General features: G+C 50.2%; 8 protein-coding genes across 21 annotated transcripts; 4 read left to right on the top strand and 4 right to left on the bottom strand.

Annotated features, from left to right (window-relative positions):
* The first annotated feature begins 8,432 nt into the window (after positions 1-8,432).
* Positions 8,433-11,833, top strand: LOC130910894 (dentin sialophosphoprotein-like). Its single transcript, XM_057828528.1, has 15 exons — positions 8,433-8,579; positions 8,690-8,866; positions 9,315-9,376; positions 9,591-9,623; positions 9,705-9,740; positions 9,859-9,894; positions 9,955-9,984; positions 10,062-10,103; positions 10,188-10,211; positions 10,389-10,436; positions 10,524-10,868; positions 10,950-11,297; positions 11,371-11,414; positions 11,493-11,532; positions 11,610-11,833. Exons 1-14 carry the CDS (start codon positions 8,497-8,499, stop codon positions 11,496-11,498), a joined length of 1,314 nt encoding a protein of 437 aa, XP_057684511.1. The 5' UTR covers positions 8,433-8,496; the 3' UTR covers positions 11,499-11,532; positions 11,610-11,833.
* A 1,289-nt stretch (positions 11,834-13,122) lies between these two features.
* LOC130910896 (polycystic kidney disease protein 1-like 3) lies at positions 13,123-22,068 on the top strand. Of its 5 annotated transcripts, XM_057828531.1 has the most exons (20): positions 13,123-13,202; positions 13,275-13,339; positions 13,407-13,466; positions 13,755-13,781; positions 13,972-14,010; positions 14,923-14,973; positions 15,048-15,068; positions 15,145-15,273; positions 15,350-15,394; positions 15,640-15,750; positions 15,831-15,863; positions 16,121-16,144; positions 16,219-16,257; positions 16,332-16,478; positions 19,940-20,002; positions 20,064-20,111; positions 20,193-20,228; positions 21,604-21,639; positions 21,700-21,780; positions 21,845-22,068. In XM_057828531.1, the coding sequence occupies exons 1-20, from the start codon at positions 13,192-13,194 to the stop codon at positions 21,877-21,879; spliced, it is 1,101 nt and encodes a 366-aa protein (XP_057684514.1). In that variant the 5' UTR covers positions 13,123-13,191; the 3' UTR covers positions 21,880-22,068. The 5 variants fall into 5 exon arrangements, with proteins under 5 accessions (XP_057684514.1, XP_057684513.1, XP_057684515.1 ...); XM_057828530.1 differs by having other exon boundaries at positions 21,700-22,068; XM_057828532.1 differs by lacking the exon at positions 13,755-13,781 and having other exon boundaries at positions 21,700-22,068.
* Positions 21,959-35,109, bottom strand: hsf1 (heat shock transcription factor 1). 4 transcript variants are annotated; one of them, XM_057828526.1, is made up of 13 exons: positions 32,392-35,089; positions 32,011-32,119; positions 31,787-31,923; positions 31,605-31,729; positions 31,465-31,540; positions 31,330-31,391; positions 31,087-31,263; positions 30,757-30,884; positions 30,621-30,684; positions 30,448-30,553; positions 22,801-22,854; positions 22,669-22,717; positions 21,966-22,582 (listed from the first exon to the last, which is right to left on the bottom strand). In XM_057828526.1, the coding sequence occupies exons 1-13, from the start codon at positions 32,515-32,517 to the stop codon at positions 22,449-22,451; spliced, it is 1,347 nt and encodes a 448-aa protein (XP_057684509.1). In that variant the 5' UTR covers positions 32,518-35,089; the 3' UTR covers positions 21,966-22,448. The 4 variants fall into 4 exon arrangements, with proteins under 4 accessions (XP_057684506.1, XP_057684509.1, XP_057684508.1 ...); XM_057828527.1 differs by having other exon boundaries at positions 21,975-22,582; positions 31,087-31,260; positions 32,392-33,104; XM_057828523.1 differs by having other exon boundaries at positions 21,959-22,582; positions 30,621-30,884; positions 32,392-35,109.
* On the top strand, positions 33,162-35,595 carry glmp (glycosylated lysosomal membrane protein). Its single transcript, XM_057828529.1, has 7 exons — positions 33,162-33,370; positions 33,485-33,649; positions 34,195-34,293; positions 34,371-34,526; positions 34,599-34,817; positions 35,019-35,293; positions 35,352-35,595. The coding sequence occupies exons 1-7, from the start codon at positions 33,290-33,292 to the stop codon at positions 35,521-35,523; spliced, it is 1,167 nt and encodes a 388-aa protein (XP_057684512.1). The 5' UTR covers positions 33,162-33,289; the 3' UTR covers positions 35,524-35,595.
* Positions 35,596-35,684: 89 nt separating this feature from the next.
* Positions 35,685-38,817, bottom strand: jtb (jumping translocation breakpoint). 4 transcript variants are annotated; one of them, XM_057828540.1, is made up of 6 exons: positions 38,668-38,817; positions 36,697-36,858; positions 36,581-36,621; positions 36,365-36,450; positions 36,215-36,294; positions 35,685-36,140 (listed from the first exon to the last, which is right to left on the bottom strand). In XM_057828540.1, exons 2-6 carry the CDS (start codon positions 36,786-36,788, stop codon positions 35,984-35,986), a joined length of 456 nt encoding a protein of 151 aa, XP_057684523.1. In that variant the 5' UTR covers positions 36,789-36,858; positions 38,668-38,817; the 3' UTR covers positions 35,685-35,983. The 4 variants fall into 4 exon arrangements, with proteins under 4 accessions (XP_057684523.1, XP_057684522.1, XP_057684524.1 ...); XM_057828539.1 differs by lacking the exon at positions 38,668-38,817 and adding an exon at positions 38,272-38,588; XM_057828541.1 differs by lacking the exon at positions 38,668-38,817 and adding an exon at positions 38,276-38,585 and having other exon boundaries at positions 36,215-36,291.
* A 952-nt stretch (positions 38,818-39,769) lies between these two features.
* Positions 39,770-48,464, top strand: LOC130910887 (regulating synaptic membrane exocytosis protein 2-like). 3 transcript variants are annotated; one of them, XM_057828513.1, is made up of 29 exons: positions 39,788-41,817; positions 41,886-41,999; positions 42,075-42,174; positions 42,385-42,508; positions 42,581-42,615; positions 42,681-42,736; positions 42,804-42,839; positions 42,919-43,049; positions 43,107-43,278; positions 43,362-43,518; positions 43,617-43,685; positions 43,752-43,878; positions 43,960-44,067; positions 44,159-44,209; positions 44,277-44,345; positions 44,405-44,464; positions 44,545-44,639; positions 44,789-45,181; positions 45,266-45,307; positions 45,391-45,429; positions 45,762-45,784; positions 45,856-45,962; positions 46,027-46,161; positions 46,363-46,532; positions 46,608-46,743; positions 46,812-46,924; positions 46,994-47,095; positions 47,807-47,946; positions 48,008-48,464. In XM_057828513.1, the coding sequence occupies exons 1-29, from the start codon at positions 41,767-41,769 to the stop codon at positions 48,203-48,205; spliced, it is 3,153 nt and encodes a 1,050-aa protein (XP_057684496.1). In that variant the 5' UTR covers positions 39,788-41,766; the 3' UTR covers positions 48,206-48,464. The 3 variants fall into 3 exon arrangements, 2 of the variants coding, with proteins under 2 accessions (XP_057684496.1, XP_057684495.1); XM_057828512.1 differs by having other exon boundaries at positions 39,790-41,817; positions 44,545-44,654; XR_009061929.1 differs by lacking the exon at positions 48,008-48,464 and having other exon boundaries at positions 39,770-41,817; positions 44,545-44,654; positions 45,856-45,957.
* On the bottom strand, positions 48,451-53,754 carry lrp12 (low density lipoprotein receptor-related protein 12). The gene is made up of 11 exons (XM_057828518.1): positions 53,564-53,754; positions 51,889-51,945; positions 51,690-51,825; positions 51,429-51,631; positions 51,046-51,293; positions 50,836-50,985; positions 50,546-50,767; positions 50,218-50,484; positions 49,945-50,147; positions 49,750-49,882; positions 48,451-49,668 (listed from the first exon to the last, which is right to left on the bottom strand). The coding sequence occupies exons 1-11, from the start codon at positions 53,598-53,600 to the stop codon at positions 48,820-48,822; spliced, it is 2,505 nt and encodes an 834-aa protein (XP_057684501.1). The 5' UTR covers positions 53,601-53,754; the 3' UTR covers positions 48,451-48,819.
* ntaq1 (N-terminal glutamine amidase 1) lies at positions 51,736-59,646 on the bottom strand. Of its 2 annotated transcripts, XM_057828537.1 has the most exons (8): positions 59,379-59,646; positions 55,915-56,014; positions 55,798-55,848; positions 55,580-55,728; positions 55,388-55,512; positions 54,351-55,317; positions 51,889-51,945; positions 51,736-51,825 (listed from the first exon to the last, which is right to left on the bottom strand). In XM_057828537.1, the coding sequence occupies exons 1-6, from the start codon at positions 59,474-59,476 to the stop codon at positions 55,193-55,195; spliced, it is 648 nt and encodes a 215-aa protein (XP_057684520.1). In that variant the 5' UTR covers positions 59,477-59,646; the 3' UTR covers positions 51,736-51,825; positions 51,889-51,945; positions 54,351-55,192. The 2 variants fall into 2 exon arrangements, with proteins under 2 accessions (XP_057684520.1, XP_057684519.1); XM_057828536.1 differs by having other exon boundaries at positions 55,798-56,014.
* Between the last annotated feature and the right edge of the window lie 3,902 nt (positions 59,647-63,548).

The following is a 63,548-nucleotide window of genomic DNA, read 5'->3' on the forward strand; positions in this document are numbered from 1 at the left end:
GAATAAATATTACAAAGTTTCAAAACGGTTCGTTACGCATGTTTGGTTGTCAATTGGACATCAATATTAAAAATTTTGACAAAATGAATTTGGAATTTTTGGTTTTCTTGGGCCCAAAATGATGATTTATAATTGGTCGGTGAAGGAAACAACAGTTTGGACATGAAGTTCAAGGTGTCACAAAAAAAGGGACCAAAGCAGGCCATCGTAAACAATTCTTTCTTTGAAATATAAAGGCAACTTGAAAGGCATGCAAAATCAGAAAAAATAGGCCCAGACCTTAAAGGGTTAAAGATGCCACGATTTTAACGACACATTATCGCGAATTTACCTTGTTTCGATCCAAAAACTCCATGTAGCATGTATAACTGAGTGTCAAGACACAGCTGTGAATGGCCACAGCCAGATTTTTGGGGGATTTTATGGGTGAAACCTGGTGATATAACAAGGATAGCGATGCAGAAATCGCAGACAACAAGGAGTGGTTGAGATTTTCTTTTTCAAATAGTTACCCTTTTAAATGTTATTTTTCAAATTTTCTTTGTTTGGATCGATAATTTATCATCTAATATATCGGGGAAAATGCGACAGTAACAAAAAAAAATACAATTAAGCGAGAGTTATGAGGTAGATATCTGTGACTTTTTTACAGACGCCAAATTTTTCATTGTGACGTAATTTGTTTCAAAGTTTGAAATATGCGAGTGAATAATTTTTTTAAAGTCGTTTTCTTTTTTTAAACTAAATATTAGACATCAATTAATGATTCTAAGCTAAAAATGACAGACATTTTGAATAATAAATATAATTACTTACCTTCTTTTTATGGCTAGGTTGAAACAAAAACGGTTGCGCGACGTCTGTAAACGGGCGTTTCCAGGGTAAAACGGGCAAATTAAAAATAGTTCGGGGGCTTAATGAGCCATGAATCTGCTATGGCAGCATATAGACATATTGTTCTATCAAACACAACAGTTGTTTTGGCTTAAAATACAATAGTTTCTCTGCAAGAGGAGTGCAAGAGCAGAAACTGCTTTTTCAGTCTTGTCTGTGTTTTCCGCCATATGCTGATATAAAGATTAAATGAACTGAGATTAAATTATATTGGTGAGCACAAGCCATTATTCAATAAACCCTTGATAATTATCTCAACTGTTTTTAATGTTTTTAGATTTTATCGGTTTTATTGTTTTATTTGCTGGACTTCTATCGCGATGAGCTGTTTTTGTTTCATTTCTTTCTTTTCTTAAAGTCATTGTGTAATATTTTCCTGCCTTTGAGTCATGTTTTGTTGAAAAGCACTTTGAGGACCTTTCAGTTTTTTGTAAAGGGTGTTGGAGGCAGTCTTTCAGATCCTCCGCATGTTCGTTTTCAAGTCAGGTGAGAGGGCTAGACTGGATTGCAAAGTAAAAGACTGACTGGAGGCAAGAGATCATTACTGCGCAGTTTTTAATTTCAGAAATTTCTGGGTGCATTCAATGACATAACAAAGCTGTATAAAGAAAATGCACGCCGAACAGAGGGCTCGACGTTGCTTATATACTGTACTTAAAAGGAGGCGTGTCTGTTTGGTGATTAATTGATCATGCAAAATAGGTCATGAGCCTTGCTGGTTGGCAGTTAAAAGTCCATGATTATCTGAGGCAAAACTATCAGCAGTTTCAGTGAAAAACAACTGGTCATGCTTGCATGCATATCAGAAGATTGCATTAGGCGAGATGTATACTGACTTCAATGGCTATATAAATAAATTTGATTGATTGATTGATTGATAAATAACTAATAAATGTCTAATAATTGACATTAAATGTGGACACCAAATGACATGATAGCCTTAAAAACTACAATTTTACTCCCAAACAATATCAAGTTTTACCTTGAAAAACCGGAAAACGTTTACAAACATGGACAACGTTACATTACTTTACCTCAACATAGTCCTGATATGTGCTAATGTTGCCAGCAGAGGGCACTGCGTCACTGCATTTATGTTCAACATTAACTGTGGGACACAGACAGAAAAAGAGGAGCAACACTGGACTGTTGCTTAGTGGTCAAAAGTACTTTTTTCAGATGAAAGCAAATTTTGCATATCATTCGGAGGAAGACCGGGGAGAAGGAAATGCCCAAATGCCTGAAGTCCAGTGTCAAGTACCCACAGTCAGTGGTGGTCTGGGGTGCCATGACAGCTGCTGGTCTTGGTTTACTGTGTTTTATCAAGGGCAGGGTAAATGCAGCTAGCTATCAGGAGATTCTGGAGCACTTCATGCTTCCATTTGCTGAAAAGCTTTACGGAGATGATGAAGATTTCATTTTTCAGCACGACCTGGCAGCTGCTCACAGTGCCAAAACCACTGGTAAATGGTTGACTGACCATGGCATTACTGTGCTCAATTGGCTTGCCAACTCTCCTGACCTGAACCCCATAGAGAATCTGTGGAATATTGTGAAGAGGATGTTGAGAGACACCAGACCCAACATTGTGGATGAGCTTAAGGCCGCTATCGAAACATCCTGGGCCTCCGTAACACCTCAGCAGGGCCACAGGCTAATTGCCTCCATGCCACGCCGCATTGAAGCAGTCATTTCTGCAAAAGGATTCCCGACCAAGTATTGAGTGCATAGCTGATATAATTCGTTGAAGGTTGAATTTTTTTGTGTTGGTCCGATGAAATACGCTCATTTTTTGAGATAAGGATTTTAGGGTTTTCTGGACTTTTTGCTAAAATCATCAATATTAAAACGATAAAAGGCTTGAACTACATCAGCTGTGTGTAATGAATCTAAAATATATGTAAGTCTAATGTTTAATCAGTACATTACAGAAAATAACGAACTTGATCACAATATACTCATTGTTTGAGAAGGACTAGTACAGGAAAAACTGCCTCCGCTCTTCCTACCTCGACCAAACCTTCTCAGGTAATCACAGGTGATATTAATTAGGTGACAGAGTGAGAGTGACAGACACACAGGGCACATCCCCGCCCATGAACCTTTTACAACACCAAGACAAGATTCCTGCCTCTAACATTGACAAAGGTAACAAAGGTGAAGTCATATGGAACAAAACGCATACAAGATGCAAAGAGCCCTTTTTGATCATCGAAAAATGTATACAAATAAATGTTTTACTTATTTATTTTGGAGTAGGAATGGGCGTTAATATGTTGTAATCATTGGGGGGGGGAAACAACGGTTAGAACAGATTTGTAGCGAATCTAACTGTGGTCAAAACATTTCTGCCTCATCTAACTAACTCCGTTTTATTATTGCATGACCTATGTTTGGCATTTCTGGTATCCTTACATATACACACACAATCATTTATCAATTGATGTAAATGCACAGAGAACAATTTCAATTCATTACCAAAGTTTTTTTGTTTTTTTAATCAATGCTGACCAGTGTTGTTAATAACGGCGTTACAATATAACGGCGTTACTAACGGCGTTATTTTTTTCAGTAGTGGGTAATCTAATTAATTACTTTTCTCATCTTGGTAACGCCGTTACCGTTACTGAGGACGGAAAGGCATGCGTTACTATATTGGTCGAAAAGTCTGAGGGAGACGGACTCACCGAGACGACAGAGCAGAGCAGGAGCGGGGAGGAAGCAAGAAAGTTGTGACGCCGAGCAAACGCGATGCTAGGTAGCTCCAATAATACATGTTGTAGCCGATAGCCGACAAACTACGCCCGCTTGTTATGGTAGAAATGGTAGACATGGTAGATATCACATGTACTGTATATAGATATAACTAGATGCAAAATGACAGACATGGCACTAAATGCGTTAGTAGACAGCCGCCATCTTAAAGCAGTAGGCTTTTTAGGACGGCTCTGTTGTAGAGAACCTTCCTAGTGAACCTAAGTAACTTTTTATCTAAAATACTTCTAAATTGGCAAAATCTTGACTTGAATCTATCTTTAAATGATAAACAGTTTTAAAACGTTCATATGTCGAAAGTAGAGAGAAGGGAACTAATGCAATTATGGGAGCAATTTTAACAACTTTTAACAGTTGATTCAGGGTAAAGGGTAAATTAGGGTAAAGAATTGGGCTCGGGCCAATTGTACCAAAAACCTCCACAAAAAACTTGTGTGGCCAATGTTTTTTTTTTTTTTTTTTTTTTTTTTGAGGGAAAAAAAAAAAGTAATTATCACCAATTACTTTGCCAAGTAACTAATTACTCTTACATTCAGGGAATTGAGTTACTAACGCAATTACTTTTTGGGAAAGTAATTTGTAACTATAATTAATTACTTTTTTTCAGTAAGATTAACAACACTGATGCTGACACAGATGGGCAGAGGTCAGTCTGTAGATGAATGACAACGGTTGAACTTACGCCGTTTCATAGTTGAACAATTGGCCGAACGTACCTCGCCTTCAGACTCACTTTACACAGACATTTTCAGACAGAAGAGCCTTTGACACTGAAATACCAGACGCCCCCCCTACAATTTCCCACCTGCCTGCCTCTCAGCCTATTCAAACTCAAAATACCCAATGGAAAAAAAACAATCAGTAAAGAGCAAATTGCGGAAACGGCTAGAATGCTTTACGATAAGGATGGCGTCAGATCACATATGCAAAGTGCAAACGGTGAGTCCCAGACAGCAGGAAAGGAAGACCCCCTCCACTCGCGTCCGTCCGGGACGGCTCGGGTTCCGGTCGGTTCCGCTCTAATTCTTCTTCCGGACAAGCGCGGATCGTAATTCAAGCCGCGACCCGCCCGCCGACTGACCTTTAACGAGGGGGGATTTCGGAGAAACAAATCTGACAAACTCTGCACTTGTTGCTCACAGACTGCCTTGGCAGTTTAGGTTTGGTAGGACATATTCAAACCACCACAGTATGGAGAGGGAGGGAGCAAAAGGGCCGACCGGCTGGCCGGCATCGCTTTCACAAACGAGATGCACTCGAGACCTCTAAAAAGTGCCAGACCGTGATGTCATTTCACGCAAGATGGTCGCCGGAAAGGTGAACGCTCTCATCCCACATCATCTGTTCCATTTGATCCAAAATAGACATTGTGGTGAAATATTTCGTCTTTGTTTTGAAAAGTGAAAAAGATGGAGATGGTGGGTGGGCTTCTTCAACCCTTTAGGAAAACCTGTGCAGGAGACAGTCGCTGAGGATTGCCCCCACTCCACATTCCACCAAGACGGCGTCCAAATAAAAAGTGCATTTAATGCTAATGTTTTGAAGCGGGTCCTTGCCGAACACTGGCACCGTGTTAAGTGCCATGCTATTATTTTTTAGTTTCGCTTTCAATGAAGCCAACACGCTGAGATGTTTTATGAATGAACTATGTCAACCAACATAAAATCCTTTATGGGAAGGAAAAACCTTAGACAAAGGACAGGCGTGTCAATGTTCTTGACAAAGGAACCTGACACTCACTCACGTGCTCCTTCACACGTGTGCACACAGAGTGACATTTGGGGAGATATATAAACGGCAGAGCCAGAATCGGGAAGTCAGTGTATTTCCCATCCGGCAGAGCCTCTGACCCTCCTTACTCAACTCAGAATGCTCACCAGGTAGGTTCTCACTCCCACAATGCAACACTCCACACAGGCAAGCCTGCCTAGGTCACCAAAATCCGACGACCACACAGGCGCACGCGTGCGCTCACACACACAGCACTGCACAGCACAGCAGCCATTCGGGTAGCGGGGTCAAGTGGAAAAAAGACACGAGGCTTTGTTCAAAGGTTTTTGCTGTTCTTTGTCCAACGATGGGCTTTACTAGCAAAGTGTGACTTTCAGAAAGTTGCTTCTGCTCTCATTGACGGCCACAGTCGCGCTGGTGCACGGAGACGTCAACGCCGACGGTTAGTCACGCTCAGTCAAATGACCCTAAATGCTCTTCGACATCGGTGACGATGACCATCTTCTTTCTACCCAGATTCTACATCTGATGAAGTTTCTACAGGTTGGAGTAATATATATTTTGACTAATGACTTGTTCTGGCATAGGCTATCTGAACTCCAGGTTTGCTGCCGCAGACATACGGCATCTGACCTAGGGAGGCTTCGGACAAATGTGCATTGTGATACTTTCCTATGTGCAAATGATCCATTCAAAGTGTACACTGGAAACAGACAAGTTTGTGGTCCAAGGAAAAAATTAAGGGGAGCTCTCACCCAGCGCCTGTGGTGATTGGTCTAGACCAGGGGTGGGCAAACTATTCCACAATGGGCCGCAGGGGGTGCGGGTTTTTCTTCATACCCATCACGAGGCCAGCCTTTCATCAATCTGGTTTCTTACAAGTGCAATCAGTTGATTACTCAGGTGCTTCTTGTTTCCACGAAACCCTCATTGGTCAAACTATCTGTGCTGAATCAGTTGGAACAAAGACCAGGACCCACTGCGGCCCCCGAGGGCTGGTTTGCCCACCCCTGGTCTTGACCGACGTAACCTCTTTTCTATTCTGTTGAGATTGACTTTGAAATGTCCAATCTTGTAATATCAAATGAGAAAATGACTAGTACGCGCACACACACACCAGAAAAAATGGCGACGCGCATCATGAATTTGCCCCTATTTGTCTTACCCGCAGCTCAAGCAGCGAATCGTGGCACTGTCGTCGGTACGTTCGGTCGGTAGTTTGCGGTGAAATCCCACCGTTTGTTTGCCGTTTCCTTCCTCCAAACGTGGCATTCGCTGACATCCCCGTTCTCCGTTGACGTTCCAGGTGCTGCGGCGACGAACCGCCGAGTGGAAGAAGGTCAGACGCCATTTTTGATGTCAGTCTCTTCTGCAAATGTCCATTTTCAAATGAGTAGCAGAGTATGCAAGCGTTAGGCCACAGACGTCCTCAGTTAGAATCACAGGTCAGGGAGCCAATCGCACTTCCTGATCTTTGTGTCACTTTGTTTACGAGGAGCGTCAAATGAGAATCTTCTAATCAAAGTAGACGACAGTGCACAGTGTCAAGGTGTCAATTCACATTTAAATGGCTCACTTCCGCAAAGTCATATTCAGGCACCAGTCGTTGGTGCTCTTAGTACAGACCCAAACCAATTTTGGGGGGTGAGGGGCGTGAAAAAAAACATATGTTTTTTTGTTTTGTTTTGTGTTTTTTTCAGATGAAGAGAATCCAACCCACGGAAGGAAGAAAAAGCTCAGCTCTCAGCCGACCGGAATCCCAGACACAGTCAGTCTCCGCGCCGTCTCCGATGTGGTCGGCGTTCGTCACGCTAAGGGTCAGAACAGTCAGGACGGCGCGTATGTCGGCGCTCTCCGGCCTCGGGCCAAACTCGTGTCGAGGAGTCGGACGTCCAAAAGAAAGGCCAAAGTGGCTCGTGTTCATGCGTAAATGTGGCGTGAGCGAAGAGCATCCCTCACAAATTGTCACATTTCATAAATAAAATATTGTAATAATTGCCGTCTTTGTCTCTGTATACGTTTTGATACTTCCGCTCGTGGCAGGACAACAGAGTTAGCGTGCGGTAAACTTGGAATTGTGAGCACCAAATATCACTCCTTTAGAACAGTGGTCTCAAACCGGTCCTCAAAGGGCCGCAGGGGGTACTGGATTTCATTCCAACCAAACGAGACAAATACCTTTTCACCAATCTGGTTTCTTACAAGTGTAATCAGTTGATTGCAATCTGGTGCTGCTTATGTTAGTAGAAACCTCATTGGTTGAACTGTTTGTGCTGGATCTGTTGGAACAAAAACCAGGACCCACTGCGGCCCTTTGTGGAGTCGGTTTGAGACCGCTGCTTTAGAAGAAACAGTCACGGGTTTGTGTAGTTACCTGCTCCCGATGGTTTCTGCGTAAAATGGGACTTGTCCGGCCACCGGGAGCAACCGCAGGGATGAAAAACACGAGTCAACTGGCGCGTCCCGCTCAGTAGCACAATCTGACATCCATATGGACTGTAAAACGAGACAGTATTACTGTAAGACCTTCTGCCAGCCAGCTGTCAATCGCGTACCTTGGAAGATGAGATGGCATTTATTAGGACAAGAAATCTATTTGTCCCTTGTCCGGAGTGAAAAGTCAGGATGGGATGAAACAGATGTCGATTGGCAGCAAAAGATAAGAATCCCCCAAAATGGAGGACGGGGGGGGGGGGGGGGGGCATATTTTTACCTGACTAGGTAGGCTAGGCGTCATCCTACAATGGCCTCTCGCCATTGGGGATTTAGTTCATCTGACTTTTTCCCCATCGCTCCTTCACTTTTTCACTACCAAGGAAAAGACAATTTGTCAAGCGCGAGCCAAACATCCAGTTTTGACATTTGACAACGAAGCTTTATTGAATTTTCGCCGCCGTCAATGGTGACAAACGGCATAACGAGTCATGAGGCTCACTGCCGAGATTTGCATTCCATTGCGGAATGTAAACGCGCTTGTTTTCCGGTACTCATGTTCCGACGAGGAAGGGGGGGGGGCATCTGATTTTGGAGCAACGACGCAATAATGAGTCACGTCAAGATCCACCAGTTGCACATCTGGTTGGTCGAGCTGGCGGAATGCAGTCGACCGGCTCATTGTTTAACTTTGGCAACACTAACAGAGTTCCACGTCACAGTCAGACCTGCGCTTGGATTGGCAGGTTAGCTCACCGGATTGACGTGCGTGCGTCTTGAACTTTAAGCTTCTCGTTTAAGTTTCCCCTGCTTCTTCCTTCTCGTTTTCACTTCCTCCTACTCCGGTCCGGTCTAGCCTTCCCTCCCGTCCGGTGACACCGTCGCTGGCTGGCGTGCAGGTGGAGCGGGAGGCGGGGCTCAGGAGCTCCATAAAAGCTTTCCACATCCTTCGTTCGACTCCAAAAGTTGAGCTGGGGCGACCGGAGAAGCTGATGCTCAGAGGCGCTCAGACACAGACAAAAATGTTGACGCGGTAAGTCTAACGCATCGCGTCGGCCTTCCCTTCGTGCGAGAGTCATCGTCACCTAGCTTTTGTTTAGTTGCCCGCAAAAAAGAAGCTTAGCTCAGTTGTAAAGCATCTTTTGACCTCGTGGACACGGTGGCAACATTCTTGCTTGCACTTGGACAGCAAATACTGACTGTACATGATGTGTGTCTTCATTGTGTAACTGTTAGTGTTTGTTCACTGTCGGTGTGGGTTAGGGGTTGTTTGTTTTTGTGCGGATTACCATGATCAAAATGTTTTGTTTTCATTTTGTGCATTACAACACCGTTCATTAGGCATCTGTTAGTGTATGTTACAATATTGTCCATATCGCGTGTGTGGGTGCAACACTTATGTTGTTCAGTTTCTTCCTTTGCGCGTCCACCCTTATATGTGTGTTTTAATGTCATTGATTTATATGTTATATGTGTTGCAGGAGTTTCACCCTTTTAGCGCTCTTTGCTCTCGTCACCCTCGGTGTGGGTGCTCCACTTTCTGGTGAGAGAAAGATGACATCGTTAGTCGTCAACGGCATAGTCGATGTTAAAACTCATTTCTAACGCAACTCGTAACGGCTTTGCCCAAATGTCAACGTCATCGATTGAAGCGCTTTCTTTGCTGTTGATGATTTTGAGAGAATTCCAAATGTGAAAGATTGATTTTGACAATGTCAACAACCCAATCCGGAGAACTTGCTGTCTTTTTGTTGTAGGAAGAAGTGCGCCGCTGCTCGCTCATTTGGATGGTAATTTTCTTTTAGCCATAACACACAAAGATAATGGATGAGCGCAACACAGTCCATCTTCAATCTGCTCTTTTCTTCTAGGAAAAGTAGCAACGCGAGCGGTGACATCGCCGGCAGGTAGGCAGGCAGGCGCCGAGGCCGTCCGCGACAGAGCCGCCGTAGCCGGCGACCTAAAAAGCGACGTTCGCCCCGTAACGGATAAGCGCTCCTTCTGATGGCGGCCTTTGTCTTTCAGCTCCCGTCCAGTCCCGCGGCACGTCCCGTTCCCCAGGTGAGTCGACGTGGCTATATTTGTCTCGCCCGGCGCTCATTGGACCGTTTGCGTACGCAGGTGCCGACGACTCCCGAGAACGAGCCCGAGGTAGCGTGCCCGTCGATCGGTCGCCGTCCTCCGGCCCGCGATCTTCACGTTAGTCGGCCATTATTTTGTGTCGTCAGCACAAGTAAACAATGAGGACGTGGACAAAGTGGAGGGAGAAGGTCGGATTCTACAAAGCCGTCGCCAGTGTGCCGACCCTTTTGTTGTGGCGCCACTTGTTCAAAGTGTCTCGTTGGTATTCGCAGGTGCTTCCGACTCGCTGGATTCAGGTACCGGTCACGTGTGAAAAATAAATGCTTCGATATACACCTGTTGTTCCACCTTTCGTATCACAAGAAGGACAATTGGGCAGCTTTCAGTCTGAAAGTGTCCCGGCCAGATCTTTTTGCACGTGAGTATATATGTAGTAGGGACAAGGACAATGTCAACACGTCATATTTCCGCAGACGGCACAGCGGCAGAAATTCCTGACCTGTCCCTCAGAGAAAGTCAAGGTAACGTTGATCTGCCTCGTCAAGGACTTCTTAGCCCCGAGACATAAATGGACGAGCGCACGTTTCTATTTTCCCCCACATGTGCAGAGTCCCCAGATTTGGCAGGTTCTATCAAATCGACAGAATCGACGGAGTCTGCGGAAACACCGGAGTCCGTCAAATCCGCAGAATCGCCGGAGTCGGCGGAATCCTCAGATGCTATAGCGTCTGAAAAATCACGAGAGTCTGCGGAATCGGCAGATTCCGTAAAATCGCCCGAATCGGCGGAAACGAACGAGTCTGCGGAGTCGCCAAAATCTGCGGAATCGCCCGAGCCCGCCGATTCCTCGGAATCGCCCGAGCCCACCGATTCCTCGGAATCGCCCGAGCCCGCCGATTCCTCGGAATCGGCCGCGTCTCCGGAATTGCCCCTATCTCCGGAACAGACTGAGGGTCGGCTGTCCTTCGCTCCCGGACCGATAGCCCGAAAGCCACCGAGACGAGCTTGACGATTCCACTGTATTCTGTCGCCAGAGTCCAGTTCGGAGGCGGAGGACGGTAGCGAGAAGGCCGGCGGCGCCGCCGACCCCCCGATGGGCGATTTTGACTTAATGGCAGGAGGCCAGCTGGGGCCTGAGGTCTTAGATGAAGAGGACGCACGGGAAGGAAGCCAGATCCCCGAGACGGATTCCTTCGACCGACCCGATTTGATGGAAGGGGGTGAGATCGGAGAGGAAGGAGAAAAGTCCCCCGAAGTTGACGGAGGGTCAGACGCCAGCGTCGGCGTAGAGAACGCCGAGCTTGGCGGAGACGCTTTGGCGGGGGACGAGCAAAATGTTCCGGAAGCTGAAGAGAGCTCCCAAATCTTTGACTCCACTGAAGGTAACTCGCGGGTCACACGACAGAGGCTTTCAGCTCAATTTCATTTTCTGAACTTGCGTGCCTCTTTTCACAGCACCTCTTGTCCAGAAATCAGCCTCCACCCCCTCGAGCCCTAGGGTAATGTTCACATTTGACCCGTACGTCCGGCATCGTGCGAAGGAAAGGATACTAAATCCTCTGTTCTTCTTTACGCAGGAGTGACTTACTGTAGAACATTCAAATGCCGACTAAGAGGGTGACGGACGCCGTCGTTACCGAGTAGCGACCCCGCATCAGAGCGCACGTCGTGACAAGTGTCTTTTGTGTTTTCAGAAGCCAGCGGAAGCGCGAGACCGCTTGAATGCATTCGCCAAGAGCGCTTCCCGTTTGGGTCGCTCGTGTCCCCGAATCTTTGTCGAGCGCTCGTCGCTTCGTTCCTCTGTCTGTTGAATCCACGTGTACATACGTCCAGTGTGTAGCGCTCCTAGTCAATGGCATCCAACTATATTGGCTGTATATTAATAAAGTCTCAACAGTCACGTGTCAGTCCTTTCCTTCTTATTTGCCAGCGTGCGGCCGTGGCGTTCGGCCACGTCCGCGTTGTTCACCAAAAAGATAACATTGCAATGAAGCCATTACCAGTCTGCCCATTTCGAGGAAAGGCTCAACAATCACGTACATTAAGTCTATCGGCCTATTAAGTAAGGCCTATGTGGACGGTGTCCCAATGGGGCTCACGTTGATGTTGGACATAAGAAGCATGTTTTTCATATAAAGGCTTCTGTGGACAGCAAGCACACAAAGTGCCCTTTTATAGCATTTGAAGCGGGAACATTCTTTGCTCGGAATAAGCCTCCCTCCGTGCCGCGTCAATTTTTAAATAGGCCTTTAAACACAAATGCGCACAATTTACACAAAGCAAATGGCACAGGAAAACCGCAAACCCTCTCCGGGGTCAAAAAGACAAAATGTTGCCGGGCTTCGAGGACGCCGTGAGAGCGGGCAACGGAGCTGTTATAATCAGAGCTGAAATCCCATCCGACAAGAGAGAGCGCCGTAGGGCGGGGGGACTGCCGGGGGGAGGGTCGAAGAAGGACGCGGCGGCGGTCGGCGCCGTTGGCGGCCAGGCCACAGGGAAGAGGTCCGTCCAGTCCCACCTTTTTGTCCTTTTACTCATCCTTGCATTTTAATGGTGGTCCTTGCTTTATCTTCTCTCTTTTAGTCTCTTTCATGTCTTTCTACCAATTTCTTTCTTTTTCCGGCCCATTCTCTCGCTCTCACCCTCTAACTCCTTTCATGAAATGGAGCCGGACGGAACAACAGTTTCTATTGTCAAATGTTCGGAGACCCGAGTTTCTGAAGTAAATTGCAACTGCCGACCGGGCGGACTCAGGTTTCGAGGTGGAAGGCGCAAGCGGGGGTCCGTGGAAATGAACCGGATCGGGTTTCTCCTGAAAGCATTCACGAGGAAAGCCGGTGGTCTTCGTGCGATTGAAAGACACACACACCGCCATTGTTTGAAGCGTCAGCGGCGGGTGGGAATCTGGGCTCGGGCGGTCGGCCGTCCGAGTGACCTCGGGCCGATCGCAAAGATGGCTCCCGTTCACCCGGGCGAGGTCTTTCAGCGGTGGCGGATGTTCGCTAAACGCGTGCAACAATGGGTGAACTTGGGCTATTCCACAAACGATTCAATCCTTATCCTTCTGTATCGAGCAGACGCGGTCTCTTTGGACCAATCTTATTCATGTCCAGAGGCACTTTAAAACAACACATATGTTGGCCACCAAACGATCCCCAACTTTAAACAGGTCTGAGGCGCGCGCACGCGCACACCTACACCTGCACACACACCCTGGCGTATCCCCGCCTCCTGCGTATAAAACAGCAAAACGGACCTTTTGCGCAGACAAGCATCATGTCGCCTCGGTGAGTAAACCTCTGCCTCAATGTGTGGCGGCCGCAAGCAAAGGTCTGAAATGATTGAGTGGCGTTCCCCAGAAACTTGATCTTGACGTCCTTATTGGTTGTCCTGGCATCGGCGGCGTGGACGGCTCCAGTGGAGGGTAAGGTTAAGAAAAAGGCCATTCGGTGTGGGCGGCCGTGCCGACGTGAGACCCGCTCCTTTTTCAGACGCGGAGGAGGCAGATCTCACCGAAGAGGCGGAGAACGACCTGTCGGAGGAGAACGAAGGTAGGCAACGGCTGCGCCCGCCCGCTTCAAATTCCCTGTTGGCAAAAGCGCGTTAACGGCCTTCCTGGCGAGCGACTCGCTTCTCGATTGATGACGACGGAAACAAACTCCACTTCTCATTTGATCTAAAATGGCGTGACGGAAAAGGGATCACGGTGAATTTTTTTACATCTGGGCGCCTGCCTCTGCTCTGCCCTGTAATTGCTTGATGGCCCAGTGAGCCGCTCGAGACAAATGGACAGAAACGACGAGTAACCCAAAAAAAACAGTATGTTGTTTTCCTTTCAGGTGACGACGACTCCGCAAAGAAAGAGGGTGAGACGGGCCACCTTGTAACCTTCCCGCATTACATAAAGTCGAATTCCAAACTCACTCTTATTTCGGACAAGAAATTCACCTTTCCGAGTAGACGAAAGACTGGAATGAAAGTCGAGCATTGTCCAGTTTTTAATTAAGTGCAGGAAACATGAGCACGGTTGACCCACCCTCCGCTCTTCTCCGGCAGGACATCCGGGCGCCGACCAGAGCGCGGCGGGCTCATCGGGTAAGTCCCCCTTGCTCCGGGTGGGGTCGTTTCGTTCCGCTACGGGCGAAAGGGCCGTCCCGACCGACGCCGGCGCAGTCGTTTGAGGTTGGCGCGCGCGGCGCAATTTTCGCAATTTACAACAACCGCCGGGCATCCCGGTAAAGGTTTTTAGAAACGACGGAGCCGAAAAAGATCTAGGTCGCCGTCGTCGTTCAATGACATAGTCTACTTTTCGGTCCAAACATCGTCTACCCCGACCGTCGTCGGCTCATTTCATCCGTCCGTCTTCCATTGACGCCATCGGTTTGCCACATTGCACTTTCATATCATCGATATTTCCTCTTTGCTTTAACCGGCAAACGGCGGAGCCGACACCGCGTCCGCTCATGACGTCAGCGCTGCGTTGCCGTCCAGAAGGGGGGGAAAAAAAGGACCAAACCGTTAGCCGCGAGACTCATCTTCCGCTCGGAAAGGGTTCCGAAAACCAAAAAAATGTTCTGTCTAAATACCTTCATTTGCGTACGCGGGCCAGATCTAATCACCGTCAATCTTGCGTTCGGCCATCCGAGCAGAAGTCGCTTTTCCCGCCGCAAATGTCGAGCGGGACTTTGACGGAGCGCGCGTGCGGCCCGTCAATCTGGATTTTTTTACGCGGCCTTCTGCGCTGTTCTTTATGTATTCCAATAGCTCTCCGCGTGCAACGCGAGTAAAGCGGAAAAACAATCGTGACGTCGCCGTCGCTTCAGACTCCTTCTCTACAGTTTTCACAGGAGCGCGTCGCGCTTCCGTTTCCATTCGACATAAACGCCGGACGGCGATCGACGACGCCGCGTGCGAGAAAAGTTAACCAAACGGAAGCGTTCGGCTCGGGCGCGTGTCGGATGTTTTATTTGACCGATGGGAAACCGCGGACTGTTTGCGACTCCTCAGGTGACCGGGCCGCCGCCGGAACGTCGGGTGGAACGACGGACACTTCGGCAGGTAAACAGAGTTATTTGTAGTCCCGCTGACTGACGATCGCTTATTTTGTTTCCTTTTTTTTCCCGTGTGCACAGATTATGACTCTCGTTCAAACGGTGAACTTCTTTCGATTAATCGGTGGCGAGCGACCCCTCTGATTTCTTCTTAATGAACGCGAGCCTTGCGCTTCAGCCGACGAACAGCGGCAGACGAACGGAAGGGGCGAAGCCTACGGAACGGCTACCGGGGTGAGTCACGCCGTGTTTTTGTCAGGCGGGCAGATGTCATTCCAGGGCGGAGCGTCTCAGGCGGAATACAAAGGTGAGTGTGCGCGTGCGCGCGCAGGCGAAGGGCGGTAGGCGGGCTCTCGGGTGACAGACGGATCTCTGTTTGTAAGGAACCGAGGAGACGCCGGAGCACCGCTTCCCGTTCCGACCGCCGGGTAAGACCGATTCGTCGATCGTCACCCGGGTCGCTCGTATTTAGCGTCTGCCGCGCCGTCATCGGGAAGCCTTTTACGCGCGGGCGGCCGAGTCGGAAATAAAGCTCGATCGTTCGGAACGACGGCGAGTCGATGAGCCCCGTTCGCGTATGATAGTCCCGATCGGGAAACGGCTTCGAAACATTTTCTCTTTTGAAAATACAAAGCGGAGGAAAAGTCCCGGGATTTGACGCGATTTGTTTCAGGTGAAGACAGTTTGACGGAGCCCGACGTCTTCGGCCGTGCGGAAGGAGGAGAGACCGCTTCGGAGCCGTCGCCCTCGACCGCCGTCCCGGAGAGCGCCCGCCGGGACACACGTACTCTTGACCGCAAGTTTCCAAAACACGGTTCCGAAAACATCGCGGTCCTCATAGGCGCCTGTCCTATTTTCCATCAGCGTTGTCCTCGTCGCCGTCGTCACAACAAGCAAGTAAGCTATGAGAAGTAGATCCGTCCGCCTACTGCGTGCGATCGATTGTCGCGCAACATACATTGGGCTCACAACTTGTGTCGGGCTTGGGAAATGCAGGAGGGCTTACACCGTATTAGCCGAGTGGAGTACGACAGTGCCCTGTCGAGCTCACTAATAGGGTAGAATGCTTAGTATAAGGTGCCATTCAAGTAGTTTCCAACTTGACGAGCAACTGCTGAATGAATTTGTTTGATTTTTCTTCTTCCCTGCAACAGGCAGAGACCGGTCCCAAGAAAACGGTAGCTAAACAATTCTTTTTCGGAACAAAATTTAAGCGGTAGCGACGATAATGACGACGCGGCGTGTTGAACAGGAAACGGCCGACCAACGCAGCCGCCGGACAAAGACGGAGGTGGGCGTCTCGACACGCCGAGCCCACAAAATGGACAAAGGCGGTTTTCTCACCTGGCCTCTTTCTGGTCGCAGCGTCGGCCGGCCCGTATCCTTTGGACGCCGTCCGTCTCCAGCCGACGGCGGCGAGTATCCGGCCGAACGGTCCCACGCCGCCCCATGCCGTCGCGGACCTTTCCGCTTCGACCCCGGAGATGACCCGCCGGAGCGTCTACGGCACTGGTGAGAGTCCGGAAAAGGCCGCCTTTAGCCCGCCCGAGCGAGCGAGCAACGGCGCCCGCTACTCGGCCCGCTTTTGACTTGGCCCATAGATGTACACTGCTGTCCAAAAGTATTGGCGCCCCTGCAATTCTGTCAGATAATGCTCAATTTCTCCTAGAAAATGATTGCAATTACAAACGCTTTGGTAGCGATACCTTCATTTATTTGCTTGCAATGAATTAAAAATGAAATCATGATCATTTTACACAAAACTCCAAAACTGGGCCGGACAAAAGTATTGGCACCCTCAGCTTAATAGTTGGTCGCAAATCCTTTAGACAAAATAACTGCGAAAAAACGCTTCCGGTAACCTTCACCAAGTTTCTGCTGTAATTTTTTGACTATTCTTCTTTGGCCAACTGCTCCAGGTCTCTGATATTTGAAGATCTCTCCACAGGTGTTCTATGGGATTAAGGTCTGGCCCTTTAGAAGTCTCCAGTGCTTTCTCTCCAGTGCTTTTTAAAGTGTGTTTTGGGTCATTGTCCTGCTGGAAGACCTCTGAGGGAGACCCAGCTTTCTACATTATGCTGCAACATTTGTTGGTAGTCTTTAGACTTCATAATGCCACGCACACGGTCAAGCAGTCCAGTGCCAGAGGCAGCAAAGCAACCCCAAAACATCAAGGAATCTCCGTCATGTTCGACCGTGTTCTTTTCTTTGATGGCCTCGGTTTTTTTCCCTGTAAACTCGTATGTTGATGCCCTTTCCCAAAAAGCTCTACTTTTGTCTCATTTGACCAGAAAACATTCTTCCAAAACGTTTTTGGCTTCCTCAGGTAAGTCCAGCCCAGGGGTCGCGTTAACCGAATATTTTCCGTCGTTGACCGATTTTTTTAAACGGTGACAGAAAAAACTGAAGTCCATCCGTCATTTTGACCGGTTGCAATTGACACCCCAGACCACAAGGTGGCGAGTGAGCATATTAATTAGCTATTGTCTCTCTTGATGCGTGACGTCGTTGGCCTTACTCTGAAAAACGTCAAGGCAACTGAGTGTCCGAAGTTTCTTCAAAAAGCCCCAAAACGACAATGGTGTTGATAAAAGAGGTGAAAAAACAGGGACTGTACAAGCGGGCACGCAATTCAAGTCCATGCGCACCAGGAGGAAAGTGTGAGACTACGTTCAGGCCACAGCAGGTTAACTATTAATATCATTGTTCCATATGCTACATATGGTAGGCTACCTAACTACTGGGGCCACAGTCAGCCGTTTTTGTCACTGCGGAGAAAAAGTTACATATTCATCTGCTTGATGTGTGATGGCACGGTGTGGATTCTCCGTTAAGCTTGTTCGGACATAATATTAATTTAAAATGAATGAAAACTAAATACTATTGAATATGTTGAAGCGGTATGCAACGTTAAGAGTCTTGTTAGCTGTAGGCGCACTATCCTAGACCCCTCACGATCCACTCGCGGGGGCCTGCGCTTGTCAGTGACGTTCCTTATTCTCGCTAGACGATTATACAACTTTAACATTTGTTAATAATACGCTCTGTGTGTAGTATCATCCATCGCTTTTCCTTTTTAAATGGGCACTTATAAGCGAACGCAAGAAGTAACAACGGGAACATTTTTAAACAGGCAGTTCACGGGAGAGCATTTCGACTCTTCGGCCAATCATATAGCGAGAGCGAGTGGATAGTGAGGGGACAACGCGTGGCTCTTAAAGGCTCAAACACACCAGCAACGTGAACGTCGCGTCAACGATCTCGCTGCGATGACGCTTCGAAACGCGGCCGTTAAAGTCAATCAGCCAATGCACACCAGTCGCAGTGCGTCCGCGTGTTAGACGCGTCCCAGAAGCGCTAAACGCGACGCACGCGAAAAGAACAGCAGAGTTTGTTTTTTGACGCGAGACGCAGCCCCCCTGCGTCAATACTACAAGGTAGGATCGGGCAGGCCGGAAGTCACTCGTGTAAAAATACGGTGGATCCGGTCGATTTTCAAAATAATATGCAAGCGTAACTTCCTATATAAAGAAAATAAACTGAAATGAGCTAAAACACCTGCAATTAATACGAATAATACACAAATCCTGCTACACAATTAAATTAATTCCTGCGTGGTGCTTTAACTTGAGAAAAAAACATCAATAAAGCTTAGAAAAATGTTCATAAGAAAAAAAATGTTAAAATCTTTGTCATTAGGATTGCTTTAGCACATGACTTCTTTTTTGTTCTTTCAATACGAAAGCTCGCCAATACGCGGGGTCTGAAAGGCAAAGTGTTGTTGTTTTATTACCTTTAAATACCCGCTATTCTCGCGTGAACAGATCGAGCCGCTCCACAGACGCGCTGCTCGTGAAACGCGTCCTATGGAAATTGACGCCGAGCGTCACTGGTGCGTACTCGCGGCGAGATCGTTGACGCGACGTTCACGTTGCTGGTGAGTTTGAGCCTTAAGTGTCTCTGTCACGTGACTGTCGTAGCCGGGAACGCGCTCGGCCAAATGGACACACAAGTACGGAAGGTGAATTATGCCAAACAAAGGGTCACCACAATGTCATTATCATCATTTTAAAAATTTAAGTGACGGCTAAAAATAGATTATGAGCGGATTTTTATGACCCTGTCAGTCAAAATGACAGACAACGAAAAAGTCTAGCGCAACCTCTGGTCCAGCCTGGCTTTTTTACCATAGAGTCCCTTTTCATTCAGATGTTGACGGCTAGTATGGGTTGGGACCATTGTACTCTCGGACTGCAGAACAGCTTGAACTTGTTCGGCTGTTAGTCGAGGTTCTTTATCCACCATCGGCACAATCTTTTGTTGAAATCTCTCATCACTTTTTCTTTTCCATCCACATTTAGAGAGGTTAGCCGCAGTGCAATGGGCTTTACGCTTATTGACGACACAGTGACATTCAGCTCTTTGGAGACGGACTCGTAGCCATGAGATTGCCCATGCTTCCTCGCAATTTTGCTCATCAGGTCCTCGGACAGTTCTTTGGTCTTCTTTCTTTTCTCCATGCTCAACGTGCTTCACACAAGGACACAGGTGGAGTCAACTTTCATCCATTTTAACTGGCTGCAAGTGTGGTTTAGTTATTGCTACCACCTGTTATGTGCCACAGGTGCTGTTAATGACACAAATTAAGAGAAGCATTACATGATTTTTCAAAGGGTGCCAAAACTTTTGTCCAGTCCATTTTTGGAGTTTTGTGCAAAATGATAATGATTTCATTTTTTTCCCCTATTCTCTTTTGGGTTTTTTCATTGCAAGCAAGCTAAATGAAGACATGACTGCCAAAGGATTTGTGATTGCAATCATTTTCTGGGAGAAATTGAGCAGACACAATTGCCAATACTTTTGGTCAGCAGTGTACTTCCCAAACAATTCTAAGTAGGAATGTTGTAATGAATGGCCAAGGAATACGTCTAGACTGTAACGGCCGCCTTCTTTCGTGGCGACTTGACTTGCAGAGAAATTGGCGCTGATGCCCGGGAGGCTGGTGGTAGGCGCCCCGGCGCTTACGGCGACGGCGGGTAAGTGGCGCGCGGCCAGCGATCGCCGGCCGGTAACGGCTCACCGTCCACTTTGCCGCAGATACACCGACGTGGGGCGCAGAGACCGTTACCGTGGCCGCGGACTCACGTAAGCCGCTGCCGCTTCACCAGAGTGCCCAAGGGGCCTTCTCACCAACACAATGCAACTTTCCGTGTGTGTGTGTGTAAGTTCTTTCAGAGCCAACCGGAACGTCCCTGAACCCAAGTGAGTTTTTCCACCACCCCCCCCCCCATCTTGCAATTTGTAGACTTCATTTTGGTACCGTGACCACCGGTGGGGCGGGAATTGGGGTGCTGCAGCACCTACTGGTGTTGGGGAGGAAAAAAAGTGTTTTGGTCAATTCTTTTTTGGTGTTGAAAATAAAGCAATCCATAAAAATTACTGGAAAAATATTCGCCTATTTAAATTTGGGGATTAAATGCATACGTAGTTGATTTTTGTTAAGAACATAGTCACCTCCTGACACCTTGCTTGCTACCAGGTCACATTGAATAAGGCACAACTGGAACAGAAAAAGTTAACAGTTGAAAGAGGAGGCGTTAACACGACGCAAAGACGAATTTGCGATTTTTTTCTTTACAATAAACACGCTACGTTTCCTAAAATTTTTGAAGATGATTATGATAGTTTATAAAAGTGGCAGGCGAGGAAAAGTTAGCAGCAGATTTAGACTGTGAAGAACAGATTGCATTGTAGCCATATTATTGTTGTTGCTGGTGAGCCGCTGCCGCCGTGCAGAGCACCGTGGGATATCCGAGTGCAATTTGAGTGTTGTGAAAAGTGGGCGTTAAACTGAGGCTTATTGGACCTTTTAGTTTTCAAATGTCTTTGTGTTTCACTGCGCCATCTAGCTCCGGGGTTTTGCATGGTAATACACGGGCGCTTTAATTCCCAAAACAAAAACTGCAACAAACACTGTAGGTGAAATAGAACATTGTCTTTGAAGTAGCCTACTAGTAGTAGTAGTACGTAAACTATCCGGCACGTGTGTGTGCTGCCTTTGTGCACGCCTCGCATGGAGAAAAAGCACGAGCGTGACAAATTTAGACCAAAAGGATGTTTTTGGATCAGTGGCGCCCCCCCCCCCCATAAATTTGTTGGCCACCCCGCTTGCCAGTATACCGTTAGATTGTTGTAGCATCAGTAATGCATTTCATCCCCTCACGTGTCCTAAGTCTTTCAGATGGTTTTCCCCTGACCTTTTTACTGCAATAATAGAATGAAAACCTGAAATTATGGCTTTTAGTTTTGGTGTGCCACCTCAAGATTTTAAGTGGGCCCATCTGGCCACCCCAATAAAAAAAATTTCTGGAGGCGCCACCGTTTTGGATGGGAAAAGCAAAGTAAGATCCGCGGCACCCTCTGCTGCGAGTGACTTTCAGCGCCACCGGTGACCTCCTCGTATTTCAATTTGGTCAAAAGTTGCCTTTAGTCGGGAGCTAATGCCGCTTCCGAGCCAAAAGTGGAGAAAGCGGAGAGCGTTCACGGCCACTTCAATTGTTGGCCGGCAGTCGGGCCGTTAGCGTCGCCGGCGGGGGGCCGCGTGACAATTCTCACATCGGGCGACTTGTTGTTTCAGGCGGCGGGCCGGCGTCCCGAGAGCCCCCGGAGGCAGGTGAGTGTCGGAACGTCGACCGCGTCGCGATTCCGGCGTCCCGATGATGACGATGCTTAGGGTTGGCGCGCCGCCGGCCCGACCTGTCCTCCGCAGGCGGCTTCTCCCCCGCGTATGGGTCGCGGAGTCAAGGTCCTGAAGGTGAGGCCGTCGAGGCGCGCGCCCGTACCCCCTCCCGATAACGGCGTCGCGACCGCGTCGACAGCTGCAGAGAACGGCGACGCGGACGACACCTGCTGACTCGCCCCGCCGGCCTCGAGTGCGCCTCGCCCGCGGCCGTTTCCGATGCGACGAGCGATGGGCGCGCTCTTCCGGTCGCCCCTAGGCCCCGGCACCGCCCCGGCCGGCCTTTTGGCGCGGAAATACTGAAGACGGATGCAGTTTTCTCATTTGTATAATCCACGTCTGCTCAACTTAATTAAAATATCTTCACGACCGCGTTGGAGTCTCTTTCGGGTCCACGTATAATCCAGGAATACTAACCCTAGCGGTAAACGGCGAACCCCCAGTGTCGACCCGAAAGCTTTTTATAACTTTTTATGGCAGCTCAGGTGACACCACACAAGGAATGCGCACAAAACACGTTTAATGTGGCAGCGCTCGTTGACATGCGATTGCGGGCGGGTCACCTGCCCTGGTGGCTAACACAATAAATACAAGATCAATGTTTCCAAAAATACTCTCTTCCTTCTCATTATTGAAAAACTGAATGAAAAAGAAAAAAAAAAAAGGAAAGGGGCGGCGGCCGGTCTGCATAGTTTTAACGGCGATCTGCGACTCGACCGTCGTCACGGTTCGGAGGCGCGCCATCATAGGTCGGAGTTCAAGTCGTCGCCGATGTCAGGAAGGAGGAAAGGCTCCGTTTCCAGAAGCGACGGCAAGTCTGCCCCGCCCCCGCCCCCGTCCGAATGCTGGGCCCGCGCGTACTGCACCAGCTGCTTGCCTGGAGGCAAAAGTGATCACCTTTCCTCAATTTGACTTACGAGTGGGGCTCGGCCATCCTAAATATACGGTCGCGGACGTCCTTACCGGCGTCGTGGCTTTCCTCGGCTCCTTTGGGGAAGTGGTCGCCCAGAAGCTAGAGACGAAACCCGCGCGGCGTCAGACGGCAAGGAACCAAAGGATGACAAAAGCCCGCCCGGGCGGGCGGGCGGCACTCACCGTGTCCAGAGCGCTGGCGTCAAAGTCACCCGGAGGACAGGTGGGGTTGAAGAGCTGAACAACACAGAGCGTCGGACTTTTCAAACTCTCTTCTATTATCGTGTATTGTTGTATTACGTCCGCCTATAATCTGCGGGCGCTAGGTCTGAACGATATTGGGGGAAAAAAAGGACTTTTGGTTTGCCAGCGAGAGCATGAAAGATCAGAATTAATGACGCCATGACTTTAACGAGATATTATCGCGTACTTACCTTGTTTCAGATACCCTAAACCCTAACCTGGCGCGGGATTCAAAAAAACGAAATAAATATAGCGATCGCTTGCTTCGGCACACATCCAAGCGGTCCATATCATTCAGGAGCATAAAATAACGCGTGTATTATGAAATAAACATGCTTTTTCATGTCACATGCACTTTAAATATCTGCAGAAATGCGAGGGGTGTACTCACTTTTGTGATACACTGTATCACTGAGTGTCAAGACACAGCTGTGAATGGTCACAGCTGGATTTTGGGCAGATTTTACAGGGGAAACATATAGCAAGGGTCGCGATGCAGAAATCGCAAACATCAGGGAATGGTTGAGATTTTCATTTTTATACATTTACCCTTTGAAACGTTTTTTTTTCTCCATTTTTCTTATTTTGGATCTTAGATCTGAGAAAATGCGTGAGTAACAAAAAAAATACCATTAAGCGATAGTTATGAGGTAGATATCCGTGATTTATTTGCAGACACCATTTTTTTCATTGTGACGTCATTGGTTTGTTTAAAATATGTGAGTGAATAAAGTCGTTTTTTTCTTAAACAAACTATTAGACATCAATGATTCTAAGCTAAGAATGACAGACATTTTGAATAATAAATATGATTTATCACCTACGCTTTATGGCTAGGTTGAAACAAAACCGGTTGTGCGACGTCTGTAAACGAGGGTTTCCGGGTTAAAACGGACAACTTAAAAATAGTTTGGGGGCTTAATGCGTCATGAATCTGTTTTGGCAGCATATACACATATTGTTCTATCAAACGGAACAGTTGTTTTGGCTTCAAGTACAGCAGTTTCTGTTAAAGAGGAGTGCAAGGGCAGAAACTGCTTTCTCAGTCTTGTCTGTGTTTTCCGCCCAGGGGTCGCGTTAACCGAATATTTTCTGTCGTTGACCGGTTTTTTAAAACGGTGACGGAAAAAACTGAAGTCCATCCGTCATTTTGACAGGTTGCGATTCACACCCCAGACCACAGGGTGGCGAGTGAGCATATTAATTAGCTATTGTCTCTCTTGATGCATGACGTCGTTGGCCTTACTCGGAAAAATGTCAAGGCAACTGAGCGTCCGAACTAAGGCTACGTTCATACTACAGGTCTTAATGCACGAGTCCGATTTTTTCGTGTTTTTCCGACTCGAGTGAGGCATTAACTTGACGGTCTGAACGTGACAAGTCGCATAGAACGGGACCATTTCAAATCCGATCTGGGTCACTCTCGTATGTGGTCTAAATCCGATCTGGGCCACATTTTTCCAGACTGTCGCGGCGGTCTGTACTGTCCAGTCCCGCAAATCTGATTTAATGCAGCAATTACGTCATCAAAAAGCGAGAGACGGTACGGTAGCTACGGTAGCAATGCAGCGGTGCGTTATTAGCGCCTAGCTTGCCTTGAACACTGCTTTTTAAGAAGGGTCGGACTTGACAACGATCATAAAAAAATAAAAATAGGTTTAAGGATAAGCCTGAGAATGATCGGTTTTCTCTCTGCTCCATATAAGCAATATTTCAACTTTGCTTACACGGCCGAGAGTCGGGGCAAACTGCCCGTATTTGTGTGTAACATGCACGAACAGTGCGTGCATGCTATCGATCCATATACTTTGAATGGAAGCCTAAACGGGGATTATACACGCCTGTTATTTGTGTCCTCTTTTTAACAGCAACAAGCCTATGGCTACATTCATACTACAGGTCTTAATGCACGAATCCGATTTTTTGTCATATCTGCGCACTAATTCGCAGTCCGACATGCGCTGAGCAAGACGACCCGCATGCGCGGAAGCATAAAAACAAATGACCGTACAATCACACATGCTGGCTGTCATCCGTCATTCCAGGGATATCATATTTTGCTTCTTAAAAAGAGGACACAAATAACAGGCATAAATAATCCCTGTACGGGTTTATATTCAAAGTATATGGATCGATAGCATGCACGTACTGTTCGTGCATGCCACACACACATACGAGCAGTTTGCCCCGACTCTCGGCCGTGTAAGCAATGTTGAAATATTGCTTATATGGAGCAGAGAGAAAACCGATCATTCTCAGGCTTATCCTCAAACCCTTTTTTTTTTTTTTTTTTTTTTAAATGACTTGTCAAGTCCGACTCTTCCTAAAAAGCCGTGTTCAAGGCAAGCTAGGCGCTAATAACGCACAGCTGCTTGATGTGTGATGGCGCGGTGTGGATTCTCTGTTAAGCTTGTTCGGACAGAATATTAATTAAAGATGAATGAAAACTAAATACTATTGAATATGTCATTATTAACATTTTAAAAATGTAAGTGACGGGTTAAAATAGATTATGACCGGATTTTTATGACCCTGTCAGTCAAAATGACAGACAACGAAAAAGTCTAGCGCAACCTCTGACGCCTTATGCATTTTATACTCTGCAACACTCCCGGGAAAAGTACTGTAAACAGCACCAATTGGAGAACCTTCTGAAAGCAATTTGTATAGAAATTTCCTTTGTATGTACTGCGTGGTGTAATAGAGATGTGACAGAAATGAGCTAAAATTGCATCTCTGTTAAAAGTTTACCACCAAATAGTGTGAAGGACCGTAGTCCTCTTGTGATGATGTCATCAAAGCAACACTACTGGCTCGCCGCCAACATGTCCACGCTATTTTCAGCTATCCAAGAAATACATGAACGAAGGGAAATAAAAGAAATTTGCTTCATCGGTGCTACACGCACGTTTCCATTGATGTCCCGCGTCACAGCCAGTTCAGCGCAGTAAAGCCTGCGTGCGAGTCGTTTGGAGTTTAATGGGAGCCAACGGTAAACAAATACTGTTTAAATGCATTTGCAATACTTCCCTTCCTCTTTTTGTCACATTATTTTCTCTGCCGCTCGCTCGAATCCGCTCGTCGCACAAGAAAACAACTGCTCTTATTTTAAGGAGCGGGAGAGGTGGTAAAAGCTCTCATAGTTTTCGTTTTTGTCGTCGTTGTCAACTAAAGTTCCGCACAAACGTATATCGAGAGGATCTCCTTTAGTTTAGCCATCGGAGGCGCGACTTTTCAAGTCTCCCGACTTCCCAGAAAGCCCATTCATATCGCTTTCTTAGGCCGCGTCTACTCCGCCCGACAGAACGCTACGACGACGCTCGCTGCCGTCGGGGACGCGCCCTCCCGTGGGCAGGGGCGGATCCAGAAAAATATTTATGGGGTGGCCATAGGGGGCAGGAACTTTTTCAGGGGTTGTCAAATATTTCACCATGTTTAGTACATCTCACATTTAACACAACCGGTTCCAAAGAATTTTTTTTTAAAATACAAATTTGTTTTTATATGTGTGACAGTTTTGTTGATGAAACATCCCATTTTTTGAATGAAGACAATTTTTCGACAAAAAGGGATATTGAAATTCTAACTCTAGGGTTTCCCCTACATATTAATTATTGTGGCGCACCGCTACAACAAAATAAAAGCTGCCACGCCGTTCAAAAGAGATGTTTGGGAAAGTCAAAAAAAATTTCCTTTAAGGCAGTTTCAAACTAGCAGCAGCCTAGTGTGAAGGGTTCAGCGGCAACCTATTCATTGTGTATTGTCATGCCCGTAACTCTGCGAGGCCCCCTTAAGAGAGATACAGACGAGGAGCTGTGACGTAGAGGGAAGCGAGTTAGCGGTCGCATGTCACGGAAGCCCACTGTTATTATGTTTTTGTTTTTCTTTATTATTCTTGCCACAAAAAAGTGGGTAAGCCAATACAGACTCCTCTCCTTCTTCCCCCCCCATCCGGGCATTGCAGTATTTCGGATCGGACTTTTCGGCAAAAGTAAGCAGTGGACAGCCGTCTTGGACGGCACGGCAAGTTTGAATGAAATTGCGCCAAGAGGCGTGGAGTGCGCCGCCGCGCTAATATCAAAAAACGCGTTCAATAGCAGTGGGGCAAGCGTACTTATGACATCTGGTACCAGGCCGTTTCGGCGGACGCAGTCGCGGCTGACGAAACCTCGATAGATGCGCTCTTTTAGCTTTGGGACACTTGAAAAATGACTCTCATACTTCTCCTTGCTAAGCTAATTGCTACCTCAATGTGCGTTTGTGTGGTAATGGGAGTTCATGAACAACAACGACAACAAAAATATTCACCTTCTCACCCAAACTAGTAAAACTCTTTACACGGCAAGTAGAATTTCCCCCTACTCCTTGAAAGGGATCCATTACAAGGGCGTAGGTTTGGTCTCAATATTGGTAGGCACGATATAACAGCATAACGTGCATGTACACTTTTTGCTGGGGCGGACATTACCGTAATAAGACCCAACAGATTGGGTGAAGGGGGGTCAGGGCTACATTTCACCACCAATTTGAACCTAATTAATGGATAAGCTAAATGATCAATGCAAAAATAAATCTGTATTGACGTACCAACTTTCACACTGCAAATTTAGAACGTTTCAATATGGTGATTTTTCTGAAATCTATTCAAATCATTTTCTCCGTCTTGTTTTGAGTGTTAAAGACTAGTTAACAGATTAATGGGTCAGATTATTCAATTTACTTGAAGTAAATGTTGCATTTGTTCTTATTAAGCCTATACATCTAAAGGTTGGTCATTTTTCAACATAATCAAGGGGAAAAAAGCTTTCAAATAATGTGTTGAACAATATCGCTTGTTGAATTGAGAGCATTCCTGACGAAAAAAAACCTTTTTTTTTTTTGCTTCAAATGTGTTAAAACAGTCGTATTATTACATAGAATAATGTAACTGTAATCAGCTACGCATTTTACGTACATGAACCTGGCTATTTCAAATAGATCTTTGTTATGGTTCTTTTTGGGAAGCAAAATGTGGAAAAAAAAAAAAGTCATATGACATGACGCAATTTTGCCGTGGCATTCAAAAAATCCTAGGGGAAACACTGAACCCTATTGCATCTTGATCGAATGACATTCAATTTTGCTTAACTGTAGAGCTGAAACAAATACTGGAGTTTAAAAACGGATCCGAGTCATTTTATTCACCTCGAGGAATCATTTTATTTTGCCAGCTCTAAGTGTCATGTTTTGTCCAGACTACTTTTAATGCGGGGTGAAAAAAAATACAAAATAATACCGTACATCGTCAGTTTTAGCTCAGTAGTCATTGCTGGATAAAACAGCAAGTAGCACTGGTCCCTAATGTGCTCCAATACATACATTTCTTTTGAACACTGCAAAAACTCAAAAACCTATCAGGATTTACAGTTTAGACCAGACATGTCCAAAGTCCGGCCCGGGGTCCAAATGCGGCCCGTGGTCAAATGTCATCCGGCCCCCAGCTTCTGTCATAAAATCAATAACGTCTGGCCCGCACACAGACTTAATAAATTGGTCAGTAGTACCGCTACCAGCATATGAAATAGCTTAAACACTAAATGCTGCTCCTCATTTACCAACTAAAAGGCAGCAGCGCTCTAAGCAACATTACCCCGCGTGACCCTTTACTTCCAATTTTCTAAAATGGCGACAATGAACAAAACAAAACAAAAAAAAGAAAGTTGACTGCGATGGCCAACGCTTCAAGGATAGATGGAAATTGGACTATTTCTTCACTAAAATACGCAACAACTGTGTCTGCCTTATTTGCAAAGAGACAGCCGCTGTTGAGTTCAATCTGAGGCGATATTACCAAACAAGACACGCTGACATGTACGACAAGATTATAGGGAAGATAGGCAGCGAGAAATTGAAGCAACTTGAAGCTAGTTTAATTTCACAGCAGCAGTATTTTGCAAGAGCCTGAGAGTGGAAAGAGAACGCAACAAAGGCGAGTTGTTGAAATGATGAACTATAACATAATAAAGCGAATGTGACACACAGAATGGATTGCTAAAATATATTGTTCTACGTAAAGGACGTCAGCCAAGGTCGGCCCCCCACATTTTTGCCACACCCAATCTGGCCCTCTTTGCAAAAAGTTTGGACACCCCTGGTTTAGACTAACTTCAAAATAGCTTGACACAAATGGAAATTCAATTGAAACACGTGGGGAAAAACACCTAGCTTTTAAGTGATGTGTGTTGTCAAGCGCAATGACATTTTTAGGTAAGATTTTTTTTTTTTGTTTAATAAGATGTAGAGGTTTTATGAGTAAAAGCAGTGAATTTGTCTTTTTTTTTTTTATTATTCTAGTCACATCTGAGATGCAATTGTTGGCTGTTTTCAACAATGTACATCGAAAATAAAGACATTGATTGACTGAAAATGGTTTAATATTAGATGAAATGTCTCATTTTCGCATGTATGTTTATAATTGCTCTTTACCTTAAAAAAAAAAAAAAAAAAAGTTTTATCCGATGGCATGATCAATCGATAGAATTTTCAGTCGATTACTAAAATATTCGATAGCTGCAGCCCTACTTAACTAAATGATATAGTATTGATCGATATCAACTCATTTTTGGTGGCTCCGCCCCTGCCCGTCAAGTTTCAGAATCGGCACCTTTCAAACTCAATTTCTCCACCCTCCGGGGCATTCTTTTGAAAATAATGAAATCAAATTTAAAATGAAAAAAAAAAAAACACGATATATACGCATGTGTATTTTTTGTTTTTCGGCCAGGTTTTTCCAATATTCGGCCAAGAATATAGCTTTCCGTACATCCCAAATACATAACAGTAAATGCAGTATAGTACAAAAGTTTGGACGCACCTTGTCATTCGTGCATTTTCAATACTATTTCCATTGTAAATTCTCACTGAAGGTCATACAACTATGAGTGAACATGTGTAGAATCATGTACTTGGCAAAAAGAAAGTGAAATAACTAAAAACAGGCATAATATTCTTGTAGTAACCACCCATTGCTCTGATGACTTTCACCTAAAATGGTTTTCGACTCCACAGGTATTCCTTTTCCGGGTTCCTTTGTCCAATATCAATGGGGTTGGGACTTTCATTTGGGTTGTACTGTATCTAGGGCAATAGTCACAAATTTAGGGTTATTTTATTCCCCCGGTATCGGATCCCCACTCGAAATTGCAAAAATATGCCATCCCTAGCTGATGGAAGACTACTTCCAGCCCTAAAATAAACATGTAGGGTAGCTACCGGTACATAAGCGCAATTCCTGGGCTTAAGATAATGTAACTGACAAGCATTTCCCCAACACCGGCCATAAGAAGCAGTCAACGGCGAAACACGCGCCTTTTATTTCTTTTGCCACTCAAAAAACAACGTGGCCTCTCTCTGACGTCAACTCCGCGTCCGCACTCACAGGAATAATCCAAATTAGATTTAGGTCGATAAATGATGCAAACAAACAAACAAACAAAAAACCTATCAAGTTGAATGCTTTTTAAGGCCATTTGAATGACTTCTCTTTTTAATGAACCGTATAAACCCCGATCAAAGCGGCAGCTTTCCAAAATAGAAACGAGCACGCACCTCCATGAGCGGCGACGTGTCAAAGGTGAAGCTTTGGTTGCTGAGAATGTTTTGCAGGTTTTCCAGACTGTTGTCAATGGTTTCGATGTGATCGGACAGCTCGGACCTGAAAAAGCACGACGCGTGCGGTAAGCGCTTCCGTTTTATGATGGCGGCGCATTCCGTCTACTCACTTATCGATACACGCCAGCGTCTGACAGGTCGGCGCCGTATCGGCGGCGGGGCGAGGACCGGCGGCTGGAAGGGGAGGAGGAGGACAGGTTTTCGCTTGGTATTTTTCGGACCGGTCGGACCGCGAGACCCACTCGCCTGTTATCGCGCCGGCGTCGTTATCCCGCAGGATGGAGTCGATGAAGGTGGCGGGCGAAAGGGGCGTGTCTCCGGACGGAAGCGCCTCGGGGGCCGGCGCTCGTTCCTCCTCGCCGTCGCTCGCCTTCCTGCCGACGGGAGAAAAACGGGACCAATTTCGACGGGCTTTCCGGACGGGCCCGAACCGATCCGCGCGGGCGTTTTGCATTTCCGCGGCGGAATTCAGAGGCTGTCATTTTTTTCCCCCGCGGCCTATCTCGCGGGTGGAGTCGTCGCGCAAACGAACGGCTCTCTGACGCCGCCCGGAATCGCCGTCGGCTCGCCGCTCACCCCGCTTCCGTCCATTCGCCGAGCGCCTCCTCGGCAGAGGTCAGCTCCGTCACGTCGGAGATGACCGGTCCGGAGGATTCCGTCGGGAAGAGAGAGGGCGCCGCCTGAACGGAGAAGGGCCTAGCGTACTTGGGCAGGGAGTGGGCGGAGCCGGCGTCGTTCAGCATCAGCGGGCTGCTGAGGCAGACAGCAAACGGTCAGACGGCGGCGGCGGCACAAAAGGCGCGGCGGAGGCAAACTCGCAGTTTTCTCTTGACTCCCACGATCCCGTTGGACTGGACCAGCGACACCAGGAAGTGGATCAGCTGTTGGAGACAAAGTCATTGGCGACCTTCCAAAGAAGGACGACGCGAGGCGACGCGACGCAGACGGCTTCACCTTGTTGACCATTTTCTGTTGATGAGCGTGTTTCTGTCTCAGACACACCACCTCCCTCCACAAGGCCTCGTTCTCACTGAAAGGCAAAAAAGGTTAGGCTGGAGCTCCCGGACGGAAAGCGCGGAGCGGGCGGTCTTTACTGTTTCATGGCGTTGATTTTGGAGTCCATGGTCTCCTGCTTTCCCTTCATGGCCTGCACGTCATCGAGAAGCTTGCCGACCCCGCGCGAGGAGATCTGGCTCTCGTCTTGACGCGCCGCGGACACCTTCGAACGGATGCCGTCAGTCGGGCCGCGTTGTCGCGGGCGGGCGGCCATACGTACGTTGGTGACTTTGCGTTTGATGTTCTCCAGCAAGCGCTCCTGGCCTCTGACAAAGTAGAGGTGTTGGAACTCGGTGTCGTCTTTCTCGGGTTTCAGCAAACCGCCCTGCTCCATGTGGACCACCTTCCGGAAGCCGTCTTGAGGGGAGGGGAGGGGTGGGTTGGTTGGTAGAGGGCTTAAATGATGAAGCTCGAAGCTTAGTCGCGGCTTGAGACGCCACTCACACATGTTGAGCTGTCGGATGAAGCTAGCCATGTTGTTGTGCTTGAAAAACTTGGGAAGGACCTCTTTGGAGAAACGACCCTGATCATAGACGTGGAAACTGCTCCCGCTCTGACGGACCGACAAAAGAGAAAAAAGTTCAAGAAAGTGGCAGGAATGATTTCCATTTTGAAAAACGGCGTTGCGCAAAAGTTCCCTTTTACACTGTGGAAGTGATCTCTGTGATAAGTTTTCAGACTCGAGCTGCCTAGCATGAAAAGCCATTAGAATGTCCGCAGGCTTTTTCTAGTAGGCTATCGGGGCTGTCGGCGTAGCTAGCGGCCCCTAGCAGCCCCGTCTGTCTTGGTGCGACTCGAGCAAATTCAGTGCGGTGTCGTTCGTACCGGGCTCCAGCAGATGAGCGCGTCCGTGGAGGGGTCTTCCACCAAAGTCCACAGCTTGGTGAGGAAGGCCGGGACGTTGCCGGACGCCAGCGGCGAGTTTTCCAGCGAACTTCTCGGGTACGCCATCCGTCGTCGTCCTAGCAAGGCCGAGCTAGGGGTCCGGAAAACGCACCCGCGCGCACCGCGTAGCCGCCAAAAAGTCGTCGGCCAAGCGCCCAGCGTCTCCCAAAAGTTACAATACGGACCTCGCAGACCGGACGGCTAAATCTGGTCAAAATGCCAAATAGGCAACTGCGTAGCAACAAAACCGTCGCCTGTTGATGACGTCAACATTCGGCTTCTTCCGCAATAAATAAAAAAAAATCTCATCCCAAGGCTACAATGGCCAAAAGACTTTGCAAATACAGCTTGTGTAGAAAATATCCCCGACCCTTTTTATATTAATTTTTCTTGTTGTAAATTTGTTGATTGTTGTTGTAAATTTGTTGATTGTATGAGACTTGTTCGCCCCATATTTGTGTTTGTATTTGTGTGAATAAAGTTATTCCAAAAAATCAAATGCTTGAGATTGAAGCATACGACAAATTAGGCAATCAGATTAACACATAAGGGAACAACAGCCCGGAGGAATCAATTCATTATAAAATGTCAGGCCAAGCAATTCGCCGTCCACAAACGATATTTGCCCTTTCACAAAACCTGAGGCAAGCACACAAAAAGGGGGGGTGGGGGGGGGGTCACTATTTATCCATTTTACACAGTTCATTTAATGTTCGTATTCTCAGCTCGATGTCATTTTAGTGGCGAAAGGTACCGTCCTTCTCTGAGAGGGAGCGGAGCGCTTTGCTTTTGCGCGCGGTCAGCTGACGTCCGTCTCACGTGACGAGTCACAACAAAAATGGCGGCCGCTAGGATCGCGGGCGCCGCTACGCTTCTGTCCGTCATCCTGCCGGCTTTATGTGCCGCCTTCAGCAGAAAAGTAAGACCGCGTCGTCGCCGTCGCTCCGCCGGTCGGTCGGTCGGTCACGCGCTCGTTTGATCGACGGACGTGGTCGAACGTGATGAATGTGGCTTCTTGTGCCGACTACGCCAGTTGTCCGTGGAGTTGAACCCGGGCTCGTCGAGCCGCCCGCCGGGGGGTGACCTGTTGCACATCAGGGCGCTGGGCGACAACGACACGCTGCACTTCCTCTTCTGCAGCCGGGGGGCGCCCACGCTCCTCTTGGTCCACACCAACCTCACGTCCTCTTACGTCAAGGTGAGTGACGTCATACAAGCCGTTCCGATGCTGCGTTCGAGGAAGGTGGCAAGTCGGGAGTTTTCCTTTTTTTTTTTTTTGTAAAGTCGGGAGTTTTCCTACCACCGCCAAGGCAAAATATCATCGGAACGCCACTCGAACTGGCCGCGAAGTCGAAGCCCCTTCAATCTGACATCACACGACAAAATGGCGCTCGACAATGTATTGATGACACAAACTTTGAGATGTTTTTTTTTTTTTTCATACAGTGAATTAAAGCAATTTTTTTTTACTTTCACCAAGGATGTCATTAAGGCAGGCAGTGTTGCGTGCTATTTATCTCAGCTGTCATTTTTCCTCCATCGTACCGCTGCTTACGAGAAGGCCGATTTGCCGGAGGTCAAAATGTCTTTTAATGGCCAAAATAAGATAAAAAAAAAACTTGTCCCCGATCAACCGTCTTAGTTGTTTACTTTCGCTCGGAACGCTTTGAGGCGGCGACCGGTACCGTCCGCCTTCCCGCCTTCCTCGAATATTCCAACCCCGACATCTCCCCTACTCGTCAGGTGAACTGGACGCTCTTCTTGAGCGCCAACAGCAGCGGCGGCTTGCGGGTGGAGCCGGAGAGCGGCGTGACGGGCAGCGTGGCGTTGGTCTTCACCAGGGTCAGATACCTTTTCGTTATATAGAATATTCTCTATGATGGCCGGCTGGATTTTTATGAACGTTGTCATCCCGTCAGCTGTTGGAATACCGAGACCTCAACCAAACCGGGGAAGCGGCCTTCGACGCCTTCCCGCCCTACCGGCTGGACGAGGTCGCGTGGTCCCCGATGACGCCGTCGGGGGCCGCGGCTCGACTGTGCGGCGCCTTGGCCGGCGGTTCCGTTTGTCTGGACGTACGTCGGCGGCCGCCGGACCGTTTCGCGCGGCCGACGCGTCACCGCTCTCCTCTTTCTGTCCGTCGGCAGCTGTCGGCGTTCGAGTCGGAGGGGCGCGCCGCGCTCTGGCCCCGCCTCCTCCATACGGCCAATTCCTCACAGCTGGCGCTGCGGCTGGACGGTCTGGCGGCCAGGTCGGCCGGCTCGCGCTTCCTGTTGGAGCTCCGGACGCTGAGCGGAGCCGCTCCCCTGGACGCCGTTCACATTCGCCGCTCCATAGACGACGAGTTCACGCCGTCCATCTTTAAGGTGCGTTTTAGGGGCGCGGGAGTGTCATTTAGCACGACGAACACCGACGTTAGCTCCGAACGAAACGTCCCGATTCCTCTCTTGAGACTCAAGTGGCAAAAGCCGGCTCCGGTCAATAAGGGCCGGAGAAGCGACGCTCGCTTCTGACGAGAGGGACGCGGGCCCACCTCGCGAGGATCTGACGCTCGATCCCCCTCGCAGGCGTCGGAGTGGACGTCGGGCTCCGACGAGAGCCCGGCCGAGGGGCGCGGCTTCGTCTTTTGGAAGCGGGTGGCTTATCGGCGAGCGGCGCCCACGCCGGAGGACGCCGTGCCGTGCCGCCACTCGGAACCGCGGCCCGGGAGCGGACGGGGCTCGGCGGAGGTCAGCGGCCTGGCGCGGGCTTTCTTCGGCGCCGACCGCGGCGACTCCGGGCTCAACTTGAGCTTCGGCCTGGCGGGCGAGCCCTTCTACAACGCTACGGCCTTCCTCAGCTGGTGAGTCGCTCCCTTTAGGGAAAGGCGCAGCGCAGCCTTTTTACGGGTGTTTCGGCAGGACCGTCGCGGTGGGCGTGGGCCGACCCCCCGCCGACGCCTTCTCCCCGCTGGTGGCGGCCGTCATGGCGGCGGGTTTGGGCGCGCCACTGCTCATCCTGCTGACGGGCGGCGTCTACGTGGCCGCGCGCAAGAGGTCGGCGTCTCCGCCCGGCTACCGGCCCGTCAACTGACCTGGCGGCGGGCGGGAACTTTTACCGCTTTTATCGTGTCCTAAAGTTTTATACAAATAAAAATGTTTTCACTACGGATGGACGATTGTCGTGTGTCAAAACATTTGACGGACGGCGCGGAACTGTTTGGAAGCGGTGTACAGAATGCCAGTGACTAGCGCTGACGGTCATTGCCTAGAGGGCTTTTATTTCTTCCGACAGAGTAGCTTTGTTGCACAAATGAACCCAAGAAAGCAAAGCTTATCCTGTCCAGCTTTCATAGAATAAAACCTAACCGTGTGGACGTTAACTGTCAAAATAGTCCAAATAGACAACCGGCTTCAACTCCCAGCAGACACTTGACGGGACTCGCGCCTTTCCCAGAGGTTTTCTTCTGCTCGCACAAGGAAAGATTGACTTCCCCGCAGAGATTGGCCCGAAATCCGACATCCAAAAGTTTTGAATTCCAATCGGTTCGACGCTAGATGGACTCTATCTGCCGGCGAACTTTCTCAGAGGCCAGCCGGTCGAGCCGGCGCTGCCGCAGGACCACCAGGACGGCCGACAGAGCCGTCGCCGACAACGCGGCCGCCTCGAACTTCCAGAAGCGACGTTCTTCCGTGACGGCCGAGCGACAACTGAAAAAACGGCCAGCCCGTTAGGGAAAGGCGCCGACGTGGCGCGGCGCGGCGCGGCGCCTTTTCCCGCCCACCTTTTGTACTCGTCCCGGTTGGACTTGGTGCAGTTGATTTTCTCCACGTAGCCCGTTTGGCCGCACGCCGGCTGAGTCTTCTGGGAAAAAAAAAAGAAAAGAAAAAGGTCATCGGCCTGGCAGACGCGTTTAAGTGTCAAAACGACGTACCGTCTGAAAGGCGTCGCACTGCGAACACTCGCCCGTCACCACAAAGTCCTCCAGCAGCCAACAGGGAGACACGGCGGCTCTGACCGCTGCGGGACGCAAGACCACAACGCTATAGCACCTGCGCACCGGGTAGCCGAGAGCGGCGATCGCGACGTTCGTCGGCTCGTTTTTAAGGCTTCGTTAAGAGGGATTTTTGTCCTTCGCGCTGGCTTTTACCTGCTAGTTTGTCTTCGGCCAGCAGGGCGGCACCAAACACCCTGGAACAAAAACATCACAAGACGGTCACAAAACAAACACGTGAAAATATGCCCCGTCGCCATCGCGAGACCCACCTGAGCGCCACGAGAGCCCAGAAGAGCGCATGCAAGACCAGGGCGCGGGGACGGCAGCACGCCAGCGGGGCGCGCCAACGCGAGCTCTCCATTGCGCTTATAGCCGGTCCGCTGTCGTTGCCGCGGGAGTGCGCCGGCGCTGGCTTTCCATCGCCCGCCACGCTGGAAACAGATCAAAAGTCATCGCGAGCGAGCCTCGACGCATCGAGAGTCCGTCTCGGACGTGTCGAGGCGAGGAAATCTCCGACGAGTCGCTTCCGGAGAAAAGACGGCCGGGATCGCGGCTTTTCGGGGAGTCGGCGCAAATCCGGGAAATCCCGAGAAGCGTCGAGTCCCCCCCGAATGTGGCCTATCATCTGGGCTCTGTTTCTCATTCAGAAAACATTTATCCCTTTTCGCTCGCTTAATGTGCCGGTCCGTCACCCCGTCAAGCACACGTTTGATCGGGCGATGACTTGACAGTTGACACCCCCCGTTGCACAGCCCCGACAGATTCACGTTGACAACACGCCGCCTCCTTTAGAAGTTTTTTTCGGCCAGCGCCGGCCACTATAAATAATGTAAAAAGATGTCAATGTTGCAGAGGAGGGGGAAACGCCACTCATTTTGACACTGAAAGTCCAAGCTGCATCAGAGTTAGCATAACATTAAACTGCGTGAACTTGCTAACCTGCAAAACTACCTCGGTCAGGCCAGCCTCCGCAAGGAACAATCAAGTCAAGCTAGCAATCGCTCATTTGGATCATTGTATCCATTTTGTGCATTACGGTAATGCAACGCGGTGGCTTCAGAGTGCAAGTCTCTTTATTAAAAATAAAATTGGAGTTATCCAAGAATGGGTCCAGCGACATAAACGTGAACTGACATTAAAAAAAATCTGTGAAATGAAATCGCGCATCAGCATTTCATGAGAGTACTTTGGTTCAGGTCGTGTGGTAGGTCCTTGGATATCTCAGATTTTCATTCATTCATTTTTTTCCCAACTCACTTTTATATTACAATACTTCAGTTTGAGTCGAGGGGTGCTCCAGTGTCCCCTGGAAGCGGACCCATTCTTGGATAGCGCCCCTTTTTTTTTTTTTTTAATAAAAGGACTTGCACTTCAAAATGTTTTAGTAGTTTTTGAAAACAAAGGTTTGAATCAAACAGTGTATCACCTGAACCAATGCACATGAAGTTAGTATAAGTCCATACATGTATATTTTGCATTGATCATTTAGTCTATAAATGAATTAGTTTACTTCAATAATCTGTTTGGTCTTATTAAGGTCCCGTCCCCAGCAAAAAATGTACATTCTAGTTATGTTGTTATATGGTCCCTAGCAATGGTGAGACCATTGATTTGCACGCAGATGAGGTCTGCCACATCCAATATGGCGAAGGCGCCGACGTGTCGTAGACGTACGTCTGTCAAGTCAACTCATTTTAAGAACGACCGTTTTCCATTCCTTAAAAGCAGCTCAACAAAGCTAAGGATTGTTCAACCGATCGTCAACCTTTCTAGTCAAAGCAGGCGGCGATGTTGTCATTCACAAAGAGATTCATGCTAGCGTAAGCTCAGGTGGTTCAACTCACTCACTGTCAACCGAAGGCCTAGTCGTCCTTGGGGCAACGAGTCCAAAGTTGACTTACGAGACAAAATCTCACGTATTTTTTTTTCCGATTCAAAATAAAGAGCGAAGGCGACGACTCGGAGAGGAGCAAAGGCTCGTCACGACGAAAACAAGCAGTGCGAGTTTCCGTAATGGCCGCCGCGCGACGTCCGCCGAAAGCCCTTCAAAATAAAAGGACGTTACAGGAAATCTCTTTACGGCCTAATGATTTGATTCACCATCGATCATTACCAGTTGCACTGCTAAAATATGCAGCAACTGTTGCAGTCTCACTAAATAAAAGTCTTGAGCATTTTAAAGTTCAAAGCCAGTACTGTCCATATTCGTTTATCAGTATTAATAATAAATACTACCGTGCCTTGTTTTTATCCAGTCCAAGCCCTCTGCTCTGTTCCGTTTGTTCAGACGATATGATTTTACGGTGCCACTTTTTGCCACAAAAAAAGGAACGCGCTTTGTCACATATTATCATCAAACTCCCAAAAAGTGTCTGGCTAGTAGAAGGAACCAATACTTTTGAAGAATATGCAAAGGCCTCTCCCCTTTTTTTAAGGGGGGTGGGGGGGTCAAACCTCCTAAACCCACCAAAATGCAAAAACTGCTTTTAATAATAATAATAGCAATACATTTTATTTCTAAAGCGCTTTTCAAGCCACACAAAGACGTTTCACAAGACAGATGGAATGACAATACCAACAAAACAGTCATAAAAAGATTAAAAGCACAATAAAGAGACGTAAAGATATACAGCTATAAAGATAATACACAATAAAACACAATAGGTTTCACACACACTGGTTAGCACGATCCCCTGTCAGTTCTGAGATCAAGGGTTCAATCCCGGGCTCTGGCCTTTCTGTTTGGAGTTTGCGTGTTCTCCCCGTGCTTGCGTGGGTTTTCTCCGGGTACTCGGGTTTCCCTCCACATCCCAAAAACATCCACGGTAGGCTGATGGAATGCTCTAAATTGTCGCTATACCGTGTGCCCGAACGGTCGTTCGTCTCCTTGTAATCGGCTGGCAACCGATTCAGGGTGGACCTCGCATACTCCCCATAGGTAGCTGGGATTGGCTCCAGCGCCCCCGTGACCCTCGTGAGGATTCGTGGCACAGAAAATGAATGAAAGGTTTAACACATGCATTAGGCTAATGCATTACACTGGAACAAGGCGTAAATGAGAAACTGATTTCCATTCCAAATTGTATTTTTTCACTGATTTACAAAATTCCATCTCATTTTTATTTTCCCTCATTTTTTCAAAACTAAAAGCAAAACCTCTATTTTAACTATTCCAAGTCCTACGATCGAGCCCGTGTGATCAATCACATGCTTTTACAGTCAGAAGGGTCCTCGGAGGAAATCTCTATTGGACCTGCAACTCGTTGGGCGTACACTCCTGAATTCGCCGGTCGTCCCACGTGACCCGTTGCGTTTGTTGTGGAAAACGCGTCTTTTAGAAAGCGGCCTACTAACGTGCTAATATGTTGATGGAAGAAATCCAATTAGAGGCTGCGAATGAAGACGCGCAAACAGGTGGACCCTCTCGGGCACGGACACACCTGGCCGCTGTGACTCCGCCCCCACCAACAGAAGTTGACCTTGTGACACTGCGGAGACAAAGCGTTAGCACGCTAAACTGACGCCGGCGGCCGTACGCCGGCGAGCCTTTACCAGGTAGTTGAAGCGACGCCTCCTCAGGCGGCGACAAAGTCCGGGAAGGCGGCGAAAGGGAGCGGCCGAGAGGTCGCGCGGAGGCTCGGGGTCGAGGTGGCGGCCTACCTGCGTGGGCGGGACGCACTCCGCTTCCCGCAGACACGCCTGGGCCAGCGCTAGCGCCAACAGTACCCATGCGTTTCCCTTCATCCGGCCGGCCGGCCGCCGTTCGTCCGTCGAACCGGGGCGAGAATGCCGAGATTAGTCGGCTTTGGACCACGTGACCGCTCGCTTCTTCCTCCCTCATTTTTGCCGCGATCGCATTTCTGCGCAGGCGAGCGCCAAAAGAAAATGATGACTCACTCAAACATGCTCATGACATGTCATATTAATAGCATGAAACCAAAAAAAAAAAAAAATCACAAAGGTCACACACCACACACACACACACACACACACACACACACACACACACACACACACACACACACTAAGGCTCTTTAATAAGATTAACAGCTTTTCAAATTGGGGCACTTGCAAAAGCTTAGTGCCGCTAAATGTAGCTAGCGCTAACCCGACACAAAGTCCAAAGCTAGCGGTTAAGACGCAACGCATCCTGGGGTCCCGATGCGCGTCATCGCCCGGAACGTCCTCGCGCCGCCGCGGGGGCGACATCTCGACGAGGAGAAATTTACGTCGAGGGGGCGTAGCCCGGCGCGTGCGGGAGGCGGTCCTAGCGTCGAACATGGCTCTTCGCAGTGCTGACAATGCGGTTTGTGTGTTTATGAGGACAAAATGAATTCTCTGGACACCGGCGGAGTAAGGATTCCCTTCTCCGGTGCTTCAAATCTGACCTGACCACAAAGGACAAGCTTAGGCATTTCTCTCCTATTCCTCAGAAAGTTTATCAAGTGAAATCAGTAACACGATCCCCGTTGAATGCGGGAGTTTCTCCCACGGCAGAAGGACGTCACTGGCAAATAGAAAATGAGCTGCGTTTAACAGAAAAAAATTGCAATATAGCACAGAGCGGTTGTTCATTCAGTCGTCGTGCCGGGTTCGGACGGTTCGTCGGGTTCAGGGAGAGCCCCGCGGCGCGGACAGTAAATCCAGCGTCACGGTGACAATTCGTCCCGATTGGACCGCCGCTCAGTCGGCAGATTACGAGCTCTGATCCGGGATTCTTTCCTCCCGTGCGCGCGCAGTTTTCGCTCACGGCTTAGTCCGACCTCGGCGGGACGGGATTCGTCCCAGAGGCCCGCCGACAGAAAAAGAAGGACCCCCGAGAAGAGCCTCCGTCCCGGCCCGGAACGGTCCACGGAAACTACAAGAAATGAACGCCGGGATTTTTTTTCTTCTCGACGACGGCATCTCGCCTTCAATTGGATTAAGAGCACGGGAGACGGATTAGCCCGCCGGCGTGCCGGGGGATCGCCGGAATAGAGACGACGTGGCCTTTCGCCCGCCACTTTTCCTCTTATTTCAGGGATATGGCGTCGGTACGGACGGTCCGACTAAAAGACCGGGGCAGAGGACGCGACGCTTCTGAGCCGCTTCCATTTTGGGCTCCGAGTAAACTCGCGGCAATATGCGAGACTCCTAGTAGCGGCGGAACGAAGGCTAATCGAGTCGCTAGCGCGACCGCCGCAGATGAAGTCGAGTGACATCATTATGCGGCCTTTGTAAACATTTCACGCGTTCTTCGTGCGTTCATCTTTGAGCGAGCGTCGCGTTACCCGTGTTATCGGTACGAATAGTCTGACCTTCCTCCCGCCTGTCCTCGGAGTCGCTCGCCAGGAGACGACATGGAGCGCGGCCACCTGCGGGATGGCGACGAACCCGCCTCGTCGCCCACGGTAAGGCCGCCTCCTCGCCGTCGCGAGCAGGTTCGGTCATTTCGCTCTGTCCTTCCTTCCGGCGGCAGGTGTCGTGGCGACCGTCCGCAGACGGTGAGCGTCTGGTCGGCCGAATTCTGCTCAACAAAAGCGCCAAAGACGGATCCGTCGACGCGGACGCCGGCGCGCTGCTCGGACTGAAGGCCGGTCTTCGTGGCGCCGTCCCTCCGTCCGCCGCGGCCTCTCTTTGACGTGGGTGACTTTGTTTAACCTGGCAGGTGGTTGGCGGTAAAATGACAGATTCCGGTCACCTGTGCGCGTTCATCACTAAAGTAAAACGAGGGAGTTTGGCGGATATCGTAGGACACCTGAGAGCAGGTAAGGCCACTTTACAATGTCTACGCTAGGATACGGCGCCAGTCCGCCCGGCGGTTTCCAGCACGCGCGACTCGACCGTACGGAGGGTTACCCGAAACCTTGAAGTTTGTCGATCCGAAGGCGCTCTTTTACGGCGTCGACGTCCATCTTCGCGCCGAGATAGGTCAAGCGTGTAATCCGGTGAGGGGACCTGGTGTCTCTACGCTTTAGGTGATCAGGTGGTGGAGTGGAACGGTCACATTCTACAGGGAGCCACCTTCAACGATGTCTACAACATCATCTCCGAGTCCAAATCGGAGCCGCGAGTGGAGCTGTTGGTGTCGCGACCGATCGGGTGAGCGCGAGCCCCCTCAAGTCGGAACGTGGCCTCTCCTGACGTCCGACATTCTCTGTTTTGTGTTTCCAGAGTCGCAGAGTCCTCCCGTTGCCAGCTGGATTCCAGTTAGTTGATGTTTGAGCTTTGCTGGTTTTGTCAGAGACGCTTTGAATGATTTTCTTTTGAACAGGTTCCAGTTCCTTTGACTCTCCCGTAAACCACAACGCTACGCGAGGACAGCTCTCGGTAGGTTTGCCACGCACGCAGCGTTCCTACGGGGCGATTGGCTGAAATGTGTGCCGTTGTCATTTAGACGGGGAGCGAGACCGTTCTGCTTCCCAGGCTTCAGGTGAGTGAGACAAGCGTCTTTGAGGTTAAGCGCGGCCACGTGGGGGTCAAACGCCGGGGACGCCGTTTTTTGCCGGCAGGCCAAGCTGTGGTACGATAAAGTGGGCCGTCAGCTGATCGTCACCGTCCTCGGCGCCAAAGAACTTCCCGTTCGATTAGACGGCCGGCCCAGGAACCTTTATGTCGAAATGTTCCTACTTCCCGACAGAAGGTAAGAAGTCATCTGACCGCGCTCCCCGAACAAACCGGAAGCTTCTTTTCTCTTCAGCGGCAAGAGTAAGCGGAGAACCAAGACGGTGAAGAAGTTAGCGGAACCTCGGTGGAACCAGACCTTCGTGTACTCTCCGGTCCACGAAAGGGATTTGCCGGAGCGTACGGTGGAGTTGACGGTCTGGGACAAGGCCGGAGTCGCAGAAGAAGGGAGTCGGTTTCTCGGGGAGGTGAGGTCTCGCATTTTGCCATCCTCGCCGATCCGGTTGGCGCGCACCGAGACGTGACGTCTTACGACCGTGCGCTCATCCAGGTTCTGATCGGGCTAGAGAAGTCCGACCTGCTGGACGATCGGCCTCATTGGTTCAAACTTCTCAGGAACAGTTTTGCCTCTCTGCCGCGAGCCCACGCCTCTCCGTACCTGCAGAGGAGAACGCCGCTGCACAGATCCGCTGCCGGGAGAGCGCACTGTGAGTACGCCATAAAAGTATTGGAGGACGGAAAGTAACGAAGATCTCGGCGGGCGGAAGAAGGCCGTGAAACGGAACCTCTCGTGTTTTCTGCACAGCTTTTAACAGGTTCAGCGACGGAGACTTTTCCGATTACGACTGCGAGGACGGTATCGGGGCGATGCCGGGTGGGCCGCGAATCGCCTTCGGCGGTCGGTTTGTATACCCGCCGGTCTGACGGCCCTTTATCTCAGATTGCCGGCTGAACGGCCGACGCCTCTGCGACCCGCACGTACCATCTTCTCGCCCGGGCTCGGCGTGCGACCTCGTCCCGGCGAGGTACGATCCGCCGCCGGCCGAGCGCCGGTCGCCGAGTCGCAGGTAGGTCGTCGCCTCCGCCGCTCTGGCCCGCGCTCGGTTCGTGGCCTTAAGCGGTGACCCCGCCCGCCCGCCCGCCCTCAGCGCCAACCCTCTTTACCCGCTCTACCGCGACGACGCCGTGCGGCTGCTCCGAGGCGCCAAGATCACTCGCGCTCACTCTGACGTGGGACGCTACGGCAACCTGGAAAAGTAAGACGAAAACTTCACTTGCGGTCACTCTTTTCTCCATAAAAGAAGTAGTTACCGGTAGCCAAAGCGGATTGTTCACGTGTCCACGCAGGAGGTCATTGAGAAGAAGATCAGGGGCCATCTCCCTGGATTCCCACGACTGGTCCTGCAAATTCCACACACGTTGTACACTTCTTAGGGCTGACAAGTTGACTTTTATCTCTGTGTAGTCACTCCGGGAGATTGTGTCACACGTCCTGGCCGCACCGCAAGGCCAACGGGAGCCTGGAGGACTTTAGGTCAGCTTTTCGCCCCAACTGCCATTTGGAACATCCTGAGCTTTTGTCCTACTTTTTAGCCAGAACTTCTTTCCGGATTTACCCTCGGAGGCGGAACCTTACGACGAGGAGCTTCTGAGGTAAACGTGGGCTAGAACTCCTTCCGATAGAAAAAAAGATGCATTTGAAAAGTCATCGGCGGCGGGCGCTTCTCCGACAGGCTAGGCCGGTACGACGGCTCGCTGCGCGCGAGTCCGATCGGGAGCCCCGAGTGCGCTCGCCGAGGACGCCGGTTGCCCGCCGTCCCGCCCAAAGGTGCGGCGGACACACGTGAGAGAGACAGAGATCCGGCGCCCCGATCCTGACAGACTCCTAGTTCCCGACGTAGTACTTTCCTCCCAGAGCCCCGCCTTTTGTGACTTTTCAAGTGATCTCTGTTCTTCTCTTAAACCGCCATACGTCAGTTTGGGTCTCGGCCACCGAAGGCGTGACGATCGCGGCCGGAGCGCCGCCCGCTCGTCTCACTCCTCCCCCCTCGCACGGACCGCTTCCTCACGCCGCCAATCATCAATGCCCTCCGCTCATTAGAGTGCAACCTCCACCTCCCGCGGGACCGCCGCCTTCCGCCGTCGAGGCGGGCCGCCGTGGAGCCCCGCCCTCGCCGACCCCTCCGCCCGCCGCTTCCCCTCCGGCTCCCGCCGCGCCGCCTTCTCCCGACCGACCGACCTCCCCCCCTTGTCCGCGAGCGGACCCGGTCCTCGGTCGTCGAGCTCCTCCCGCGGACCCCGCTACCTGTCGCGGGGATCCGCCTCCCGCCGCGACCGGCTACTCCGCGGCCCCGCCTCGTCAGACGCCAGGTACGTGCTCGGCGATCGTTAGCGACGGACGGCGCTCGTCCGCCGGCGCGCTTACCTGACTCTGATGTGGTCGCTGCGCATCAGAGGCGGAGAGACGCTCGGCCACGCCCGGAGGCGGCAGGAAAGGTCCGTAACCGGCCGACGCGCCTTCGCGTGATCTCCCTTTTGCCCCACTTTTGCCCTTTCCGTTCTCGGTTTTTCCGGCGCAGAGGTCACGTGGGAGGACCAGCGGACCAAAGCGGATGACGGTACGTTTGCGTGTCCGGATTTGAACGAGCGAGGGTATTGACGAACGGGCGTCCGAATCACGTTCTCACGCGGACCCGATCTCATTCGCCGGTTAACGCAGATAAACCGTGCGCTTTGTCAAGCCGTAGCTCGCCGCGGGAGAGCGTAGTCACGGCTAGAATAGGTACGATCCTCGTCTCGCGTTCGTTACGGAAAGCGGATAGAGGAATTCCCTACGGGCTTCGGCTCGTCGGAAAATTTGGGAAGTCGTCTCGGTCCGCCTCTCGAAAGTGAGCTCGTACCAGATCGGGCGATCGCCGTTTTTTAATTCTACGACCCAATATTTCTGCAGGTTCGATAACGGATTGGGAAAAGGTGAGCACGCGTCGCGGACGACGCGACCGAGAGACGACGCGTTGACCGAATTCGTCGTGACGCACGCGCAGGCGCCGGACGGCCCGGAGCCGGACGGCTTGTCGGTCAAGTCGTCCCTCAGCAATTTGAGCGAGGCTTCCGCCGAGTCCGTCGTACCGGACGACCTTCAAAGCGTCGGGTGAGCCCGCCGCCGGCCGCCGTCGGAGAACTTCCGAAAGCATATCTGTCATTGGCGGACGCAGCGGGTCGGAGGCCGCGGAAAGTACGGAGAACCCTTTGCCGGATTCCGGCGCGGGACTCGAAGGACAGGACGGCCTACCGAAGAGCCAATCGACGGAGGAAGGAGAGGAGGAGGAGGCGGCGCCCGAGTCGTCAAAGTAAGTGACGGACGGCGCGGCATCCGCGAAGCCGATGTTGTCACGCTAAAAACCGAGATACCGCTATACCGCACGACTGTAAACGGGCAACTTGGGCAGGAATGTGAGCGACTTAACCAAAACGAAGCAAATTTCCTTTGCCGTCATCGTTTTTCGGCCAAGCTTGTCATCCCATTGTGACACACTTTCTACCGCCCGCAGGGCGCCCGCCACTCCCGCCAAGTCCGCCGCCGGCGGAGACATTTGCTCGCTAAGCCGAAACGACGACGACGACGACGACAAGAAGCGACGCTCCAGTTTGGGCGCTCGGGTGATGGGAATGGTGGGACTGGGAAAGAAGAGCCAAAGCGCCTCGCAACTCAATCCGGAAGGTAAGCGACGACCCTCGAGAACTCCCGACTTGACCTTCGTCACATCTGCGTCGACCCTTTTTGCCTTCCGTGCAGAGGAAGAGAAGAAGAAGAAAGTGGTGAGACTCCCCGTTCAGAGGAGCGTGGAAATCGGACTGGCCGTGGAGTTCAAGTCACGTTTCACCCGACAGCCGAGCCGCGATCCCGACGCGGAGGACCCCAAGCCCGGCGCGTACGTGTCGTCCCGCTAAATCCTCGCCTAAATCCTATTCTGCTCACGTGTCGCGCTTTGCATTTCAGCTTGATTTTTCCGGGCGTCAAGTTGGCCACGGACAAACACTTCACCGGTTTCCTCGACGGCTTAGGTCCCGCCCAGCTGGCCGGGAGGCAAACGTTAGCCACGCCACCGATGGGTACCGACCGACCGACCGCAAAATACATCCATCGCGGGCTCGGCGTCCGACGCAGTCTGTCCCTCTTAGGAGACATTCAGATCGGAATGGTCTACAGAAAGGAGCGCCTTGACGTGGAGGTGATCCGCGCCAGGGGGCTTGTGGGTAAACAAGGCAACAAGAACACGCCGGGTAAGTTCCGGCCCGGCCCGGCGCGGGAGCTTCTCGATAAGTGCGCCCGGGAATTTGTTTGCGGTGTGGTTTCACGTCTAGTACGCGCAAAAGAACTGTGCCGAGTGACGTAGAGAGACGGGACTTGATATTGACTTGTTGCGCTCGTGCCCCGTACGAGAAACGGCCAGTGTTAAATCAGGTAAACTCCCAAAGCTTCCTCTTTGTCAAAAGTGACAAGCGACTTTTTTCTGCTGTTTTTGACTCCCTTTTTGCTTCTCCCACGACGTGATTCCTCTCCTCTCTACTACAGCGGCCATTACAATGGCAAGCAAATGATGTAAAAGGAGGCCATGACATCATCTAGCGACAGCCAATAGCTACTTCCCTTACTGGGGAGTTGGCAACACCCAACTTAAGGCATCATTGACAACCGTGGCGTGTTCACAATCTTTGTCAGCGCCCACACATAAGCCTAGATTGTGCATTTGACCGTTTTAGTTGTGTCTTCTAGAAACTGTAGTAGAGCACACATCTCAACAAGGGACAAATGTACTCATTATGGCTATCGAACACTCTTTTTAAAGGCCTACAGTAGTCTTTTCAGAGTTTGACATCGATCCAAAATTGAAAGAAAACATAGCCCGATTGTCTTTATGTGTCCCGACCGAACCTCGGGGAAGACTGGTCTCGTGGCTTCGCGCGGTAACGCCGCTTCTCCGCCCGCCGCAGCCGCTTACGTCAAGGTCTACCTGATGGATAACGGCAAATGTCTGTTGAAGCGAAGAACCCGTCTGGCCAGAAAAACGCTGGATCCGCTTTATCAACAACAGCTGCAGTTTGAAGAAAATCCCGAAGGCAAAGTTCTACAGGTAAGTCGTAAAAACGCTCCGCCGCGTTACCCGTCGAGCTAACGCTAACGTCGTCTGTCAGATTATCGTGTGGGGCGACTACGGCAAGATGGACCATAAATCCTTCATGGGCGCCGCTCAGGTTCTATTGGACGACTTGGACCTGTCCGTCATGGTGATCGGCTGGTTCAAGCTTTTTCCCGCCACCACGCTGGTGGACCCGGCTTTGGCTCCCCTGACCAATAAAGAGACAGAAGGCGGCGGCGCGCCACAGAGCTGATCCGCCATCCGAGCGACTCGCGGGACCGGACCGGACCCGACCGGAAGACTCCGCCTGTGGAATCGACGCACTAGCAAACAGACAGACAGAAAAAAAAGTCATCCAAGCGCACTTAGCGGCGCAAATCGGACAACCGCCATCCGCGCTTTTCCGGCCGGAGTCGGCCGCCGACATTAAAGGTTGGAAATGTTTTCCGGTTTGCCGGCTCTTTTCTAGAACTTTGGATCTTGTGGCTTTAACAATAAAGGCAAACAAACGAGAGCGTCATTTCAAGGTTTAATAATCCCCTTTGAAAAGTCAGAAGAATAAAACAATCATGCGGGCCACACAACATCACAATAAGGACAACGCTAAAAATAAATAAAAACCGGTACCATAAAAAAAATACTTTCCAAAGATCTTTTCTTAGGTTGGGGCGGGCTATGAGACACCACATTGGCTATTTCAGGAGAGGAGAGCAATTTTTCACATTTTGTCTGAGTGTCAGGATCCAAGGTTCCCCAGAGAATCAAAGAGTCAGTCAAATGTCAGCCGAGGAAGTGGAAGAAAGGGGCCACCTACCCGAGACCCGTCCGCTCGGCGCGAGGACGGCGTTTACCCCCTCCTCGGGCCGGTCAACACGGCTGCAGCAGCTCGTCGTCGCTGCTCTCCGACTTACCGCCGACCTCCAGACAGGCGTCGGGGATACGAGCGGTGTGAACTTTGCCGCAGCTTCGACAAGGTCCGTCCCGGCCGGCTCGCGCCGCGCGCTGATGTCGCGCGGACGGCTCCGGAGGCGGCCGGCGGACGGCGCCCGACGAGGAGGACGAGTCCGAGTCCGGTATCAGCAGCTCCGCGTCTTCGTCTTCGTCCCCGCCGCCCGGCCGGTCGCCGGATTCGGCTCGGCCGCTTCCCGTCGCCAGCCGCCGTAGCGGACTGTGATTGGGCCAAGTCCGGTTCTGCCGGTTAGCGCCGCTAGACGCCAGGCTCCTGGCGAGGCGGTGCAGATTTTGGCTCAGGCGACGCAGAGTGGAAGCAGGCGGGGCCCGGAGGCGGGACGTTTCGCCGCCGGGACCTCCCGCGTCCGCTTCCCCGTCTTCGGCGGGCGGGTTTCGGACCGGGCGCGGACCGGGCGACGGGTCGACGGGGGTCGGCGTCGCGGCGTCCGCCGAAGCGGGGGGCGCCGTCTTCCGGGGCAGAGGGGCGACGGGGCCGGCCGCCGCCCCGCCGCGCTCCCGCCCCCTCTCGCTCTCCGTATCCGTGTCGTCCGAGTCCGGGGACAAGAGGTCCGAAGCGGAACCGGCGGTACCGCCGCCGTCCTCCGGGTCGGCGGAGACCAGGGCCAGGGAGCCCGAACGGCGAGAGCGGGAGAAGCCGAAGAGGCCGCGCCACAGGTTTCCGCGGCGACCGGCGGAAGGGAGCCGGAGCGAGGCAAAGCCCAGCTGAGAACGCACCGCCAGGCGCAAGTTCTCCAGGACCGACGCCTGAGACCCCGCGGGGACAAGGGTTAGGATTAGGGTTCAAATGAGCAGTCGAGTCGGTCAACAGACGCCGGGCGCGGTTACCTGGCTCCCGGAGCAGACCGGGAAATCCTCCACGGGAGGAATCAAACCCTGAGCGATCAGCTGACCGTAGGAGGGCGGGGCTTCCCTCCTCAGCAGCTCCGCCTCCACCCTGGACAGCTGCGTCTCAAAGGACCTGGGCACAGCGGCACGGGTCACGCCTCCGACCGGCGCCGGTTCAAAGTCGTTCGTACCTACCTGCGTTCGAACATGCGCAGGGAGTAGAGTTTACACGTGCATCCTAGCGCGATGACCAGCAGGAGGCCGCAGACCAGGCTGCCGATGACGGCGGCCGTGATCACCCTGGTGGGGACCGCCACGGGACAGTTTTCCTCGTCGCTGCCGTCGCCGCAGTCGTCCTGGGCGTCGCACACCCACGACTCGAACACGCAACGGTTGTTCTGCGAGGCGACGGCATCGTTTTTCTCGGCCGGCCGGCACCATTTTGGTAGAGCAAGCGAGGGGACCTACCTTGCAGTGGAAGTTTCCGGGCTGGCAAAAGAAGCAGTTCTTTTCGTCGGAGCCGTTGGGGCAGCGGTTCTGGTAGTTGCAGCGGTCCGATCGCGGGTAACAGGCCCCGTTTCTGGAACACGGGAACTCGTCCTCCCGGCACGCCGAACAGTTGGACTCGTCTCGGCCGTTGGGGCAGTGCCAGTAGCCGTCGCAGCGCTGGCGCTCGGCGTAGCAGCCCCAGTCGCCCCCGCAGGGAACCTCCCAAGGCAGGCAAAAGCCGTCTACCTGCGCCGACCGGACGGAACCGTCGGACCGCTTGGTGCTGGTAAAACGCGGCCGAGCCCACCTGGTAGGTGACGTTGAAGCCTCTGGCCGCGTTGATCTTGTCGGCATAGAAATGGACGCGCAGCCGTCCGGAAGTCGACGCCACGGCGACCGGCGCCCTGGAGTCGAAGGCCGTCAGAACCCTCAGGAGGCGGCGAGGGTTCTCCTCCAGGCCGTCGTAAACCTTCACGTAGTCGCCGTAACCCGTCCCGTCCAGTTTGAAATCGGTGAAACGCAGGATGACCTGCGGCAGGAAGGGCGGGCCGTCATAGGCGAGGAGGAACGCGTTCCCTCTTGCCGTCCAGTCCGTACCTTCCTGTGGTCTCCGGTGTCGATCAGCCAGGTGCAGTTACTTCCCGGCGGGTAGAAGTCCGGATAGTTAGGAGAGCTAAAGGAGCCGTAGAAGTTGCGTAACCTCTCCCCGCAGGTCGGAACGTCGCAGTCGATCTCGTCGCCCAGATCCTGAAAGGAGAGTGCGTCGGAACGACAGACATCACGGGCGGGCGGGCGAGCGGAGCCCACCTGGCAGTCGATGCTGCCGTCGCAACGCAGGCTGCGAGGCAGGCAAGTGTAGATCCGCGTGTAGCGGGACAAGCACGGGAACTGCTCCGGGCCGCAGGGCTGGAAGGAAAAGGGCGAGTCCGCGCACAGGTCCTCGTCCGAATTGTCGCCGCACTCGTCCATGGAGTTACAACGCCACCAGTCGGGGATGCACTTCCCGTTGGAGCAGTGGAACTGCTCCGCGTCGCAGCCGGCGACGTCCGGCTTACCTGCCGCCCCGGCGGAGAACGTTCCGGCATTTGGGTTAAAAGACTCGGCGGTACGAGACGGGGGAGCCCCGGTGTCGCCGAAAACGCCACGGTTTGGCCCAACTTTGCCCCTCTAACGTCCCCGGCGGGACTCACCGGTGACGTAGGAAAGCCTGAAACCTTTCCCCGCCAGCGCCTCGTCGGAGCGGAAGCGGATCCAGACGCGGTCCTGCGAAGAAATGTAAGGAGGCGGCAGGGAGGAGCCGCACACGCGCAGACCGTCCAGATTCTTGTAGCCGCTGATGGACATCCAGTCAGACGAGCAGCGACGCGAGCCCTGCAGGTCAAAGTCCTGGAAGCTGCGGACGGAGGAGCGGCCGCCGTCATTCGCCGAATATAACCCGCGCGAGGGCGTACCTGATGGTGACCGTGTCTCCGGGCCGGCCGCGAATGTTCCAGCTGCAGTTGAGGCGGGCCGGGTACCGGAAAGGCCAACCGGGACTGGCGATGACCCCGCTGGATCCGCGCAAGAGCTCCGACGAGTCGCCGCACGCTGAAAAGCGGAGCGGAGCCAGTCGGACGCGCTCCTCGGCGGGCGGGCCGGCCGACCACTCACCGTCGGAAATCCCGGACACCAAAATGTTGTCGTTTCCTTGAGACGCCGCCACGCCCCCTAAACAAACCAGGGACATTTAGACGGCAGAAAAGCGGAAAATTGCTTTACGCGGGACAAATTTGGCACAATTTGCAACCAAAGCTATTGTAGCGGTGAATAAGCCCTCTTTTACATTCAGCTGCAACAGCTCTCAATGTTATCCAAAGGTGCTGAATAAACAAGTTCCATCATAAACATAGGTGTGCCACATGAATATGGTGTAAATTGATGCTTAACGACGCGACGCGGCGAAGACATTAACAGTGAGAGAGCGGCGTGCGCTTGTCGTGTGCGGCTCACGTGGCAGGATGTTTCCGAGCCAGGAGAACTTTTCTACGTGTCCGTCCACGATCAACGTAAGTCAATTACAGCTGAAACGAATACTCGGGCAACTTGAGTAAGTTGAGTTTAAAAAGTGATCCGAGTCATTTTAGTCACCTCGAGGAAATTTGGCCAGCTCTAAGCATCAAATTTTGCCCGGACTACTTTTAACACGCGTAGAGGAAGAAGCAATAGAAAAAGAAAATGCCTTCCTGCAGCGGGCGACAGCCGCTCAAAACGACGCCCGCGTGTTGCTACGGTGATAGCGGGTAGCGCCTGATGCGTCTCATAGATATCACACGTATGTAGAACTAGAAGCGAAATGACAGACTCGGCGGCGTTAATAAATGGCCGCCATCTTAAAGCAGTAGACTTGTCGGCGCTCATAAATAAGATTAACGTTACTGTCACTCGCTCACGTGACGTTAGCCCTGCGGAGGGAGGGCTAGGTTAGAATTGACCACTGTCAATGCGTGGCTAACATAAAGACCTTATTTAATCTGTGAAAGCATAGTGCTGTAGAGTAATTAGGGTGTCAAATAAAAACTTGTCAATTTGAGCTCAGTCATCATTGCTGGATAAAACACCAAGTAGCACTGGTCCCTTAAGTGCTCCAATACATGCACTTCTTTTGAACACTGCAAAATCCTATCAGGTTTAGACTAACTTCAAAATAGCTTGACACAAATGGAAATTCAATGGAAACACCTCTCTTTTAAGTGATGTGTGTTATCAAGCGTAATGACATTTTTAGATAAGAAACTTTTTTTTATTATTATTATTAGATCTACAAGTTTTTGGAGTGAAAGCAGTGAATTAGTCTTTTTTCATTCTAGTCACATCTGAGATGCAATTGTTGGCTTTTTTCAACAACGTACATAGAAAATAGATACTCATTGACTGAAAACGGTTCAATATTAGATGAAATGTCTTGTTTTCTCATGCATATTTATATATGACCAACAAAATGTTTTATCCGATTCGTTGATAGAATTTTCAGTCGATGACTCGAAAGATTCGATAGCTGCAGCCCTTAAGTAAATATTCCTTTCTTCAAGGAAAGTGTTGTACTAGTGTTTACTTTGGAACCGCTACATTCGTGGCCATTTTTTAACGTGACGCACATGCGCAGAAGCGCAACGTTGCCCTTTTTGATGGGGAGCAATGTCTGTCAGAACATGTCCGGCGGCGGGCGTCGGCCGTTGCCGTGGAGATCAAGGGCTACGTTACGACGAAGCAGCGGCCTCGACGACGATGACGAGCTTTTGCGTTTCGGCCATTATTCGAGCGTTCGCTTGAAGGGAACTCAACTCACCTGCTGCAAAAAGGAGCAAGAAGATGAAGACGTCCATAGCGACGAGCCCAAGGTCACTAAACAGGCGCTCGCTCGCTCGCTCGCTCGATGAGCTAAGCTAACTGGGAGACAAAGAGGCTGCGCTGCGCTCGACTCGGCTCGGCTCGCTAGCCCGTCCGGGGCCAACGTTCCATCGCCGGCGGCGAGATCTGCTTCCGACGCAGGCTGCGTTTGCTCGAGCAAAGTCGCCGCCGAGCGGCGCGGCTCCGTCGGCCCTTTCGGCCGCGACGCCGCTCCTCCGAGACGGCGGCGCGGCGCGGCTCTGCGCGCGCTAACTCGGCTAGCTAAACGAGCCGCTCGTCCGGCGTCAACGCGGCCGCGAGTGTCTCGACGTCGACGAGCGACGATGGAGCGCGCCCAACATTTCTCTTCGTTCGCTGGAAGTCGTTGGCCCTCGCCACTCGCTCGACTTTTTCGCGTCTTTTCGCCCCTCGGCGTCGGAAGCGGCAGCAGCAGCAGCTGATTGTTTGTTTGAGCATAAGCAAACCACGCCTCCGATGTGACGTCACGCGACGGAGGCTGCAGGAAAGGTCAAAAAATGATTCGTTTGGATGCCCTTCATCCTGACATTCTCCATCACTTCCAAATATATGCGCTCGTGTACTTCAATTATTTCAAATTGTATTGTAATGCTATAATAATGATGAATGCAACAATTCCAAAAAATAAGTCAACTACTTCAAAATCATGTCGCTTATAAGTAAAAGAAATTGAAAAGAGCCAAAAATGTCCCTACTTCATACCCTACCATCATCTTCCGCTCGCTCCGAGGTCGGGTCCCGGGGGCGGCGACTTTAGCGGGGAAGCCCGGACTTCCCTCTCTCCCCAGCCACTTCGACCGGCTCCTCCGGCGGGGTCCCGAGGTGTTCCCGGCTCAGCCGAGACACGCGGTCTCTCCGGCGCGTCCTGGGGCCTCCCGCCGGCGGGACGTGCCCGGAACGCCTCTCCGGGGAGGCGTCGGAACCGGATGCCCGAGCCGCCTCGGCCGGCTCGTCTCGACGCTTCACGAAAACAAATAAATCCGCCACTAACCTCGCCATTACATATACAGGCAGGCAATCATAGGACACGCCAATGGATCAGCAGCAGCCAAATGCATTTTAGCCGTCCAAGATGCATTTTGCAAGATGCATGCATCTCTTGAACACATTTTTGACGACTTTTTTTCTGGTGATGCAATAGTTACATGTGATGAGCTTATCCTTCAGTATTGTTCGTTGTATTTGTGCACCTGGAGTGATTAAGGCCTGTTCCTCAGTTAACAAATCCCACACATCTTTGTTTGGAGAGGTCACAGCTGCCGTGACCGGCCCGCGCGCGCACAAAGGCCATAGGCTTGTACGTAAATTTATAAGCCGGCACAAGCAATACCGATATCATTTGAAATGCTTTTATTGGCCGATATTATCAGTTGGCCCATATTATTAAACAGTTCGTCTTACAACTAAGGTCACAGATACGGTACGCAGACAAGTTGTTCGGTGCCACATCTTAGCAATGTCAACTCTTTTTTGGAAAAAGGTTCATTATAGTGTAAGGTTTTACAACAACAAGTCAGAAATGATTGAGGTAGAATCCAAAAGACAGCAACTACGGAAGCGACGGCACAGGCGCGGGCGTCAGGTAGCGCCGGAGAAAGTGTTCCAGAGTGAAAACCTGGCCCCAGCCCCGGGTGGGTTCCATGCAGATGAAGTCGTCCAGGTTCATGCTACAATCTGCCAGGAAGAAGGCCACCGGTTAAGAGAGCTCGGACGGAGGGAGGCCGCCGGACACGCACGCTTTGACCTGCGACGGAGATGGGCGGGTAAGGCGGGGGAGGCGTCCTCCACGAGCCGTCGGCGTTCTTCATGTGCGAGCGGTCCGACGCGAACTTTGACAGGAAAACGTCGGCGGGAACCGCGCGCAACTTCCTGCGCCGACGCACAAACGCGGTTCGGGCATAACAAACGACGGAGAGAGGGAAGGAGGCCCGGCTACCTGCGGTACCGGCTTTCCAGGGCGTCGTCGGGACGAAAGCCGCGCGCGGCGTATTCTTTGAGGCCGCACGGAAAGGGCAAAGCGGAGTCCAGGTCATAAACGGCGGCCTCGCGGCAGGGCCTCGCGTGAAGGAGAAGCACGTGATAATCCTGCGCACACGCCGACAAGTTACGCCCCCCGTCCACTCGCCCGCTGTCGCCCGGCCGGCCGGCGCGTACCCAAACGACGGCTCGCTCTCCGCACGCCGACTTCTGTTCCCACAAAGGAACCTGAGGGCAAAAAAAAAAATAGTCGGCGTGAGGCGACGACGCCGAGGCGCGACCGCGCCGGCTCACCGTTCTGTTGTCATTGGAGATGAAAACCGCAAAGACTTCTGGGAGAGGCGCGCTTCCCTCTCGCCGGACAAAATCGCAGAGCTTCCACACATTTTCTTCACTGCGAAGATAACAAAGAAATGGCACCGATGTTTTCACAAACGTAGTGGTGCAAATTCATCAACAAGAAGAAAATGCCATCTCTGGATGTTAGCTTTGTCGTGACGGTTCCTGTTCCTTTGGAGGCATTTCGGGGTTACTTCCTGTCCATTTCAGAGTGCTTTGGGTGAATAGCGGGTCACTTCCTGTTGATCACTTGATGTCAACGGTATGGCGAAGAGGGCCGTGGGAGGGAACAAATTTGCTTGACTGGAAATGAATGGGAAAGTTTTTGGCGGAACCGCATCCACAAAAATAATAGCCTAGCCTAGCCTTGGGATTTCAAAACAAAAGTACTCTGAAACAGATAATATGGCCATCATTTCGCATGATTTCAAAAATGAATTCAAAACAAAACGTGAGATATCCAAGAACCAGGCATACTAAACAACCCCGGACCTCAAACTAAAGTGATCTCATATAAATCTGCCGTGTGATTTCAAAATGAGAGTACTTTGGAAAAATGCTTATACTTCCTGTCGTTTAGCCCGTTCTCAAAAATCCATTTGAAAAAATCTCGGAGATATCCAAGGACCGTTCCGACCGGGTATCCCAAGACTCTCGCAAAATTCGGAGGCGAGGTGGCATTTCAAAATAAAAGTCACTAAAAATGCCTCATATTTCCTGTCATTTTGCCCAATTTTAAAATGAAAAAACAAAACAAAACTGTGAGACATCCGAGGACGCTTCCACTTGTAGGCATTCTCGGCTCATCCGCGACTTAAACTAAAGTACTCTCATGAAATTCTGTGTGTCATTTCAAAATAAAATGATATTTCCTGTCATTTAGCCCGATTTGAAAAAATGGTGTGAGAATTTCATGAGACTTCTTTAGTTGGATTTGTCGAGTACGCTTCAGAAGTCGCAAAATCTTTTGAAATGAGGCTAAAATACGGAGCAGTTTTCAAAGTACTTTGATTTTGAAATGGCACATCAGAGTTTCATAGGTGTACATTGGATCAAGTCGTCTAGTAGGCCTCAGAAGTAGAACGCTCTAGCTTAGATTTGTCCAAATTCATGAATGAAATCAGGCTAAATGACAGGAATAATGAGCAAGTATTTTTATTTTCAGACACATTTCATGAGAGTACTTAAGTTCCAGTCTTTGGGAAGTCTAGTATAGTAGAACGGACGGCTTTTCCCCTCATTTTGAATGCTGCGGCTTATTTGTTGATTGATTTGGGTTAATAGCTAACACCTTATTTGACGGCAGCATCAGAAGACCTTCATGAATATGACATGACCCTATCATGGGCATTACTACATGGTTAAGACAGATGTCATGAAGTGTCTGTCATCTGGCAAACGATGTCACTAACTCCATTTATGTCTTTTACATCCATTCAAAAGTCAGATCGTTTGCCGGATAACAGCCGATAAATGACATCTGTTGTAATCGTTCATTCATGCTCGTGACAGTGGCATGTCATAATTATGATTGTCTAACGACAGTCTTATGTCACCACTGTCAAATAAAGTGTTACCATAACTAGCAATCAATGAAACAACTGGAACAGTAACTGAAGAAATAATTAGCACAGAACATGAAATTTGATTGTCATTTACATCTGTAGCCCTCCAATGCATGCAAGGAGGCATGTTGGACAACAACAGGTGGCAGCGGAGGTTCACCGTCACCCCCGAGGGAGCAGTGATGGCTAAATGAAGCGTCTTGAAGCAATGAAGCTTTGCGGCCCATTGGTTCAAAGCTTCATGGTGGGTCATTTGGTCTCGTGACAGCTGACGATGCCGCTGTCAAATAAAGCGTTACCGGCTAGCATTTTTTGGTGTAAATATCCAGTAAGGACCGCAGTGGGTGGCTTATAGTTCAGTGAGGCTTATACAAGAACAAATGCCGTATTCGTGCCAAATTTGCTGGGTGACGGCTGATAGTCCGGTGCGCCTTATAGTGCGAAAATTACGGTACTTTAGAAGTAGAATGGTCTTTGGATATTTCATATAAATATATATATAGATATACATATATTAGGGCTGTCAAAATTATCGCGTTAACGAGCGGTAATTAATTTTTTTTTACTAATCCTGTTAAAATATTTGACGCAATTAACGCACATGCCCCGCTCAAACAGATTAAAATGACAGCACAGCGCAACGCCACTTGTTACTTGTGTTTTTTGGAGTTTTGCCGCCCTCTGCTGGCGCTTGCGTGCGACTGATTTTATAGGCTTCAGCACCCATGAGCATTGTTTAAGTAATTATTGACATCAACAATGGCGGGCTACTAGTTTATTTTTTGATTGAAAATTTTACAAATGTTTTTAAAACGAAAACATGAAGAGGGGTTTTGATATAAAATTTCTATAACTTGTCTTTTAAGAACTACAAGTCTTTCTATCCATGGATCGCTTTAACAGAATGTTAATAATGGTCATGCCATCTTGTTGATTTATTGTTATAGTAAACAAATACAGTACTTATGTTCCGTATGTTGAATGTATATATCCATCTTGTGTCTTATCTTTCCATTCCAACAATAATTTACAGAAAAATATGGCATATTTTATAGATGGTTTGAATTGCGATTAATTACGATTCATTTTTAAGCTGTAATTAACTCGATTAAAATTTTTAATTGTTGACACCCCTAATATATATATATATTTTTTTAAATGGATTTATAAAATCAGGGTAAATGATAGGAATGATGAGCAATTTTCAAATTTTATTTCGAAATGACATCAGAATTTCATGAGAGTACTTTCGTTCGAGTCTTGGGGTATGCCTCAGAAGAGGAACGGTCCCTTTTTTTTTTTTTTTAAGTGATTTTTGAAATCAGACGAATGATGGCCATATTATCCAGAGGACTTTTATTTTGAGACCCCAAATCATTTTTTATATGACAATACGTAAGTTTGAGTCTGTGAGTGCGCCAGTGCCCCACTGAGGTGGCCCCGTTCTTGGATAGCTCCCTGGCCATTTTTTAATCTTTTTTAATAAAGACACTCTGAAACCACTGCGTTGTGTTACCGTAATGCACACAATACAAACAATTACCCTGGCCAGACTGCAGTTAAAGACGTTTTTCGATTTCGTTCTCCTTGATTGGCCTTCACAGTAAAAGGTCAGCTTTTTCTTTTCTTTTCCTGACGGATGCGGTGAACCCGGACGTCAATCGCGATCGTGATTTTCTACTGGCATTTCTGTCGGGTCGCGCAAAGGTCCCGTATGTTTTGAATCCAAACGATTGCAACCCTGCATTCGACGGTGACGAAGGGACAAGAAGCCACGGAAATTCAACGATGGCGTCACGCGTGTCGATGAAGACGACGAGTATGATAACGGCTCGTCTTCTCGCCGTCGTTTACCAGTAACAGCTGCTGTATTGACACTCCTCCTGCGCCGGCGTGATTCTGTCTTCCGTCATGTTGGAGCCAGCCGAAGACAAACTGGCGGGTGCGGTCATCTTTCAGCCTAAAAGCCCCGATCCGCGACACTTGCTCGACGGAAACATCGAGACAACCTCAACATTTCAGCAATGCTGGGCCGTTACTTGATTTACAACAAATGTGCTGTGACTCAAACGTGTTCGGCTTTGTAGGAGGTTCTGGGCAAAATGCAGCTTTTAACTTGAAAGGTAGATCGACGGAAGTGGGTGTTTTTTTTTTTTTTGTTTTTTTTTTGCAGCTACAGGGAAGAAGACACCGTCGTCATCTGTGGTGGGGGAAAGGGCGAGAACCGTTGTAGGTTCACTATCCTCTTCCCTTCACTATCCACTCGCTCTCTGATTGGCCGAAGAGTCGAAATGCGCTCCCGTGAAATGCCTGTTTAAAAATGTTCCTGTTGTTACTTCTTGCCTTCGCTTAAAAGTGCCCATTTAAAAAGGAAAAGTGATGGATGATACCACACACAGAGTGTATGCTTGAACAAATGTTAAAGTTGTATAATCATATAGCGAGAATAAGGAACGTCACTGACAAGCGCAGGTCCCCGCGAGTGGACAGTGAGGGGAATAGACCCTAATCACAGCCACGCCCCCACGTCATATTGTCCGTCTACTCGTCATGTTAATGATATTAGCGCTTCGTAAATTCCTCCTATTATGGCGTGTTTTTCTGCTCGTTAACATTAATAATCAAAATGGTGAAGTCGTGTGTTGCGGTCGGTTGCAAAAACAGAGAAGATAGACGGAGAGACTTGAAGTTTGACCGTATTCCGAGGGGCCCGGAGAGGAGAGCGAGATGGACTGCTGCAATTCGATGAGAAAACTGGGCTCCAAACGACCACCACAGATTATGTAGTAGTCATTTTATATCTGGTAAGATGCATTTAATATATATTTAGAGGGTTTTGGGCTGACAACCACAATTAAGATCATTGCTAGGCTAATCGCCGACAACATACACTCAGGCGTTGTGAATGAACTACCTGAAAATATATCATTTTAAGGGGATAATAAGACAGTTGTCATACAATTAATTTACAATTTCACTATTGAGGTCAAAAGCCAAAAAATAAATTCAACTAGGACAATCTGGAGTAGTGCTATTGCACTTCATATTTATTACATATTATATATGTATGTAGTGAGAGTGCTATCGCTAAACCATATAAACATTAAAAGCCCTAGCTCCATTGACAAATGACATGAAATACATTAGACTTGACAGTGGATGTTAGCAAGAACAAAAGATTTTGAATTGAAAATTTCGTAACTCACCTTCCCGAGCACAAGATAGATTCCTGCCGAATTTTCGTGGACGAGGACCTGTTTCACCCAACCAGCAGCAAAGTATTTATAAGCCTCAGAGCTCTTAAACTTTTTCAAACTTTCGTGAGAATAGGCAGATTTTGTGTGGACAAGATAGTTGTAAATATCAGGGTAGCAGATGTCAGGCAAAGACGGCGAAGACAGCGGGTCGAAAAACATCGATATAGGCATCAAATATGGATCTGGCGAATGGATAAACGGAAGCTTTTCCACATAACGCCTTTTATGCAACGCATCCAATGAGTTTACAGCATCAGATAGCACCGGGGCTTCCATGAATTGCTCTATAACTTGCACGACTAATTGAAAACACTGAGAATAGGTCTAAAAAATACGAACAATATGGCGGCCGGATACAGAGACACGTCATTTTGTGACATAGGTGAGTAGGGTCTATAGGATAGTGCAGCTACACAGTCACTTGAAAAAGGGCCCGTATTCAGAAACAACAGTATGCTTTGTCCCACATTGTGCTTACAAGGGGCGCGTATCAACATAAATATCTGCTTTGTAGAACGGACGAATAGCGCTTTTCAAGAATATGCAGGCAGGCAGGCAGGCAAACCGATTTGCCCGCCTCACCTGCTTTCTGACCAATGAGCTGACAGAACAATCGCAATAGGGAATCCCGCTCATCTAACTGGTCGAGTCGTCATCGGAGCCTGTAGACCGACCACCGAGACTAGAGTGTGGCAGATGAGCGCGAGTAAAAAAAGGATGATCAAAATCTCTTCTCGCTTTCTCCAGTGTGCTGCATTTTTAAAACATACACCGAAAAAGGCTCAGGACCGTAAGGGTCATTTAAGCAGGTCAGATATCCATCCATCCATCCATCATCTTCCGCTTAGTCCGGGGTCGGGGCGCAGGGGCAGCAGCTTTAACAGGAAAGCCCCGACTTCCCTCTACCCAGCCACTTCAACCAGCTCGTCCGGCGGGATCCCAAGGCGTTCCCAGGCCAGCCGAGACATGGTCTCTCTAGCGTGTCCCGGGTCGTCCCCGGAGCCTCTCGCCTGTGAGACATTCCCGGAACACCTCTCCGGGAAGGCATCTGAACCAAATGCCCGAGCCACCTCAGGTGGCTCCTCTCAATGCAGAGGATTAGCGGCTCAACGCCGAGTCCCTCCCAGATGACCGAACTTCTCACCCTATTTATAAGGGAGAGCCCGGATACCCTGCGGAGGAAACTCATTTCGGCCGCTCATATCCGGGATCTTGTTCTTTCTGTCACGAGCCATAGTTGAGGGTGGGAACGTAGATCGACCAGTAAATCGAGAGCTTTGCCTTTCGGCTCAGCTCCTTCTTCACCACTACGGACCTTTGCAGAGTCCGCATTACTGCAGACGCTGCACTGATCCGCCTGTCGATCTGCCGCTCCCGCTGACCCGCACTCGTGAACAAGATCCCGAGATACTTGAACTCCTCCACTTGGGGCAGGATCTCCTCCTCCCTGACCCGGAGAGGGCACACCACCCTTTCCCCGACAGAGGACCACGGTCTCTGATTTGGAGGTGCTGATCTTCATCCCGACCAATTCACACTCACCTGCAAACCGCTCCAATGAGAGTTGGAGGTCACGGCTTGATGAAGCCAACAGCATCTGCAAAAAGCAGAGATTCAATGCTGAAGTCACCAAACCGGCCCCTCAACGCTTCGGCTGCGCCTAGAATTTCTGTCCGTAAAAATTATGAACAGAATCAGTGACAAAGGGCAACCTTGGCGGAGTCCGACCTTCACTGGGAACAAATTCCATTTACTGCCGGCAATGCGGACCAAACTCTCTCCAGCACACCCTCACCCTCCAAGGACTCCAAAAAGGATGGGTACTCTGAGCTGCTGTCCGGTGCATAAGTGTAAACAACAGTCAGAACCCGTTCCCCCACCCGAAGGAGGAGGGAGACTACCTTGTTGCCTACCGGGGTAAACCCCAACGTACAGGCGCCAAGCCGGGAGGCAATAAGTATGCCCACACCTGCTTGGCGCCTTTCACCGTGGGCAACTCCAGAGAGGAAGAGTGTCCAACCCCTCTCGAGAGGATTGGTACTCGAACCCAAGCTGTGTGTGGAGGAGAGTCCGACTATATCTAGTCGGAACTTCTCTGCCTCACACACCAGCTCGGGCTCCTTCCCTGCCAGAGAGGTGACATTCCATGTCCCAAGAGTTAGCTTCTGCAGCTGGGGGCCGGACCGCCAAGGCCCCCGCCCAACTCCCTACGCACCCGACCCCTTTGGCCCATCCCACAGGTGGTGAGCCCACGGGAAGGGGAACCCACGTTGCCTTTTCGGGCCCGGCCACCGGTCGCTTGACTTCGAACCCCGCCGCCAGGCCTGGCTCCGGAGGGGGGCCCGGTAACTCGAGTCCATTTATATTATGCATCATAAGGGGTCATTTTGAGCCACACTTTGTTTGGCCCCTCACCTAGGACCTTTTTGCCATGGGTGACCCTACCAGGGACTTAAAGCCCCAGACAACATAGCTCCTAGGATGATTGGGACACGCAAACCCCTCCACTACGATAAGGTGATGACTCGCCAAAAAGGCTCAGGACCGTAAGGGTCATTTAAACAGGTCTGATATTCATTTTATTCTAGAATTTTTTTGCAAGATTAAATATAAATTGAGAGTTTTTCTATGTGCTTCCATTTTTCAGGTTTGAATCTATTAAAATAATTCATTCAAAAAAATCAACTCACAGACTAAAAAAAAAATAAAGGGTGATGAGGTGTTCCTCATATTTTTTTTCAGGGAGGTGGCATTCCTACCCATGCAT

Source organism: Corythoichthys intestinalis, chromosome 22 (genome assembly GCF_030265065.1).
Source record: "Corythoichthys intestinalis isolate RoL2023-P3 chromosome 22, ASM3026506v1, whole genome shotgun sequence".
In the NCBI taxonomy this organism is placed as follows: Eukaryota; Metazoa; Chordata; class Actinopteri; order Syngnathiformes; family Syngnathidae; genus Corythoichthys; species Corythoichthys intestinalis.

Coding starts and splice junctions, on each gene's coding strand:
- LOC130910894 (XM_057828528.1), top strand. CDS start 8,497: ATGCAGTCGACCGGCTCATTGTTTAACTTTGGCAACACTAACAGAGTT. Junction 9,741..9,858: donor AGCGGTGACATCGCCGGCAG/GTAGGCAGGCAG, acceptor TTTGTCTTTCAG/CTCCCGTCCAGTCCCGCGGC. Junction 10,212..10,388: donor TTCCGACTCGCTGGATTCAG/GTACCGGTCACG, acceptor ATATTTCCGCAG/ACGGCACAGCGGCAGAAATT.
- LOC130910887 (XM_057828512.1), top strand. CDS start 41,767: ATGGAGCGCGGCCACCTGCGGGATGGCGACGAACCCGCCTCGTCGCCC. Junction 44,068..44,158: donor CGCTACGGCAACCTGGAAAA/GTAAGACGAAAA, acceptor GTGTCCACGCAG/GAGGTCATTGAGAAGAAGAT. Junction 46,925..46,993: donor GTTAGCCACGCCACCGATGG/GTACCGACCGAC, acceptor TGTCCCTCTTAG/GAGACATTCAGATCGGAATG.
- lrp12 (XM_057828518.1), bottom strand. CDS start 53,600: ATGGACGTCTTCATCTTCTTGCTCCTTTTTGCAGCAG. Junction 50,485..50,545: donor GCTTCAACGTCACCTACCAG/GTGGGCTCGGCC, acceptor CGGTCGGCGCAG/GTAGACGGCTTTTGCCTGCC. Junction 49,883..49,944: donor CTGCGCATGTTCGAACGCAG/GTAGGTACGAAC, acceptor CGCTGTGCCCAG/GTCCTTTGAGACGCAGCTGT.
- jtb (XM_057828540.1), bottom strand. CDS start 36,788: ATGGAGAGCTCGCGTTGGCGCGCCCCGCTGGCGTGCTGCCGTCCCCGC. Junction 36,295..36,364: donor AGTGCGACGCCTTTCAGACG/GTACGTCGTTTT, acceptor TTTTTTTCCCAG/AAGACTCAGCCGGCGTGCGG. Junction 36,141..36,214: donor AACCGGGACGAGTACAAAAG/GTGGGCGGGAAA, acceptor CCGTTTTTTCAG/TTGTCGCTCGGCCGTCACGG.
- ntaq1 (XM_057828536.1), bottom strand. CDS start 59,476: ATGACCGCACCCGCCAGTTTGTCTTCGGCTGGCTCCAACATGACGGAA. Junction 56,015..59,378: donor CAATACAGCAGCTGTTACTG/GTAAACGACGGC, acceptor TTATCTTCGCAG/TGAAGAAAATGTGTGGAAGC. Junction 55,318..55,387: donor CCCGCCCATCTCCGTCGCAG/GTCAAAGCGTGC, acceptor TCTTCCTGGCAG/ATTGTAGCATGAACCTGGAC.
- hsf1 (XM_057828523.1), bottom strand. CDS start 32,517: ATGGCGTACCCGAGAAGTTCGCTGGAAAACTCGCCGCTGGCGTCCGGC. Junction 31,730..31,786: donor TCAAACGCAAAGTCACCAAC/GTACGTATGGCC, acceptor ATCCGTTCGAAG/GTGTCCGCGGCGCGTCAAGA. Junction 22,583..22,668: donor CGAGGAAAGCCACGACGCCG/GTAAGGACGTCC, acceptor TTTTGCCTCCAG/GCAAGCAGCTGGTGCAGTAC.
- glmp (XM_057828529.1), top strand. CDS start 33,290: ATGGCGGCCGCTAGGATCGCGGGCGCCGCTACGCTTCTGTCCGTCATC. Junction 33,371..33,484: donor GTGCCGCCTTCAGCAGAAAA/GTAAGACCGCGT, acceptor CGACTACGCCAG/TTGTCCGTGGAGTTGAACCC. Junction 34,818..35,018: donor TCACGCCGTCCATCTTTAAG/GTGCGTTTTAGG, acceptor TCCCCCTCGCAG/GCGTCGGAGTGGACGTCGGG.
- LOC130910896 (XM_057828530.1), top strand. Junction 15,274..15,349: donor GTCTCAGGCGGAATACAAAG/GTGAGTGTGCGC, acceptor TCTGTTTGTAAG/GAACCGAGGAGACGCCGGAG. Junction 15,751..15,830: donor GAGCGCCCGCCGGGACACAC/GTACTCTTGACC, acceptor ATTTTCCATCAG/CGTTGTCCTCGTCGCCGTCG.